The sequence below is a fragment of the Asterias rubens genome, chromosome 14 (genome assembly GCF_902459465.1).
Source record: "Asterias rubens chromosome 14, eAstRub1.3, whole genome shotgun sequence".
Lineage (NCBI taxonomy): Eukaryota > Metazoa > Echinodermata > Asteroidea > Forcipulatida > Asteriidae > Asterias > Asterias rubens.
Window position 1 is genome coordinate 10,739,564 of NC_047075.1, and position 72,089 is coordinate 10,811,652.

Genomic DNA, 72,089 nt, shown 5'->3' on the forward strand with positions numbered 1-72,089 from the left:
TTCTAGCTAGAAGTCTTTTATTATTATCTGAAAGCACACAAATTCGTCCAACAAGGTTTTTTTCTTTTCTTTCATCATTTCCTCGCAACTTCGATGGCCAATTAAGCCCAAATTTCCATAGGATTGTTCATAGTCGCACGAATATTCGCCACAGTGTGAGGGCAGCATCAAGGTTGTTCTAATGGCACATCTGTTTACTCGACAGGTGGGTTTTACCAAAGCAAAACTGGTCAGTATTCGAATGGCGATTTGAACTGTGAAACATGCAATAAAGGAACTTACGTCTCGCCTGAAGCTTCACCTGGCACGAGAGCTACCGATTGCAAGGTGTGTCCAACAGGGACAGATAAAAGTACCGCTGCAGAGTTCCGGGCTTGTCCATGTGTGGACAACTATTACCGCACTGACCGTTTTGGCGAATGTCATCAGTGTCCCCACGAAGGGATCAACTGCTCCGGGGAATATCAACATCTTCGTCCGGGCTACTGGTGGACGTGGAACTGGAGCTCACAAGAAGACCGTAATTTGCAGGAAAACCACGATTCCTATATGAATTTTGTCAGCAATATAGGCATTATGAACGACTCGTATAACAGAAGCACGCAGAGATTTAGCGGGAAGTTACCAAAGGTACACAAATGTCCACGCGACGACGTGTGTCCAAATGGTGGATTTGGTATCGACTCAACTTGCAGTGAAGGTTACAAGGGCTGGCTGTGTTCCGAATGTGCAAACAAGTATTACTCTTGGCTTGGTCATTGTTTGGAATGTCCAGAGTGGCCGTTATTTGCTGTAGAAGTCTTCTGCATCTTGCTTGTTGTCTGCCTCGTAGTCTGTTTCTTTGTGTGGGATGCATATAGAAGGCATCGTCAGAATGAACGAAATATCGTGAGCGTCTTCTTAGCACGCGGGAAAATCGTAGTTGGTTTTTGCCAGGTCATGGGGGAAATATTCTCCGCTCTAGATGACATTCCTTGGCCAAAGAATTTGCAGACATTAGGATCAGTCTTTAAGACAATGGAGGTTAGCATAGTTGGTTGGTTGATTAGTCCTCGATGCTTTATTCCGGATTTCACCTACCACAATATTTACATTGAATTCTTGGTCGGTTTCAGCTTCATCATATTTGTTGTTCTGGTTGCTTTTTGTTACTATGTATTCAGAAAATATTACATAAGAGACGCGCAAGGGTTGCCTGCGCACTGCAGAAATGATCTCAGTAAAAGTAAACGAAGATGTTTCCTTATTGTCGTCATTTTGCTCTTTCTGTCGTACCCAAGCGTATGCAGCGTTGTTATCACTCTGTTGCCAACTGGGTGTAAGCTGTTTTACATGGATGAGTATAAAGAACTCAACATCACCTTGCTGAGGTATGATTACGCAATAGACTGTGAGAGCCCAGAACACAACGTTTACAACTAAACAGCTATGGTGTACGTTGTGGGTTTCCCGCTCGCATTGCTCATTCTTCTGTGGTATAGCAAAAGAAAGACCACCAATGGAGAAGATCAAGCATCCGTTTCGAGTCAGGGTTCAGATCATGTGTTGCCCGGTACCTCCAATGATGGGATAGAGGATACAGAAGCACCCGTGTCGAGTCAGAATTCGGGTCAAGTACTGCTTGTTGTCACCCATGATAGGACAGATGACTTTAAAAACCTTGTCACAGAGTCAGATAGGACTGTATTTCATGACACCTCAGAGCCAGATGCGAAAATTAGCTGGCAGAGTTTTCTGTATGTGAAAACTACAAAACCGAGTTTTGGTACTGGGAGATCATTGAACTTACCCGTAAGATCCTGCAGACGCTCTTCATACTGCTGTTCGGACCCGAGGACCACTTCACGCTCTTCATGTCTGTCTTCTTGTCTGTCTTCTTTCTGCTCATCCATGCCTACCTGAAACCAATGAAGGATGCAGCTGAACAGCGGCTTCAGATGTGCTCGCTTGGTATCATCTTCATAAACATGCTGGCGGCGTCCTTGCTCATCATGCCAAATGACGATGGGCAAATTGTAGATGATAGAAAGGGAATTCTTTCAACTGCGTTAGTTCTTCTTAATCTCAGCATTATTGTTTTCGTTGCAAGTAAGTAAACAATTGGGTTTATCACAACTGCAGCTTTAATTTATTTATAATGCATGTGTGTTGTTTTCTTGCATGGATGTCAAATACAAAACACACAAACAAACCGGTGACATAACGTAAATCTTGCCATTAAATAGATGTTGCAAGATGTGATTTTGGTTCGCATACGCCCTCATACGGTTACAACCAGATATATCGGTTATATTTAATACTAGCATGTTACTCCATCCCACACTGCACTCGTATGTTACAATGCCAATCTAAAAAAAATCCATAAATAACTCACACACATTTTGAAACGGCATCATCAACATTTTACGATGTAAGGAGTGTGTGTGTACCCATAAGTTAGTTTGACGATAACATGAAAAATAAGTGATCAAAATGCGCTATGGTATAGATTACAAGATCACGTATAATTGGCTACACGAGTCGCCAATTGATGAACATGATCTCTTGTCACTCCGATTTCACACTCGGTTGTAAAACAAAAAACGACAATACGTCCGTTTAAGAGCCCCATTTTGACCAATAAAACTTCCTAAAGTCGCACACGCACACCCGAAACTTTGATTCTACAGAGAGTATATTGGCAAAAGGGGCAATGGTTTGTGGGGGGGGGGGGGGGGGGTGGCGCTGTGTACATAAACAAACTCAAAAAATATATGTAAAGGTTGGTTTTACATTGTTCTACTATTGCACCATTCGTATGTTCTTGTATTTTAGTAAGCTCCGTCTGGACTGGCATCAAGACTCTTTCGAGACATGGATGCTTTGCTTGTATAAGAAATTCATCGGTGCAGATGTATAGATGGTGCCGAAGACGCTACAAAAGAGAGCAAGATGGCTATCTGGACGACCAACACTTTTCACTTTTTGACGAACAGGATGAGCAGACCAATGAAGGCCAAGACGCTTCATCAGTGGTTCCAGTGACTAATTAACTATTCTTGGCCTGACAGTGAAGTTAGAAGCTAAAATTAATATAAATTTAGATGCTAGGCTGCCGGACCAGTTTATTGGGTAGTGAATAACACTGTAATATATTGCTATATTTTGTTAGTTGTTTCATAAGAAGGCTGATGCAAGATCTTAAACAACAATCAAAGCAAAATTGATGTTTTGTTCGGGGCTGATGATTTAATAGGGCAAGTCGTATTTTGTATTAAAAACCAAGTTTGGATTACATTTTTGTTCAGACACTTTGTATGGTATTTAGGGGCGTTTTATTTTTTTACCATACTTTGTAGTTGCCCTTTTTTGGCAATCTAAAAGTGAAACGGATATGCTTTCTTTCAAACTCAGAGAAGGCAAAACCTTCTATCATCGCTATAACGAAATGAAAACTATTTCAAACTCCCTCAACATTATTGTCACACAAAGTTGTGTGCTTTCGAATGCTTGATTTCGGGACCTCAAAATCGAATTATGAGGTCTCAAAATCAAAATCAACTTCTTAAGTGGAAAATTACACACTCTTTTCCCTCTAAACTACGTTAATTCAGCGGGAGCCATTTCTCACAATCAACAGCTTTCCATTGCTTGTTACTAAGTAAGTTTTTATGCTACCAGTTATTTTGAGTAATCACCAATAGTGTCCATTGCCATTAAACCCAACCATTTACAACAATGGCTAAAGTTTATTCTCGATGAAATCGCGTTACGCCAAGGTACCAATTTTCGACACTTGAAGGGTTGCCTATAAGTATTAGAAAGTCCGTCGTATTTAGTAAGTGAACAAAATATGCACAACTCTTACTTGTTTGAGACTAAGAAGGGAACATGGTTGTCACAGTGTGTAAGAATTCACTCGGCCCTGATGTGCAAATGTTTTAGAAAATTGCGTGAAAGTAGTGTTTACAAACAGGAACTTAACTCGAAGTCGTTTGAAACCTTGCCGAAACCTTAGTTTTGAAAAGGCAACGAAGCTCCATCAATGCACGCCTTTCTGTTCCATGAACCCTAGACCTTGTCAGATGTTGATTCTCGAATTGAGTAACTGCCATTATTAAATGAACATTACATAATTGGTTTTGCTAACAAAACAGTTGCTGGCAGTGTAAACAATCTATATAATTACCATATTATACATAAACTGACAAACCTGTAGAAGTTTGATAGCGATCAGCCTATTGGGTCACGAGAAAATAGTGAAAAATCGATTACACATTAAACTTGCATGACATCGATGGAAGAAACAAAATAAATAAAACACTCACTAAGCGATAAACTCCAAACGCAATATTAGATTCTCACTAAATATGACATTTCAGTCATAAATATTTCAAAGGATGCTTTCTACTATCATCATAATTAGACCGTGTGAGTTTGATGTAAATCTGTGAACTTCTCGATGTTGTTTCTTACAAATTCTGTAACGTTCCTTTAAGCCAACATCTTTCTTGTAAATTTAGATAACATGGGAATCATGTTGCATCCTGCTGCATCCGCATACCCTAAATCCATCTGGCTTTCATATTGATGTGTCGCTCCCCAGTTAGCTAAAATCACAGTGAAGTATAATTCACTTTTTTTCCCCATTGTGCTTTTTAACACAAGGTGTGAAACGAATGCTTTCAGATTCGCTTTAACTGAAAAAAGAAAAGTTCAGGGGGGAGATGTACGGAGCTGTCTATTTTTGGAACGCACTCGAGTTATAATAATGATTTACTTGATATTACTGTTGAGGGTGTATTGCATTATGTGCTTTAAAAGAGCTGTGTATTACTGTTATGAATATTTTGTCTAACATAGGTGTGAAACGGTTGCTATAGGATTCGCTCTAACTGTTGAAACGGGGAAAACAACCGTTTGGGTAACCTGAACCGAACTATGCATGTTTGGAACGCGCACGAATAAAATAATGATTTACTTGATATAAACTGTTAAGGGTGTATTGTATAAGCGCTTTAAAAGAGCTGTGTATTACTGTTAATAATTGTATTAGTATGATTTTATAGGTACTAAGTTTTGTAAAATCGTTAACAACGTTTTTTGGGCAGTATGTCTTTGTTTGTAAAAAATGTACTCTCTTTAGATGGTATAATCTTGTTAAATGACTTTGAACACTTTTGGTATTGTTAAAGACCAGTCTTCTCAACATGGACAAAATAAGAAACCTGTGAAAGTTTGAACTCAATTGGTTGTCGAAGTTGCGAGATAATAATGGAAAGAAAAACGAACTTGTCGCACGAAGTTGTGTGATTCCAGATGTTTGATTTCGGGACCTCAAAATCTAATTCTGGGGTTTCGAAATCAAATTCTTTGAAAATTACTTCCTTGTCGAAAACTGTGTTACTTCAGAGGGAGCCGTTTCTCATGTCTGTTTTACTACTAAAGGCAGTAGACGCTATCGGTTATTACTCAACATAGTTTTAGCATAAAACCCTTATTGGTAACGATAACGGGGAGAGGCTGATAGATACACTTTGCTTTCTTTACATGTTATATTGTGTTGACTGTTTAATTCTTTACGATAATTGGCATGCATTGTCAAAAGTTTACCTATATTGTGTATAGGGTTGTTATTAATTGGTATGGAAACGAAGAGCTGTTCTTGTATGGACACGAAGAGCTATTCTTGTTTGAAAATGTTGTAAAAGGTATTAATTTAGTGGAATTATTCATTGAGACTTTGACCGCCGAAAATGGTTTCGGTAGCAATTTTGTGGTAAAATGCTTTTCTGAAAAAAAGGGGAAAAACAAAAAACAGCAGCCTGATTTAAAGCGACTCTAGACAAGTTCAGAATACTCGCACCTCAACCATAGACCTTCCCAAACTACAGAGCCAGTTCCCGGTAAATAAACTTCCAGGAAAATCCCTGGAGTGTTTTTCCTAACCACCACCCCAGCAACCATTCTCATTATCCAAACTTGGTAAGTGAAGGGAGAACTATTTCATGGACTTTTGACACTTATAATCAAACCCCAGGAAATGTGGTAAACATGTAAGCCCATGCGAAGGTTAGGGTAAGTTAACCCGCTTTTGTTCTCACCAGCTGTTTTCCCCGAAATAAAAGTTACACCGGGGTTAACCCCCTTAACCCTACCCCTGTGCAAGGTTAATTACTTTCCGGGAAATAAGGAAATATCTGAGATTTATTAGTAGTGTGAAATGGTTGACCAAAAGTTCCCGGTTATTTCCCTGGGAATAACTATAGTGTGAAAAGGGCTGATGAAAGCAAAACACATACCGGATACAACTTGAAAAACGCACCATCCACTCCTAGTCCTAAGGTATCGGAGGCAGCGTTGTAAAAATTGTGGTGGTTTTAATTTGAAGTGTTGTTTTGTATTAGTTATTTTGTTTAATTAAGTTTTGTAAAGGTTATTATGTAATGCAGAATATTTGTTTTTTTTTTTTTTTTTTTTTCTGTGGGGTCTTCTTTTTGGTTTCATTAAAATAAATAGACTCGTTTAAATGTAACACAATAACTACCTGTGTCGGTTAAATGTTATCACTGATTTTGCGTTTTAATAAAAGCTACAAAAGCAAGCACAACGTTGTTTAAAAAAAAAAAAAAAAAGTGTTTAGAAACATCAACACTTTTTACTAAACTACGCCCCTATCTATATGTTCATCACACTTATCTTGCAAGTGATTGAAATGTTACCCGTACAAGTCAAACACTCCACTCTACGGGATTTTAGACTGTGAAGTTCATGCTGTCCAAAACGGGCGGATAGTGATTTGTCAACTAATCCAACATTATGTTGGAGCACCGCGGGTGTCCAAAAGATAAACATGACTTAGTCCAAAATTGGCTTGCGTTCACACAGTGAGTTTATTCTGGTCAAGCGGACTAAACTAGCCCACGAGGTTGATTATTGGGTCATGCATCGGCGAACCTTACCATTGCTGGTTCCGGTTTGTTACATTGTCCATGCGTTTTCCATAGGGTTTCAATCCGCTATCGTCTCTACGAACCTCATGGTCATCATGTATTCCATCATTAAAGACGGCTAAATCACTTCATATCCTTGCTTGGCCCCAGCACAAACGCAATTCTATTGTCCCCGCTGAAGTTTCCGTTCCGCACTGCCCTCGATGAATGAAACATTTACACGTTGTTGTTGAACGCTTCAAATTATTTTCGAGTGTGAACTTTTGTAAATATATCACAACTTAGTCATTGAGAAGTCGTAGCCGACACACATTCTCATGTTACGTTAAAAATTGTTTTTCAATTCAACATTAGTCTGCTACTCGTATACATGTTACGTAAAGTTGTTGAGGGCAGGAAACAGATACAACCTTGTTTTCGAACCCAAACTTTGGTCTAAATTGTCGATCCCGTGTGTGTAGCTTAGCTGTGATTAGATGCCACTTTCTTCAAAGCAAAACCCGTTCGTTATCATAAAGTTGCGTTGCGCACAGAAGTGAATTTAAAAACTAAATAGTGCTACTAAAAATGAGAACTTGTTTTCGTGCGACGTCCATTTCAAACATTTTCGGCGAAGGGGAATACCGGGGCCCCAACACTTAATGGTATTACATAAAGGGAAGGCAGCGGAGAGACGCAAGGAGATATTATAGTATAGCTCCATGGATTCATGAAGACACCACCCAATACTCGCTGCCGATCCATCCATACACGTGGAATGACGTCACGTTTGTTGCCGCGGTCATTTGGGCTAAAATAGACCGGAAGTAGCAGGTCAGTTGCGTTCCAACGATGGTTTACTGGGCCTCGCAGCGGGGGGTTGGTCGTAAAACCTGGGCTAAGTTAGTCTAGTCCACCAATTTTTTGGGTTTAGTTTAGCCCAGCTCAGTGGGTCAAATTAACCCTCGCGGACCAGAATATTGCGTTCACACGCAGGGTTAGTTTAGCACTTTTGGATTAAGGACTAGTTTAACCCCACGTCTGAACGTACCCAAAGGGACCATTCTATATGACCTTAATCCCCGCTTATCTTGGACAATCTAACAAAATGCAGTCAGAGGTTCTCGGTAGTAATCCGATAATCCCTTAATCCTATAACAATAGCTCAGTCAACTTTAATGAGTCTCAGTTTCTCCCGCTCGACCGCTTGCCTACTGAGTATTAATGAACCACAAGATTTCCATTCCAAAAACCTAGATCGGCAATACCTTATTGTAACTTTGTTGTTCCTCGCTACACAACAAGGCATTACAGCGTGTTTGATAAATATGATGCCCTCCCTTACCTCCCGATTGCTTGACTTCGGTATTAGGTACCGATTGTTAAGCAGGCCAAACAATCGTGTTTCACTGACTTTGTGTAAGTTTTTTGTTTTCCGCTGAGATTTAGCTCTAAGACTAAGTTTGACAGAACTGCCCGCGAATTATAAATTGTAAATTGAGAGTTGTAACTGACCTTACTATTCCTCGAAAAAAATGGCTGGTTTTCGTAAAATTGAACAAACTTAATTGAATAAACCTCCAATAAATGCACAGGTTGTGTGAGTTAAGGGTTTGTTGCTAAATATACTACCAATTAAAAGTCACCTGGAAATATACAGTTTTGTCTTTCAAACATAAGAGTATATGCTTACGAACAATAAAACAAATGAACAATGGAATTATTTTGAACAATATTGTGGCAGCACACTCACAATGGAAATGTCTAATGTTTACGTCATTTTGATCGAAGGGGCGTCATCGGCTGCGATGCTTGATGTGAAGAGCCACCATTTGCTGAGAGTCACGCACAGCGCGTACACGCAAGCACTTTTCAATTGTAACAAAGGCGGTCAATGACGCGTATTGCAACCCATCTATTCACATTTCATTAAACAATGGTATACTTTTAGACCATGGGATGATCGCTAGAATTGTTCAAAACCGTAACCCCCACTTTTGGAGCACGCAATTTGTTTTATGTAGGTATGAAATAAAATACAGAAAATCCATTACTTGGTGTTGCTTGGCGAAAATCCTGCACCGAATCCCAAAAAGAAACAATTACGGCGACAGAGAATGATCTAAAATTCTCGGAAGCCTGCGATGTGGGTGACGTCATTCGAAGCATTATCGTGTTTCGTTCCCACACTGTACCATTATAACATACAGTGTATTTCTTCAAACCCCTGAATAAAAGGATGCCGTTTTACACAAGCGCGAGTGGAATACAAAAAAAAAAAAAATAATAAATAAATGAAAAAAAATAGTGCGTCTGCGTCCCACATCTAACTCGGCCGCGCGTGTGATAATAAAAATGTAACACACGCACATCGTAGCAACGAAAAACAAATAGCAATGTACGTGATGTTCAATCAATAAAATTCAATACAAATCATGGGTTTTCGTTGTAGACAGAAAAGGGGAAAATTGACATCGTTCACATTAAACACTCGAAAAAGGTTATTGCATTGCCGTGAACGATTGGTAAATACATGTAGTCCCAGTGTTTGAGGCGCTAGGTAACAGCAGACTTTCCATTGTTGACGTAGTTCTAAGCATGCGCAAACAACCGAGAACAATGGATTTTGCCTGGTAAGTCTGCTGCCACCAAGCGTCCCAGAAGTCCCCATTGCCTGATGGTAGTTAGACTGGGCCACTGTCTTTTATCCGCAAGGATAAAAACAGGTCCCTGCCGTTAGATCCAGTGATTCCATTGGAAACAATGATATCATAAATGTGCAGTGACATCCAACAAAAAATGCCCAAAACAGTCATTGCTGTCAAGTCCGCAATAGAATTTGACTGCGTATCTTTATGTGAAATGACTGATGTCAAAGGTGAATCTACACGCCGGTTTTGGATGCCGGTCTCTGGCGTTATTCACGAGCCTCAAAGTGTGACGTTAGATGTTCAGGCTAGCTGGTAGTCTGCTACCACCTAGTGTCCCAGATAAGTGCCAAATAAATATCGGGGGTTGTCTAACTAAAACTTGAAAACAGGAAGCATAGCTTGAATAAATGAATGTCTCATCATTAAGAAATTTCATACAGAAACTCGTTATCCTGCCAACATAATGTTGGATTAGTTGACAAATCACTATCCGCCCGTTTTGGACAGCATGAACTTCACAGTCTAAAATCCCGGAGAGTGGAGTGTTTGACTTTTACGGGTAACATTTGAATCACTTGCAAGATAAGTGTGATGAATATATAGATAGGGGCGTAGTTTAATAAAAAAGTGTTGATGTTTCTACCGATGACCATTACATAAACGATTAATTTGTTATATTGTGTTTAAAATAAAGAGTTCGGTTGTGTGGGTCGTCATACTTTGTATAAATCAAAACCTACGGACATAAGAACGAAACAATTTTTTTTTAAACAACGTTGTGCTTGCTTTTGTAGCTTTTATTAAAACGCAAAAGCAGTGATAACATTTAACCGACACAGGTAGTTAATGTGTTACATTTATACGAGTAATTTTTGTTTAATTAAACCAAAAAGAAGACCCCTCGGAAAAAAAAAAAAAAATAAATAAATAAAAAATTCTGCATTACATAATAACCTTTACAAAATTTAGTTAAACAAAATAACTAATACAAAACAACACTTCAAATTAAAACCACCACAATTATTACAACGCTGCCTCCGATACCTTAGGACTAGGAGTGGATGGTGCGTTTTTCAAGTTGTATCCGGTATGTGTTTTGTTTTGATCAGCCCTTTTCACACTATAGTTATTCCCAGGGAAATAACCGGGAACTTTTGGTCTATCTTTTCACACTACAAATAAATCTCAGATATTACTTTTTTCCCGGAAATAATTAACCTTGCACAGGGTAGGTTTAAGGGGGTTAACCCTGGTGTAACTTTTTATTTCGGGGAAAACAGCTGGTGAGAACAAAAGCGGGTTTAACTTACCCGAACCTTCGCATGGACTAACAGTTTACCACATTTCCTGGGGTTTGATTATAAGTGTCAAAAGTCCATGAAATAGTTTCCCTTCAGTTAACAAGTTTGGATAATGAGAACGGTTGTGGGTTGGTGGTTAGGGAAAACACTACAGGGATTTCCCCGGAAGTTTATTTACCGGGAACTGGCTCTGTAGTTTGGAAAGGTCTATGGTTGAGGTGCGAGTATTCTGAACCTGTCTTGAGTCGCTTTCAATCAAGCTGTTGTTTTTTTCCCCCTTTTTTTCAGAAAAGCGTTTTACCACAAATATTGCTACCGAAACCATTTTCAGCGGTCAAAGTCTCAATGAATATTTCCAGTAAATTAATACCTTTTACAACATTTTCAAACAAGAATAGCTCTTCGTGTCCATACAAGAACAGCTCTTCGTTTCCATACCAATTCATAACAACCATTTACACAATATAAGTAGACTTTTGACAATGCATGCCGATTATCGTAAAGAATTAAACAGTCAACACAATATAACATGTAAAGAAAGCAAAGTGTATCTATCAGCCTCTCCCAATTATCGTTACCGATAAGGGTTTTATGTTAAAATTATGTTGAATAACCAATAGCGTCCACTGCCTTTAATAGTAAAACAGAATTGAGAAACGGCTCCCTCGGAAGTAACACAGTTTTCGACACAAGTAATTTTCAAAGAATTTGATTTCGAGACCCCAGAATTAGATTTTGAGGTCCCGAAATCAAACATCTGGAATCACACAACTTCGTGTGACAAGTTTGTTTTTCTCTCCATTATTATCTCGCAACTTTGACAACAAATTGAGTTCAAATTGTCACAGGTTTGTTAATTTGTCCACGTTGTCTTTGACAATACCAAAAGTGTTCAAAGTCATTTAACAAGATTATACTATCTAAAGAAAGTAATTTTTTTTACAAACAAAAATATACTGCAAAGAAACGTTTTCAACGATTTTACAAAACTTAGTATCTATAAAATCATACTAATACAATTATTAACAGTAACTCACAGCTCTTTTAAAGCGCATATACAATACACCCTTAACAGTTTATATCAAGTAAATCATTATTTTATTCGTGCGCGTTCCAAACATGCATAGTTCGGTAAGGGTTTCCCAAACGGTTGTTTTTTCCCGTTTCAACAGTTAGAGCGAATCCTATAGCAACCGTTTCACACCTATGTTAGACAAAATATTCATAACAGTAATACACAGCTCTTTTAAAGCACATAATGCAATACACCCTCAACAGTAATATCAAGTAAATCATTATTATAACTCGAGTGCGTTCCAAAAATAGACAGCTCCGTACATTTCCCCAAAACGGTTGTTTTGTCAGTTAAAGCGAATCTGAAAGCATCCGTTTCACACCTTGTGTTAAAAAGCACAATGGGGAAAAACAAAATGAATTATACTTCACTGTGATTTCAGCTAACGTGGGAGCGACTCATCAATATGAAAGCCAGATGGATTTAAGGTATGCGGACACAGCAGGGTGCAACATGATTCCCATTTTATCTAAATTTACAAGAAAGGTGTTGGCTTAAAGGAACGTTACAGAATTTGTAAGAAACAAAATCGTACAAGTTCACAGATTTACATCAAACTCACACGGTCTAATTATGATGATAGTAGAAAGCGTCCTTTGAAATATTTATGACTGAAATGTCATATTTAGTGAGAATCTAATTTCGCGTTTGGAGTTTATCGCTCAGTGAGTGTTTTATTCATTTTGTTTCTTCCATCGATGTCATGCAAGTTTAATGTGTAATCGATTTTCACTATTTTCTCGTGACCCAATAGGCTGATCGATATCAAACTTCTACAGGTTTGTCAGTTTATGTATAATATGGTGATTACATAGATTGCTTACACTGCCAGCAAGTGTTTTGTTAGCAAAACCAATTGTGCAATGTTTCTTATAATTGCAGTTACTCTATTCGAGAATCAACATCTGACAAGGTCTACGGTTCATAGAACAGAAAGGCGTGCATTGATGGAGCTTCGTTGCCTTTTCAAAACTAAGGTTTCGGCAAGGTTTCAAACGACTTCGAGTTAAGTTCCTGTTTGTAAACAAAGCTTTCACGCAATTTTCTAAAACATTTGCACAGGGCTGAGTGAATTCTTACACACTGTGACAACCATGTTCCCTTCTTAATCTCAAACAAGTAAGAGTTGTGCATATTTTGTTCACTTACTAAATACGAAGGACTTTCTCATGCTTATAGGCAACCCTTCAAGTGTCGAACATTGGTACCTTGGCGTGACGCGATTTCATCGAGAATAAACTTTAGCCATTATTGTAAATGGTTGGGTTTAAAGGCAATGGACACTATTGGTGATTACCCAAAATAACTGTTAGCATAAAAACTTACTTGCAAGCAATGGAAAGCTGTTGATTGTGAGAAATGGCTCCCGCTGAAATAACGTAGTTTTCAGGGGAAAGAGTGTGTAATTTTCCACTTAAGAAGTTGATTTTGATTTTGAAACCTCATAATTCGATTTTGAGGTCCCGAAATCAAGCATTCGAAAGCACACAACTTCTTGTGACAATAGTGTTTTTCTTCTATTATAATATCTCGCAACTTCGACGACCAATTGAGTTCAAGTTTTCACTAGTTTGTTATATGTGCAGTTGAGTTATCTTGTTCACTAAGTGAGAAGACTGGTCTTGACAGTTACCATTAGTGTCCAGTGTGTTTAAATGGAATTGGGTATACATTTTAAATATTTTGAATAACATGAATTACGTGTCAAGACTTGAGGGAGTTTGAAATAGTTTTCATTTCGTTATAGCGATGATAGAAGGTTTTGCCTTCTCTGAGTTTGAAAGAAAGCGTGTCCGTTTTACTTTTAGATTGCCAAAAAAGGGCAACTACAAAGTATAACAAACAAATAAAACGCCCCTAAATACCATACAAAGTGTCTGAATAAAAATGTAACCCATAACTTGTTTTTTAATACAAAAAAACGACTTGCCCGATTAAATCATCAGCCTCGAACAAAACATCCATTTTAAATTGCTATGATTTTTGTTTAAGATCTTGCATCAGCCTTCTTATGAAACAACTAACTAAATATAGCAATATATTACAGTGTTATTCACTACCCAATAAATTGGTCCGGCAGCCCAGCATCTAAAATTATATTCATTTTAGATTCTAACTTCACTGTCAGGCCAATAATAGTTAATTAGTCACTGGAACCACTGAGGAAGCGTCTTGGCCTTCATTGGTCTGCTCATCCTGTTCGTCAAAAAGTGAAAAGTGTTGGTCGTCCAGATAGCCATCTTGCTCTATCTTGTAGCGTCTTCGGCACCATCTATACATCTGCACCGATGAATTTCTTATACAAGCAAAGCATCCATGTCTCGAAAGAGTCTTGATGCCAGTCCAGACGGAGCTTACTAAAATACAAGAACATACGAATGGTACAATAGGAAAACAATTTAAAAGCAACCTTGTTATATTTTTTTGAGTTTTTTTATTACACAGCGCCACCCCCCCCCACAAACCATTCCCCCTTTTTGGCAATATACTCTCTGTAGAATCAAAGTTTCGGGGTGTGCGTGTGCGACTTTAGGAAGTTTCATTGGTCAAAACGGGGCTCTTAAACAGACGTATTGTCGTGTTTTTGTTTTACAACCGAGTGTGAAGTCGGAGTGACAAGAGATCATGTTCATCAATTGGCGACTCGTATAGCCAATTATAAGTGATCTTGTAATTTATATCATAGCGCCTTTTGGTCACTTATATTTCATGTTATCGTCAAACTAACTTATGGGTACACACACACTCCTTACATCGTCAAATGTTGATGACGCCGTTTCAAAATGTGTGTGAGTTATTTATGGATTTTTTTGGATTGGCATTGTAACATGCGAGTGTAGTGTGGGATGGAGCAACATGCTAGTATTAAATAAAACCGATATATCTGGTTGTTACCGATATGAGGTTCGTGTGCGAACCAAACTCACATCTTGCAAAATAAATTTAATGGCAAGATTTCTGTTATGTCACCGGTTTGTTTGTGTGTTTTGTATTTGACACTCATGCAAGAAAACGACACACATGCATTAGAAATAAATAAAAGCTGCAGTTGTGATGAACCCAAATGTTTACTTACTTGCAACGAAAACAACAATGCTGAGATTAAGAAGAACTAACGCAGTTGAAAGAATTCCCTTTCTATCATCTACAATTGGCCCATCGTCATTTGGCATGATGAGCAAGGACGCCGCCAGCATGTTTATGAAGATGATACCAAGCGAGCACATCTGAAGCCGCTGTTCAGCTGCATCCTTCATTGGTTTCAGGTAGGCGTGGATGAGCAGAAAGAAGACAGACAAGAAGACAGACATGAAGAGTGTGAAGTGGTCCTCGGGTCCAAACAGCAGTATGAAGAGCGTCTGCAGGATCTTACGGGTAAGTTCAATGATCTCCCAGTACCAGAACTCGGCTTTGTAGTTTTCACACAGAAAACTTTGCCAGCTAATTTTCGCATCTGGCTCTGAGGTGTCATGAAATACAGTTGCATCTGACTCTGTGACAAGGTTATTAAAGTCATCTGTCATATCATTGGTGACAACAAGCAGTACTTGACCCGAATTCTGACTCGACACGGGTGCTTCTGTATCCTCTATCCCATCATTGGAGGTACCGGGCAACACTTGATCTGAATCCTGACTCGAAACGGAGGCTTGATCTTCTCCATTGGTGGTCTTTCTTTTGCTATACCACAGAAGAATGAGCAATGCGAGCGGGAAACCCACAACGTACACCATAGCTGTTTGGGCGGCATAGTTGTAAACACTGTGTTCTGGGCTCTCACAGTCTATTGCGTAATCATACCTCAGCAAGGTGATGTTGAGTTTTTTATCCTCATCCATGTAAAACAGCTTACACCCAGTCGGCAACAGAGTAATAACAACGCTGCATACGCTTGGGTACGACAGAAAGAGCAAAATGACGACAATAAGGAAACATCTTCGTTTACTTTTACTGAGATCATTTCTGCAGTGCACAGGCAACCCTTGCGCGTCTCTTATGTAATATTTTCTGAATACATAGTAACACAAAGCAACCAGAACAACAAATATGATGAAGCTGAAACCGACCAAGAATTCAATGTAAATATTGTGGTAGGTGAAATCCGGAATAAAGCATCGGGGACTAATCAACCAACCAACTAAGCTGACCTCAACTGTCTTAAAGACTGAGCCCAATGTCTGCAAATTCTTTGGCCAAGGAATGTCATCTAGAGCGGAGAATATTTCCCCCACTACCTGGCAAAAACCAACTACGATTTTCCCGCGTGCTAAGAAGACGCTCACGATATTTCGTTCATTCCGACGATGCCTTCTATATGCATCCCACACAAAGAAACAGACTACGAGGCAGACAACAAGCAAGATGCAGAAGACTTCTACAGCAAATAACGGCCACTCTGGACATTCCAAACAATGACCAAGCCAAGAGTAATACTTGTTTTCACATTCAGAACACAGCCAGCCCTTGTAACCTTCACTGCAAGTTGAGTCGATACCGAATCCACCATTTGGACACACGTCGTCGCGTGGACATTTGTGTACCTTTGGTAACTTCCCGCTAAATCTCTGCGTGCTTCTGTCATACGAGTCGTTCATAATGCCTATATTGCTGACAAAATTCATATACGAATCGTGGTTTTCCTGCGAGATTTGGTCTTCTTGTGAGCTCCAGTTCCACGTCCACCAGTAGCCCGGACGAAGATGTTGATATTCCCCGGAGCAGTCGATCCCTTCGTGGGGACACTGATGACATTCGCCAAACCGATCAGTGCGGTAATAGTTGTCCACACACGGACAAGCCCGGAACCCTGCAGCGGTACTTTTGTCTGTCCCTGTTGGACACACCTTGCAATCAGCAGCTCTCGTGCCAGGTGAATCTTCAGGCGAGACGTAAGTTCCTTTATTGCATGTTTCACAGTTCAAATCGCCATTCGAATACTGACCAGTTTTGCTTTGGTAAAACCCACCTGTCGAGTAAACAGATGTGCCATTAGAACAACCTTGATGCTGCCCTCACACTGTGGCGAATATTCTTGCGAATATGAACCATTGAAACTCGTGGTGAATTTACCCAAAAATTGCGATTGTTAAAGGGAAGGTACACTTTTGGTAATTGTCAACGACCAGTCGTCTCACTTGGTGTATCCCATCATAACCATAAAAAAAAAAAAAAAAAAAAAAAAAAAAAAAAAAAAAAAAAAAAAAACAATCCTGTAAAAATTTGGGCTTAATTGGTCATCGAAGTTGCGAGGAAAGGATGAAAGAAAAAACACCCTTGTCGGACGAATTTGTGTGCTTTCAGATAATAATAAAAGACTTCTAGCTAGAAGTTTTTTATTATTTTAGTGAGAAATTACCAAAAACCTAATTACTTCAGAGGGAGTCATTTCCCACAATGTTGTATTCTATCAACAGCTCTCAAATGCTCCTTACCAAGTCAGTTTTTAAGTTATTATTTGTTTTGAGTAACGACCAAACGTGTACCTTCCCTGTAAGTGAATATTTTCATAATTCACAGTTCAAACCGTCATTCGAATACTGACCAGTTTTGCTCTGGTAAAACCCACCTGTGGAATATATAGATGTGGTAGTTACGACAACCTGTCTTAACGAATTCACTTTGAGGAAAATTTTGGTTTACATATGGCCGGGATTGTAGTCCTTCAGCCCGCGCACCTCGGTTGTACCGGAGATTAAATCATCCTCAAACAACAATATGTGCATGGCCTTACATTTATGTAATCGTTAAGGTATGGTGTAAGAAAATCGGGTGATCAATCAACATTCAGGTTACATTGCCCGAACGTTACCATACGTTCATTTTAGGATTACGTACGTCCCGTGAGTTGACGTTATCGCACAAACCTACTAAAACGAAACTCAATGTTGTGCCATTGCTGTAATCATTTCTCAAAAACCGAAACACCTCAGCAAGAAATATTTTAAGGGAGGCTTTCTTCTATCGTTACCTTCAAACCGTTCGAGTTTATTCGAGTATTTTCGAGAAAATTTGTTAACGTTTTGTGTTGTGTCATACACAGAGTACACAAACCCTGCCATTGGACACTTTCGGAACATGAAAAAAAACAGTTCACAGATTTTTACAAATTACTTACATGGTTTAGAGAAGGTAATGGTGAAAGACTTCTCTTGAAATATTTGTCCATGAAATGCTCTTCTTTTTGAGAAAACATTAAAACATTATCAATTCTCGATATCGAGATTTACGGTTTTATTTTAAACAATTAATGTCATGACACGGCGTAACGTGCGGAAACAAAGGCGGGTTTAACCGTTATTTTCTCCCGACTCCAATGACTGATTGAGCCTAAATTTTCATAAGTTTGTTATTTTATATAAATTATAAGTTGTGATACACGAAGTGTGGGCCTTTGTACAATACTGTTTATCGAGAGTGTCCAATGGATTTAAGGCTCAATAAGAATTCCATTATGAATCAGTGTCTGTTCACTCTTATTGATAGCATGATGAAACTTGAATTTCATTAATAGTTAAAAGGCCTGGATTCCCCTAATTTTTATTGTTTTAAATTTTTATTTGTTAACAAACAACGAAAACAATATATAAAACTCTTTAATAAAAAAAATATATATATACAAACAACACACAAACTAAAGGATGTTCCAATTGTGCGGCGATAAGGTAATGTTTTTTTTGTAAATTAAATGACATATCAAGGCCTCCTGGGCTGCCTAGGATGTTTGAGGGAACAAACAAACATTTCTAGGGAAGAATTTTTCGACGGAATGCAATAGTATTTCGAGAGGAAAAAGCGTATGTTTACCTTTTCAATAAATAGTATATCCCTTTCTGTATGGGAGCACCTTAAAACTAGTACATTTCCTGCAAACTCACCTGGCGGACATGGACTACAGCCTGACTGCGACCCGAAAGTTCCCTGATGACAGGGCCTGCATTTACGCTCGTATTTTGAAATTCGCTGGCACACAAAACCCGATGATGAAAAGTCACTGCTTCCTAAATACAGCATGTCGAATGGACGTATAAAGTCGTCTCCGACTAATTCACTGCGAAAGTATTATGTAAATGTACATGTTATTGAGCGATATAACAAATTTTAAACACGAACAGTTACTTCGATAGAAGAAATTAATGATGACATTTGCCTTTAAATGTTATTTTTTGTTTATGTTTTTAGTTTTCCCATATTTTCAATTCGGGTACTTACACAATAATGTCTGTCCGATTCGTTCGCGGTACTTCTTGAAGACTTTTATCAACAGATCTAAAAATAAAATAAGTTTAACTGAAAACAATCCAGAGGAACGAAATGATATTATTAGGTTACGGACTGAAATCATACTTCATTCACAGAATTAAAAAATAATATTTATTTTACAAAATAATGCTTTGAGGGACTATTGTTTTATCATTGTTTTTGTTTCAACCTTTTACACAATTATTATTCACCTGTTTTTTTTTACGATCGGGGCTCCGTTTTGTTTATCATTTTTTCTTCTTCATAATTTTTTTTTTTTAGCTACTCACACAATAACACTGGCAATATAACGAAATGCGGTATTCCTATGTTGTGACATCATCAGTCTTTTTTAATTACCTGAAAACTCCTAACAAAAAGAAATTAGGAGCCATGAAACACAACAGAGCATTATATTGGAATGTTGCGATCATAAGAAATAACGAAATCGACACGAGGTGAACCGACTGACAAACCCACGATGGCAACCATGTATTTTGATGTCTGGCTCCCAACCCCTCCCAAGCTCACGGCGAGACCCGCAAACAAGGTACTGATAAGTGCACTGGGTTCTTTTACATTTGTTACACACCGCATGGGTCGAAGCAATGGTTAAGTGTCTTGCTCAAGGACACAGTGTCACGGCTGTGGATTCGAACCCACACTCTGCTGATCAGAAACACCAGAGTTTGAATTCGGTGCTCTTAACCGCTCGGCCATGACACTTCCACGCCCCCACGAGAAACGGCATGTGCGGTACGTGATATGCCCCAAGGCTTACGTTCCGATTGATCCATGCCGTGGGGCCATATAACAAGCTTCCGTTACTCGGATTCTTTGAATGCGAATCTTACGTTAGATTTTTCAGCAGTATTTACATTGTTTAGCAATAATTTGAATACATGATATTTTTCGTCAATTATTCGTTAATAAATTTGTAAACAAAAAAAAATATTAAAATTTAGTTTGGTAAGTTACTTTTAGACGGCTGAAAGTAAAACTAGCCCGGAAGGTCACGTGATTGTTTGTACCACTTTCTGGTTAGAACAATCACGCATGTAAGTTCCTCTTTATCCTCGGAGACCACTGTAGCCCAAATCAGCCGGTGTGTTCCTTTAAGTTGTGAATAAATACCAAATGCTGAGTTCAGTGAGTGAGCAACGAATAAGTTGTCGGTCTCGAATAATAAATAATAAGTGTGTTTTATATTGAACAACATTGGTTCGTTTGTTTTCGGTCTGCGTTTGCCTATACAGAGCAAACAAGGACCCGTTGGCAGTACGTTACAGTGTGAACGAAGTAAAAAGGCCTTGTCACGGAAAATACGTTGGTGCACGCTGATATAAGTTTGGGGTAAGTTGGGGAAACAACGTTGCCCCGTAACAGACGTACATCAACGCATACCAACCTACGAGTTACGTTCCTATAATGTATGCCGGCATATGTCAACGTATGTCTAACGTACCGATACTTTACGGGGAACTTATGCAAAACAAATGAAGCACACGTTCAGTACGCCGACAAATGTTGAACATGCGTAAAAAACATTCGCGGGCTCGACGTGTTCACAATTTTAACAGCGTATCCCAACGTGCTCTTATCGTAAACGACGTATCCCGAACTTACCCCAAACTTATATCAGCGTACACCAACGTATTTTCGATATTTCGCGTACGTTGGTTTACGTTCAGGCGATACGCCATTGTGTGACAGGGCTTTCACTCATCCTCATTTCTTCATGGTCGGTCGTGCTGAACGCATCACACTGTCAATACGTTACTCATACGCTTGCATTCGCTGTGATACGCTGTCATAACATTGTTATTTAGTTAGTGAAACACTATCAATGCGTTAGTCATACGCTATGTATACGTTTAATACGCTATGGATACGCTATGGAACCGTCCTTTCGAAAACCGATCTTGACTTTTTTGATGCAATTCGTTGGGAAGTGCCACGTTTTTGACTTGGAAAATTTTCGAACTATTTTGCGCAAGCGTTGGCATATGTTCAGGCGATACGCCATGGTGTGACAGGGCCTTTAGACTTGAACAAAAAAAATAATAATAAAACAAATAGTATATATAAATAAAACCAAATTAACTGTAGAAATGTACTAAGAACGGGGTAAACTTAAGAATTTTGCGGCCAATTATACGGTTGACACCTCGCTAAACGTTTCTTGTAATAATACAATTATACATTTTTACTGTCATGCAACTTTTTTGTTAAATCCATTTCTAATTTAATCTAATAACATGTAAAATTACGCGATATATAACAATAGAACGTAAAATAAGAGATTTGATTTTATTTTACCCTGCTCTCATCATAATACTTTTAAATATGTTTGTTTCAGCGATTTTCCTTTTATTTGTTCAAATCCAGACAGTTAGGTTGTCTTTTGCTTACCGTGTGTTAATGTACTTACACGTAACAGTCATGTCCCAAATCACGCCATACGGTGTTGGAAATATGTTCAATTGGATTTCCGTGCAGCAATCTAATCAGTCAATTTACACAAATACACATAATAAGCCGTTACGAAGATTAATATCTTTCGAAATGGGATGGCATAGGAAAATAGATCAAGACACAATGAACACAGAAACAAGCAACAATCATAGTGAAAAGTGACTACTCAAATGAAATATGTATGAGTCAACACAAATAATGTTGCACGGAATTATACCCCAAAAATTGTATTTTTTTTTTTGTATTACAAACAATTAACTCACATTTGCTTCATGGTGTCTCCTTTCGTAGCAAACGGTCTCATTCCAACTTCTGATAAATCACACTGAAACATAAGACTACAGAAGGGAGAGAAAAGCACTAAAAAAAAAATACTGTGTGCAGAATACTCACATAATTATGTCATTAACTTCTAACTGTGCCCTTCTAATTATCGTCCTACCGATCTGACATCTATTTTTGGGGGGTCCTCATTGTCCATGGATTTTGTTTTCTCTGTGATCGTGAACAAAATGGTTGTGTGTCACGGTTGTCACTCTACCTGGACGGGTCCATGCATTTTAATATTTATTGTTTTCAGCTTACATCTTTATCCTGAGACAACCCGGCCCCCGTTTCTTCGAGTGGATCCATGTAAAGAAAAAAAAACAGGTCACATAATAAAACCTAGTGGCACTCCAAATTGGAGAGTCTGCCGCCTGGACAAACATTACCAAATTGACACCCTTTGTGTTCTTCCACGCATAAAATAATTCAGCCAGTCGTAGACTTTGCTCCGAATTCCGAAGCAGCCATGTAATCTTTTTGCAAGAATGTCATGGTTAATGGTGTAAATCCAACATTACTAAAATATTGCAAAACATTACTAAAAATTATTGCAAAATTCTAAATTATTGAACTTTGAGTTTATTTACTTACAGAAGTTCTAGGGTTGTCTCAAAAAACTGAAAGTCTGCCATCTGCATTATCGGATTTTGATAGATGTATCTGCAAGAAAACCCAGAGTTGTAATTGACTAATCTGGTTATTAAAATTTATATGCCAAACCGTAAGAAATAAGCATAATGATAAACGTTTTTCGTCATGATGACTAGAACAAATATACTATAGAAAGTGAGACACCCCTCTTTTTTTTTTTTTTTTCTGTGTATCCTTGAGTCATCTGAATTGTGAAAATAGTATTTTTCTGTGGAATTTCTCACTGTCTCAGTTGAGATTTATGGTTTATAAAGCTTACACACACTTAGGTGGCTACATCATGTGCAGTCATCCACCTAGTCTATGGACATTGTTCGCCCATCTGGGGACAATGGAGGTAAGTATCATTGTCATTCTCTCTCTGCTTGCTAGACCATTCTACTGTATAGACTCATCTGTGTAAATTGTGTCTGGTGCTTGTAATCTGCCAAAGACACATCTAGCGACGTTAATATCGGAAATCCCATATTTCTTAATATGACAACTCCCCAGCCACTTTTGAAATTGTGACTTTTGGTGACATTGCTGTAAATCCCGGCCCTGAAGGTGTAAATAACTCAAACTCAGCAGAAGCTAGTCCAAATTAAGCAAATTCCTACTCACGAAACAAGCTTCTCAGTCTCCGTTGTGCCCCATTTACACGTGCTACAACTCTGCTGCCTGTTTGTAAATCCCAGCACTGTTTATCGACCTACACATCGTGGTAAAAAACGTAGCCGTAGAACTGTTCATAAACCCCCTATACCCGAAGCTACACTCCCATCCAGTACCAGTGACTCCAGCTAAATCTCAACTAAGCCTTTGTGTTCTGAACACACAGTCCACCTGTAACTAGTATGACGATTTTGCTGATTCTGTTCTGCAAAAAGATTTGGACCTTGTTGCTGTTTCAGAAACGTGGCTAAGACCAGACGACAACTTAACATGTCGTCACTGTACCTCTGCTGGCTACTACTTTCATCACATCCCAAGACCTTACAAGACTGGTGGAGGAGTTGCAATACTGTACATATCTACTTTATCTGTCTCTGTGAAAAGTAATGCGTCCAGTACACAACTTTTGAATCTCTTCAGGCAGAAGTTTCCGGAAACTCTAAATCTGTTCGCCTTGTCATTGTATACAGACCTGAAAGAGATTCAAACTGCCAATATGTGACTTTCTCAATTTTTTTAGGGGAGTTTGAGAATTTGATTTAGGAATGTCTGCTTCATCCATCGGTAATCATCATCATCACCGGCGATTTTAACATTCATGTTGATGACATCCACAACACCAATGCAAACCAGTTTAAGCATCTCCTTCAGGCTTTTGGTCTTACCCAGCATATCAAGGAGCCGACTCATCATCTCGGTCATTGCCTGGACCTTGTCACAACTCGTGAAATATCCCCAGCAATTGTCTCAAACTTTGTTATTCTACCTGGATTATCAGACCTTTATGCAGTCATGTGTAACTTGAGTCTGTGCAAGCCTAAAGTCCCAACCGTCACTATAAAGAGCCGACAATGGAAACATGTGAATCCTCCCGAAGTGTTTCGCGACACAGGCACTCATTTAGCAAATCTAGAAGTTGATCATGACTGCTTGGATTCCTATGTCAGCCAATAGGAGAGTACAGTCATCCACATCTTGGATAAATACGCACCTTGGAAAACGTGATCAGTCAAGGCCCGAACTGAAGTCTACTGGTTCAATGATGATATTCAAAGAGCTAGAAAGATCTGTCGTCAACTGGAGCGGAAGTGGCGGGAAAATGGCAAATTGGAAAAAAAAAAAAAAAAAAAAAAAAAAAAAAGACAAGAATATCCCAACCAATGTAAAATAGTTAGGAATTTGATCAACCAGGCAAAGATCAATCGTTATTCATCTCAAGTACAAAAATCCTCATGAGATGAAAAGAAGTTCTTCAAGATAATTGGTAAGTTGTTGCTCAAACCTAAAACCCCTGTCCTTCCATCCACTTACAATGACCAGGACTTAGCAAATGAGTTCCGTCACTAAGATTTCATCAGTTTCATGTTCATCAGTCCCTTACAACGTGCCGGAGACATTGCCACATCTTCAACCAGAGTGTAGACTATCTGTGTTTGAGCCTGCCACTGTTGCTGAGATTCAAAGGGTAATTATGAAATCTCCTTTAAAATTCTGTGAGCTGGATCCAGTGTCAACATCCATGATAAAGCATAACATTGATATATTTGTACCCTACATCACTAAGCTTGTAAATGAAACTCTCAGTTCCGGTTGTTTCCCCGATAGCCTCAAAGTTTCCTACATCAGGCCGCTCATCAAGAAACCAAACCTGGACAAGGAGATATTCGAAGACTACAGACCGGTTGCAAACTTAAAATATCTTGGAAAAGTCATCGATCGAGTAGTTTCATCAAGTATTTCTGATCACATTCTTACTTTCAACCTGTCCAACGTGTTCCAGTCAGCATACAATAATTTTTATGGGACCGAGGCTGCACTAGTCCGTGTGAGCAACGATATTCTCTCTGCAATGGACAATGGTAACCTTACAGCACTAGTCCTGCTAGACTTGAGTGCTGCTTTTGACACTGTTGAGCACAACATCCTTCTCTCTCGGCTCCAGAACCACCTTGGCATAGAGGACACAGCCCTTGCATGGTGCAAATCGCATCTCCACAATAGAACTCAGCATGTTTGTATTGGCACCGCGATATCAGACCCTATTGTTTTGAGCTACTCTGTGCAACATGAGTCCGTACTCGGCCCGCAGTGGTTTACGCTATACACTTTACCGATTCGTGACATCATCCTGAAATTTAGTCTGAATTACCATATGTGTACGCAGACGACACTCAGCTATACATTACGTTTAAATCTTCTCAGGAAAACGCCATCGCATCTATTGCAAGAATTGAGAAATGCATCCAAGAGATTCGACGTTGGACACAACAAAACTTCCTGAAGTTAAATGATGATGAGACAGAGTTCCTTAACAGTTAACTAAGGTTTCAGCGCCATACATTTTCATCGGTGATGCTCGGATAGCTCCCTCGCTGGAAGCTCGGAAGTTAGGGGTTATTTTTGATTCATCAATGACACTTCAGCCACACATCAACAACATTGTTCGGTTATCATCATATCACATCAGGAATATAGGTAAGATTCGCAAGTACTTGGACAAAAGTGCCACTGAAAAGTTCATTCACGCATGTTACGTCTCGTCTTGACAACGGCAATGCTCTTCTTTACAGTCTTCCTTACAACCACATTTCTCGACTTCAACGGCTCCAAAATACTGCTGCCCGCATTGTGACACTGTCAACGAATCATCTTCAAGCTGATGCTCATTGTCCACAAAGCTCTTAATGGCTAGGCTCCCCACTATATTTCTGAATTGCATCACGTTTACACTCCATCAAGGAATCTTCGAACAAGTTCCATGCTTCTCCTCATTGAACCCAAGTCTCGACACTCATGGGGTGACATGCTTTTTCTTCAGCCGCGCCACGCATCTGGAACTCTCTACCACTTAATCTTTGATCTTGTCTTTGTACCGCAAAGTTCAAGTCTCTTCTCAAATCTTACCTTATGTCACAGGTTTTCAAGGATTAATTTTGTTGTGTCTGTTTTTCTTTGTGTTATTTTTTTATTTATTTATTTTTTTTTTTACTGCGCCTTGAACACCCAGCAGGGTGGATATGTGCACATTATTATTATATTATTATTATTATTATTATTATTATTATTATTATTATTATTATTATTATTATTATTATTATTATTATTATTATTATTATTAATATTATTATTATTATTATTATTATTATTATTATTGTAATATTATTATTATTATTATTATTAATGTGTAAAACATTGCAAAATGTAATAGCTGTATAAACTTATGTGTTGGTCACTATTCATGTCACAATGTAAATGTTTGCACAGTATAACACAACATCAAACACATTAATTGTCAGTTACATTAAAGCTTTTAAGAAAGTCAAATCAGGTACAGTATTTGTAATAAAGGTTATAAAATAAGTGAAAATTACGGAACGACGACCCTCCCTTTAAATATGATAACCGTAACATTAACCACCCTAAAGCGGACACAACGCAAATAAATGGAAAACAAAACTTACAGTGAAGCAAGAGAGTGAAGTCCTTTGAACATGGTTTCGTCTAGAGCGGTGATGTGGTTGCGTTGGAGGTAAAGGTGCACGAGCCGGTTTTGTGTTCGTAGAAGTTCTCTTGGAAATTTTGTCAGCTCATTCATTGATAGATCACTGTATGAAACATAACAAAACAGCACACTGTGGGGAAACACTACAATAAGGAAACTTATAATGCGCAATGTCTGTCACAGGTTTGACATATTACTTGAAAAATCAATAATCAATCATTTAATCAATTATTCATTCAATCAATCAATAAGTGGCTTTTAATTTCATCGACCACACAAATTACAGTGTTGGGATAGTGAGTGCAAACAACTTTGACGTACTCAAGATATGCACCTTTTGAGAAAATCACACAGTTAGATTTAATTCTAATTCACATGTGTGAAAAAAAAAAAAAATAAATCATCATCATCATTCTCTGTGGACCATCAGGGGGACGTACAGCCGCCCAAACCAGACGATCGGTTGCAGACTGCCCACAGCTGCTGTGCCGGTGAGTGGTGGTCGACTTCTAGCTGGCGCAACCAGGTGTTGCGTGGTCGCCCTCTTGGTCTCTTCCAGGCAGGGCCAGGACGTAGTCCCCTCGAGCGTTGACGCTCAGCTTGAGGGCGGCATGTGCTGGAGTGTCTTCTGGAAGCCGACGGACGTGGCCAAAGAGGGAGTTGCGTCGCCGTGAGATGGACACACGGACGTCCTTGAGACCGGTGGTTTCGAAAATTGATTCGTTGGAGACGAAGTCTGACCAACGGACACCGAGTATCCGCTGTTGGCATCTGGTGTTAAATGCTTGAAGCCTACGGCCATCCTCTACTGTTCCGCCACACGCGATCTAACTGGGCATAGGTTGAAGAGGCGAGCCCGAGTCGTCGATGGATGTCGGGAGAAGAATGACCTTCAGAGCAGATGTCGCAGCCGAGGCATCTGAACCTAATTGTGGTCCCGACTGCCTGGCCCTTGGATCTTGGTTTTGGCCCAGGATGTGTGTAGACCCATTATCCCAGCTTCTTCATCGAACTTCTGGAGCTTGGTAGGCCACTCGTTGGACTCTCTTGTGAACAGAGCGGCATCGTCAGCGTAGGCTAGGTCGGTGAAGGACGTTTCTCCTGCCAATATGCCGAGATCAGCCTGACAGCGCTTTAGTACACAGTCAATGGCACAGCAAAATAGGGCTGGGGCCAGGACGGAGCCTCGGCGAACACTTAAGGTGCTAAGGAAGGGGCAGGAGATGTCGTTGCCAACACGCACGGTGGATGTGTTGCCGTCATGTCAGTCCTGAATCAGGTGAAGAAGAAATGGTGGAACTCCGGTGCTTTCAGGGCTTTCCAAAGGGCTTCCCGATCTACAGAGTCAAATGCTGCCTTGATGTCAACGTAAGCAACGTGGAGAGGTCTTTCAAACTCGCAGTGCAGTTCTGACAGGAGTCGAAGGGCGAGCACTGCATCCATTGTTGAACGGCCCCTTGTGAAGCCAGACTGCTGGGGTCGGCAGTGACGTACGAGTAGAGTCTCTAGGCGAGACAGGAGTACGTGACAGAAATTATTTCCAGGGACTGAGAGTAGAGTTATAGGTCTGTAGCTGTTGCATTGTTTTTTCTGACCTTTTCCTTTGTATAGGGAGAATGACACCATTCCTCCAATCGGAAGGAACCCTTCCGGAGGACCATACTTTGAGGAAGAGTTCGGGAAGGGCTTTACTTATCGGGGTCTCGGCACACTTGAGCAGTTCGGGAGGAATGCTATCAGGACCTGCGGCACGTCCGTTCTTAAGCTTCCTGATAGCACAACGTACCTCAGCTGAAAGATGGTTGTGCATGGAGTTTTAATGCTCTCGCCAGCGAGTCACTGTTTCTTCAGCTGTCTGGCAAGGAGTGTAATCGGACTTTGTAATCGGTGGGGAGCTGCTTCTCTGTTGAGGGGGACAACGCATAGACTTGATGGCCTTGAAGGTTGGCTGTAGATCGTTTCTTCGCAGCCCTTCTTCAGCAGTGTCTGCAAGTTTCCCATATAACTCCTCGAGGTCCTGTTGGCCTTGGCTTTAAAGACGCCCTTCAATCTGCGTGCTTCATTTGTGTCCCCACACAGACGCACTTGGCGCTTCTCGTCGAGAATATCCAGTGTGCCACTGGATAGCCACGGACGCCTCTGGTGCCTGATGACGCCTTTCGTTTCAGAAGCAGCAGACAGAATCACAGAGTGTATGGTAGACCAGGAGGACTCCAGATCTTCTTCGAGGGCACTGAGGGCTTCGATGTTTGAGTTTTCAATGAGGGATATCACGTTAAGACGCTTAGTTGTTGGTTTTGGAGGTTTGAGGTAGGGCTGGAGTTTGACTGTGCCAACAGCTAGTCGATGGTCCGTTATTGCTGGGGCCTCTGCACCCCTGAATACACGAGTGGTGCAGAAGATCGAGCAGCCCCTAGTCAACATATGGCCCAACTCCTTCCTGGTGTGGCCATCATTGGATAACCAAGGCAATCGGTGAATTTCTTTTCGTCAGAAGGAGCCAACAGGCGTGCCGAGTTGTCATTTGGTCTTCCAGAACCGAAGTTCCCAACAACGCGTTCATAGCCTGCACGCTCTCTCCCGCTGACGGCATTCAGATCACCAATGACTAGCAGTTGGTCGTGAGGTGGAGTAGAGTGGATGATGGGTTACAGTTGGTTGTAAAAGTTATCCTTGTCTACTGTAGAGGATAATTCGGTCGGTGCGTAGACCACAATAATTGTGATATAACCGTGTCTGTGACGTAATCGAGCATGAAGGATCCGCTTGGAGACTGGTGTCCATTGTATGAGAGATTTGTTTACCTTGTCGTTTAGAAGCAAGGCGACTCCCTCCGTCCGGCTTGTGCCCCCCGAGTGGTACATTGACACGGCATTCACCGTTTCCAGGGATACGATCTTCTGTGAGACCAGCGATGCTTATCCGGTAGCGCATCAAAACAAAACTAAATACTAACTCTTATTGTCTTAGGCTTAGCATGTCATTGTGATAATTTATGGATATATCTAACACTTGGGGTAACATTTGGTAAAAGAATCAAATGTCAAAACTTTCAGTTTATTTGATCATTTGACCTCAAAATTACCAAACATTAAGGTGTTAAATGAATTACTCTTTTAATAAAAAAATCCTGGGTATATTTACCTATGGAAACAAAGTTGTTGAAACAATAATGCACAACTGATATAGGGAGTGCAACAATTTCGGTATAGTCAAGTATGCACTTTTAAAGAAAGTCGTGCTTTTACGGGTTTCTTTTTCAAACTTAAGAACAAGGTAATTAACTGTTAATTACGAAGGTTTGGCATATCAACATGAGTTAACAATATAGTTTATTTTTCAGTTTACATAAATTTTTAAATAATTGATTTTGGACTTTGTTGACCTGTGTTTTAACACAAGCGCGGCATCCATCGTCTTCGCGATGCCATGATCATATGTCTAGTTTTGATGCCAGTCATTTACAAACTATGCCGTCCAAAGTGACTTCAAACTTTTGCTGTCCTATCTTTCGGGATACTGTTGCTTTGCAGAAAGTCTATCAATAACTTTGTGACCGGTTTAAATCAATTGTTCATTGCCCGGCAGCTGGATTTGACCTCGGTATAAAATTATACATTGACCAAAACATGCAATAAATAATAAATAAATTATAGTATAAGCATCTTAAACAAAAAGGGTACCGCCACGCTTAACATGAATAATTACTGACTACTTACAACAAAGTATAAAGCGTAACGTTGACCAATAAATCATTCGGTAGTGACTCATCATTCAGCTTGTTTGAAGCTAAAGATCTGAAAAGCGAAAAGTGAAACATAAGGCAAGTGTGTAAATAACGTCAGTCGTTCAGCGACGTTCATTGGTAACTTTATCAGGACATTGAAATGAAATAATATTTGCCTATTTCCGAAAATTTATCTTCCCAGTCGCTATTAGCTAAAGGTAAGTTGCCATTTGGGTACCTGCCCCTATTACTATTTGTGTAGTCTAAACTCTTGTCATTTTTTAAATCTACCTTTAAAAAGAACATTACCACAGTTAATATGTTACAAATTGTGGAGCCTGAACATAGTCTAGAACAAACTAGTTTTAGTTTGCGGTAACACCATGTGTGTATCTACTTGGCAGGTATAGAGTTTGTTCTTACATAACCGTATTTCTTTATTATACTACCGCGGAGTAGATTTATCGGATGTTTGGGAGACTTCTCAGTTCAAAAAAGAACTGTCCTGCTTTTTTACTACTACCCAGGCGGAAGGTATAGGAAATTGGCTGGGATTACTACTTTAGCTTATATGATCGTAGTTAACGGTACTACCGCAGAGTCAGTTCTTGAATTGGTCTCATCGTTTCGACTATAGCTTGCTGTAGTCATCGTCAGGAGACTGTTGTTATTTAACACAACCTAGTATCGGTCTATCAGAGTGGTGTGCTGTGATGAAAGACCCTAGAGAAGTTCGATTTTGTGTTATTATGAGAATTAGACGCATTAGTCAGAATTATGAAATTACGTTTTGCTGTACTAGAATTGTCAGTTTATGCAGACGATGTGTTTGTTGTTACATTCATCATGCTAGATTATCATACGGCACGTTCAGGAAATAGGACCTCACACAAAAGTTTGCACTTACCATGCCACGCTGAACTTTTACCAATTTTCGACACTAATCCCCAAAATTGATGTTAACAGTTAACATAAGGGGAATTAATTAACTGCCGAATTGTCACGGAATGGTCTGGAAAACCCTCGTGGCACAGCAGAGAACCAACGCACAACTCAACGCATATAGTTGCACTGGCCGAGTATCGAACCGGGGTCACCTTGGTGAGAGGCGAGCGCTTTACGCGCAAGCAAACCATGCCCCCACAGAGAGATTCATGTACAAGAACAAAAACATATTACTTGTTTACTTACAAAATATAGGCTTCTTTTAAGCCTTTGAAAGTTGATGGAGACACCTTTCGAATTTGATTTTTAGCAAGATCACTGTAAACACATAATAACATGGCAACTTGTTATGATTTGTTTTGCTAGAACAAAATGGCAAACAGGGGAAACAGAAGGTTAACGAACATAATCGAAGCTATAAAGTGTAAAAAGTAAATAATTTATTTTAAGAACTTACTCTACTAAATATGTGTTTGATGAAAACTCAGTAGTATCCACTTGTGATAAAGCCCATAACCTCACAGTAAAACTTTACGATGCAGCTAATACTGTTACTGAAATTGTAAAACTGTGTTTAAATCACGCCGCACACAAGCAACATGAAAACCAATTAACAAACTATCGATTTCCGCATAATAAACAAGCCACGGTCTGTTGTATTTGTTTTTCGTTGTATATGCAACAAGTAAACACGTTACACCTTCCAGTTTATTGCTATTGTTTTGTTGAATTACAAAGCCCAAAGTAAACAAGCTCAATAATGGGGGTTCATCACCATCGTACCTTCGATCAACAAGCTGCAAAGGCTCATTATCAGAGGAGATTAAGGTCATCTTGTAAACTTCTTAAAAATCATGAGTCACTCTCTCATTTAAACTGTATTAATAAATACCCCTGACAGTTTATCTACTCCTATTGGTGGAGAGCGCGTCACGTGGAAATGTTTAAACGCGCGTTTTATACACACAACCCACGCGCATCAAACAGATTCTTCACAAAGGTTTTGAAAAAAAATATTTCAAACTTTGAATTTTCAATTGTCAAAATGTCTATAATTGTATTTGTTTAACGGTTTTTAACAAAAGGGCATTTATGAATGGGAATAAAAGTGTAGTGACTCGTTCTTAAACGTCCGTTTAAAACATTGCAGTTGCCGTGCGATAAAGGCCCTCGCCTTCGGCACGGGCCTTTATCACACGGCAACGACCCTGCCGGTTTTAAACGGCCGTTTAAGAACTCGTCGCTACACTTTTCTTCCCTCAGTATAGAGATCTTGCGTTTTGATCAGTCATTACTTAAGTCATGGTTATTCAGCAACAACCAATCAAAGAAGATACGAACGGGCAACATAGCAAGTCACTTTTTAGGGAATCAACCTTAGCCTTGATAAAGATGTTAAGATAAACTCCATACGGAATAGTACGATTTCGAAGACTGATTAGTTTAAACTATCGTAGGGGTGTCGACATAAGATCAGTTAAGACAAAACTTGCTTGTTAGAATGGTTAATAAATTTTAATGTGGCTTTTCGATGTACCCTTTTAGTACTTATTATAAAAGCATGTTCCTTTTAGGCTCATGATTAGAAGAACTATCAGTAGACAAAGCAACAAAATAAAGTAAAACAAAATACGGTTTAAACAACAACATAACATTTTTTTTTTTTTTTTTTTTTTAACGTGTTCTAGAGAAGCAATATACAATACTCACATCCTTAATACAGGTCGTCTTGAGTCTGTCCTATATGAAAACAGTCCGTCTGGAAGTTCCTGTAAATTGTTGTTGCGGAGCGTTCTACAATTGATCGATAAATACGTAGACAATAAAACAGATTATGCTATATTTCATTGTTACGGTTTCCTCGCTAACATGTAACGTACGTCGCGGGTTATCGGGAAATTACAGCCTAAGCACACGAACAAATTGATAAGCTCGTAATTTCTATTCCACCTGGCAGTTTCTTCCAGACCCGTTTCCTGTCCGTTCTGGGCAATTAACATGATTAAGTACTCTTGGGAATCCCATCTTAAGGTGTGTCTGTTTTTTGGTTCCTGGAAGGGGGCCCTGGTTGTGGACTGAACAATAATGGACCTAAAGGGAACGTTTTGTCAAGGGGGTCAAACAAACGTTTAATTGTTTAACAACAAGTAAGACAACATCTGGGGAAGATAGCAACTGGTGAGGCAACAACTGGGGGAGACTACACCAGGGAAGGCAACACATGGGGAGGCAATAACGAGGGAAGGCATCAACTGCGGAGGCAACAACTGCAGAGGCAACAATGATGGACGCTTTGACGGGTAGTCAACAGCGTTGATGCAACCGGGGGTGGATAAAACTGTTGGGCAACAACTTGCGAGTGACACCAACGGGGAGGCACCAACAGGGGAGGCAACTAATCTTAATGTCGAGAACATCGTAGTAAATCACATAGACGGGGGTGGACGATGCTGACGATGCCTTATTATGCACAGAAAAGCCGAGTAGCTACAATAACGTTATAAGCTAAATTATTGTATGGCCAAGACAGCAATCATTTTTGAGTACCTAGAAAACGACAATTCGTTTGAAAAGAATCACTATTTTTAAGACATATCATCATCACGCATTGCATCCATATAGTGTGTCAAACGTCTGTTCTTCAACTTTTGCCTTGTACACATGGACAGTTGATGGTTCAACGTATCACTCATACGGGGTATATTTGCAGAAAATGCACATCAATCCCGCACCAGAGGACTAATGAAAACTAGGCATAATGATAGCATGGTGTTTGTGCAATAACAATTTTGTTAGTTAAAATTTGCACCTACTCGCTTGGAAAATGACTAGAAGGCATTGGCACCAAGATTCCATCGGATAAATCTGATTATTAATTTATTTGATTTTATTGAATGTCATCAATAGAGGTCAATTGGGACAAAGAATTAATTCATTATTAATTCCACTGTAATAGTATGCCATGTAATGATCAGTTAGGTGGAGAAAACCAATTTAACGTATGTTTTACCCCTTGACCTTTGACCTAGTTGTTCGGAAAGAGTCATTTGAGTAGACAAATATGTTTTTGGATTCCCGAGGTCAGGTTTATATTCACCTGTAACACAATGTTTGTCCTGATAATGAATAGTTTTAGAGATAATTTACCTTAAAGTTTGATAACTACCACCTCATTTAAATATGCAAATTAGGTCAATTCTGGGTTGAAACTCTTGTCCCATTTTGGATATGTCATAAACAACCACCCAATAAACAATAATCAACAGTAAAACTTGGGACTACCTCACCATTCGTTTACCCTCTTAACTTCAACATTGTACTAAACCACTCACACAGTATCCCAAAAGCCTCCAAGTGTGTAGCTCTCTATGCTTGTAAAATGATTGCCCTGGAGTTCTCTGGAAGAAATGTTAAGATTTACATCAATACATTGCTAATACAAATGAGACAAAGACAGTGACTTTTCAATCAATGGGCTTCACGTTTACACAGTTGTATATGTCATGCATTTCTCTCTCTGTTGACCCTGATTAAAATCCAAGCCCGGAGCTTGGCATTGGGATTTGTTCCTTAAGTGAGTGCGTGTGTTTTATTAACTTGAAATTCCTTGCACTGCCATGTGTAAAACTAACGCCATTCAACAAACCATCTGCCCATTTATTTTCTTCGGCCCATTGGTGATACATCGCGGCAGATTGCTTACCTTACAGATGACCAATATTTTTATTGAATGTTAACAATCTTTTTGAATTTGTGAAATTTTTATTGAACTGTATGTAACCCTGACCCAAATGAGGTCTCAGGTTACAGTAAATTTTGTGTTTTACAAAATATGATCTTTATTTCATTGTGTTATTTTGATTTCCCTTTTTTTTTTTTTTTTTTTCATTGCTTATGTGTTTATTTCATATGTGCATTTTTTAATTTGCCATGGTTGTGCAATTTCTCTGGTCATGATGTCCCTTTGTTTATTGTGTTTACCAGCCAGGCTATTCAGCTGGTGCCATGCTATTCAACTGGTGTTTTAACTCATGCTCTTTGATCTTCACCTATCTATTCAACTATGCTTATAATCTTTACCTTCTTGGAGGAAGTGGAGATACACCTTTTGTTTCCTTCTGGGAATGGCCAGTACCCTTTTTCTTTAATCCTTGACCACGAACCCAAGCTGTGAAGTCGTAAAGATATATCTTTACTTCACTCCCTCTAGTTCAAATGGACCAATCAACTTTGTATTGGCATGGTCGGAGGGCTGGCTTGGCCCAAAATTCTGGTCAGACCAAGCACTCCACCATTTGCCATCGCTTCAGCTGGATGTGTGTTCGCATATGCCTCTACGACTATCTTTTCTACAAGTGCTTGTTAAATCATTTCTCCAAGCAATTTTCTTATTCTGGAGTGAAGACAACTTCTACTTTTAAATGAATGTTGGATCTCTATAATAGGTGAGTTTTAGTATTTAAGTAATATTTGTAACTTGTTATTTGGATGTTTCCAGTAAGGTCTCTTTTGAAGTTAGAATTTGATCTATGAATTTTGAATTTCACAGACAACCTTTAAACTTTCATTTTTATTAAATGTATTTCCTTAAATTCTCTTAAGCACTTTTGTTTTATATTTAATTCCATAATGAAAGATCTATCATGCTATTATCTGAATTGGAGAAACAGATCTTTATGCTTTTAGGCATGTATGTTTGAAGTTCTTTAAAAAGGTTTGTTGCAACTTTTTGATTTATTGAGGAGAGACCTACATGCATTTGCTTTTGCCGATTTCTCATGTTGTATTCTTGATAAGAACTAACAGAATAGTCATGATATTTACCACCAGCTGATTCAGTTGATGTATTGTGGTAAGTCATGCTATTTGTGCAGTCCTCATTACTTGGACTGGTTCTGAATACTATCAAGATATATTTTAGGTCTGCTGTGTTTTAAGTTTTACAATGTACTTGTATATACTTTATATTTTAATGGCAATCCCGCATAAGACTTAAAGACACAAAGTGTTGTCTAGTGATAGAGTTTTGCATAAAAGCCAGATTGTGCTTTTGTACCCGAGGGTATTTCATACCTTATTTTATGTATTTTGCACTTGCTTAGATTTTAGACAATGTGCTGTTTGATGTAACACTTTTAGCTCATTTAAGCTTGGACTATTTTAAGTTTGCTAAGCTGTCTTAATGAGACAGATGATAATTTTGATATGCTACATGAGGGAGTAATTTTCTCCTTGTAGCCAGATAGCCAAAAGTATTGGCTTATCTTTATTTAACTTATTGGCTTGTGGAGTTTTTAACAAGTATTTGATTTATACTGGATTTCCCGAGCGTTCCATCAGTTAGCTGACTGGATATTTTATATTCCTTGAGAGGATGGTATTGTAATATGGCATGGACCATTATCGCTCTCTATAATAAAGGTACAGAAGACGGAATGTGGTGATGAGGAAGATTGACTGGCCCTCCAGATAACTTCCGTCCATTTCATCTGCGACCTATCGCAAGTATAACAGTTTTTTAACATTCTTGCAAGCTTACATGTATACCGACAACGTCCTTCCGTGATAAGAGGAACTCACTGGATCGTCTCCCAACTGATGTTTGGACCTCGCCCGTAGGACGCGAACCGCGGTTTATGATCTATTTTAGTTTTGGCGCCCGTTCATCCATCTTAGCTCATTTTGGTATTATTTAAATATTACAGGATCCTTTAATTGTAAAGTTTATATTCTGCATTTCTTTTATTGGTGATTTATTGTTCAAATAAATCAGAGTTTCTGTTATTGTGCATCATATCTCAAATTCTCTAAACTTGGTTTTATTTCAAAAAGGGAGTTGTAAATTTATTTTCGGTTCCCGCTATTTTTGTTGGCGAACCCAGGGTTACATGTAAATGTGGAGCATAAATCAAATTAGAACAATGACAGGTTTTGTTTTTCATTAAAATAAATGTCTTGCCGGTGTTATACAATGCAAAATCACACGCGAACTTGTTTAAAAACGAAATTATAAGTAAAATCTGAATTTCTTATATCGGAAGCTTGTAAAGACATTTATTTTATTCTAAGCAGGCTTCATACTTGACGGGACAAACTTTTCGTTGTAGTTTTATTTAATATTAATAAATACCTTGGACGGTTTCAAGTCTCTGTTTGGTCAAGACCCGGTCACGTGTTGGAGTGTTAACGGTGGTATAAAGACCGGCTTTGGAAATTAGCGAATAAGTGGCCACTAAATCAGCATACATTGTGTAAACCTTGCGCGTTGCACTGTATATCGCACGCTTATTTATATCCCTGTAAGTTCCATTGCAACTTCGCGCACTTACGCGAACGCGCGCTGGAAATGTATAAATTTGGAGTGCGCGCGTGTAATAATATTTGCGCGCGTATATACTGACGCCGAGCTCATGCGCGTTTTAATGCACAAGGAACGGCTATCGTCCAATCATTTGCCTCCTTTGACCCCAAAGGAGGTGAAGGCGCTGAACAGATCATTGTTTCAAAGAGTCACTGGTCTCAAAGATCAGTAACGCACGAAAGAGATTGGAACCATCAAAAGCTCAAATATGGCCCCTGAACATGTCTGGAAGTACCGCCGAGAGAAAAATCACAAAATGTTGACAATTGTAGCCGTTTAATTTGCTAAAAAAGGTATTTATTAATGGGAATAACAGTGTTCGTACCCGGTCGTCACTGCGTGGTAATTACCTTGGTTGGTGGCTGGCGCTGTTAACGGACCTCGCCTCCGGCTCGGTCCGTTAACAAACAGCGCCAGCCACCAACCCGGTCATTACCACGCAGTGAAGACCGGTTACTCTTGTTATTCCCTAATTAAATCAAGGTGTTGTATTGCATTACATCGATTTAAAACGTCTACCACCAAACGCGGCGGGACTAAGCTCTACAATTGGGTTGTCGTTCAGCAATCTGCCAAAGGAAGAACAAATACAACATGTCAAACTTGAATCATACAAAACATTTGTTATTTGGACTTATAGGAACATTGACTAAAATAAAGGTACACACAAATTGAAAAACTTAGGGTATATAGCCCACACCTTAAAGAGGCCTTCAGGCCTTGTGTGTTTGTCGACTAGCATAAAACAAAAAATAATAACAATACTGTTAACCCTCTTAAGTTAAACAATGTTTAACATTTGACTAAAATTACAAACCAAAAAGGTTAGTTTTCCACTACTATGCCTTGTCTTACAGTAATTGTTACTCTGAGTTGGTGTACTGTTACTTGTTTAACACAATTATTTTACTTTTTTTTTTTTCTTTTTCTTTTTTTGAGGGGTGGGGGTTCCCCCAATGGCCACAGGGAACATTATCAACCACTGATACAAATAGTTTGTACAAAGACTTTATAATTTTCAATTTGTGTATATCTTTAACTTGGTCAATGATCATGTACGTCCAAATAACGACTAAGCCAATCATCCAATGTGGTATTATCGAAGAGCCAATTCATTGAATATACTAATACTATTCCATATTATTTTATCTAAAACGAGATATGGCTGGCTTCGTCTAGCGGAAGATATAAAGGTAATTTATAAACATCGGCCTTGTGACAGTTGGTGATAGTCGGCTTACTGACAGTGAGTTAGTGGGCATTGTGTGTTGACATTCATGGTTTATATAAGTCAGTAAGACTTACACATTATGCACAATTGTTTTTAACTTAATAAATATCGGATAGTGTGGTCACTGGACAGAAAATATTCTAACCTTCGACAGTAATTTTTGGCGGGGCTGCCAAACCCGCAAATATTTTAAGTATGCATCTTTAATATTTGGATTCACTGGTGTTTTCAGTTACTCATACATTTTGGACTTACATTTTGGTATAATTAGACACACTAAGACCACCGGGCTCGATTTGAGATATCTTGTTTGAAGAAAGCGCCCTTAGAATACAAACAACATAGTTAAAACTGTTAAGGGGTGTCAAATGTCTATGACGCAGTAACCATTGTTTTTATTTCATTTTGTTTTTTTCTTACGCACATCTGTCATTAGTATAAGGTGAAACGATTCACTGGTGTTTTCAGTTACTCATAAATGACACCATGACTTAACATTGTACAGAGCAAAGATCATGTATTATTTACTCCAAATAATTATAGCATAATTATACCTCACTTGGTAACGATAAATGGGGAGAGGTTGATAGTATAACACATTGTGAAAAACGGCTCCCTCTGAAGTGACGTAGTTTTCGAAAAAGAAGTAATTTTCCACGAAATTGATTTCGAGACCTCAGATTTAGCATTTGAGGTCACGAAATCAAGCATCTAAAAGCACACAACTTCATGTGACCGGGGTGTATTTCTTTCATTATTATCTCGCAATTTCGACGACCAATTGAGCTCAAGTTTTCACAGGTTTGTTATTTCAAGAATTATTTTTGAGATACACCAAGTGAGAAGACTGGTCTTTGACACTTACCAATAGTGTCCACTGTCTTTAACAATTAAGACACTGAATCTTAAAAACTTGTACCGCAAACAATACGTTACTATAAAAGTAACACTGCACGGAAACTGCACTGGCTGGTCGAAGCAGCGTTAATATGAACTTAAAGATAAACTTCACAAACATACAGTTAATAGAAGGGGGAAAATAGTTGTACATTCAAAACATTACAACTAATAGTTCTTACACTTGAGCTAGGTCCTTGCAGTTTCTAAATGTATCCGTTCGAATTACTTCCAACTCGTTTCTTTCGAAAGATCTGGGGGAAAAGTGGAACAAAATGGTTACTGCGTCGGTCATATGACATGTCAACGTGTCTGCTGATGGAGGCCCATTTGTTCGCTTATCAGATTTAAAAACTGCCAATTATCCCGACATATGACGTCACACTTTCTATCAGACAACCCCTTCCCACCCCCCCCCCCCCCCCCCCCCGAGGCAAACGATGGATATATTAGATGTTCGCTTAAAATAACAAAACAGTAACATTTTTTTGTATACAGCGCATTACACAATAACCTTCTCATTGCGCTTTACAGGTCCCTGGGGAGTATTCAACTTGGGCAATAGTAACGCTCCAGAGACCTTCTCATTTGGGTCATTCCATGTCAGACCAACGCACTTTTTTACCTCATGTCTTCCGATGTTGATAAAAATTGCTGTGCTTGTAGGTCCTAATGAGCAATGAATGCACACTAATTTTCAGCCCGATCGGACTTTCCATGTGGTCAGGGCAGAAACCACTAAAATCTGACATTTTTAGGGTAAAATTCAACCTTTTTGGTAAAAACATGTCATAATCATGTCAATTTTTATCACATATATGCAAATTTGGTATCAAATTTATGAGAATTGCATATTCAAATCAATTCTTTCATCAAAAATACATTTTCTGAAATGTAGGTCACTGTAATAGTTAATATGTTATCGTGACTTTTTGACCCCGTTTTTGAAATAATGTATCATTCCAAAAATCAACGAAATAAAAATCATTTGATAGAGCATGTCTTCCTCTATCAGAATCCACTAAGAAACAGTTGGGCTCTTCAAAATTTACAAGTTTATGACTATTTGTGTACAAGTCACTTTGATCTTAAATATGTTATTGTGACCTTTGACCCAATTTTTTGAAATAACGCATCATTCCAAAAGTCAATGAAATGAAAATCACTTGATAGAGCATGTCATCCTCTATCAGAATCCACTAAGAAACAACTGGGCTCTTCAAAATTTACAACTTTAAGACTATTTTTGTACAGTTGGTAGGTTACAAATTAGTCAATTTATACATGTATTATGAATAAATAAAAATAAAAAACTTTCCAGAGTTACTAAAACTGTTATTGCTTTGGGATTTTTCATGCTGGGGGCTGATGTGGTCTAACCAGAATCATACTTTAAAATACCAGCAGTGACGCACCCAGGATTTAATTTGGGTTGTGGGTGGAGGGGGGTGGGGGGGGGGAGGGAGCATTTTTCTGAAACAAAATTCTTTCCAAGATGGTAAAGAAAAAATGTCACCATGCTGCAACTCTGACTTCCTCGGAAGGTTAGCATGCGTCTTCGTGTGCTATACGGTTAAATGGAAATCGCACGGTTAGCACAAAATCTGCTGCTGAGCAGCTCTATTAAAATGGGCACTGAAGTCAGAGTTGAAGCATGGTGAACAAATTGTTCTTGAGGATTTCTCAGAAAGTTACTATGCATTAATTTGTTGTTTTAGATTCATCATAGGGGGTTAAAGTAAGACTGCATAAGTTAGTGATCTACTGTAGAAAGGCAGACAGCTTCTCCATCTCAACCTTGATGTAATCTCTAACTGGGATCACTAATAATCACAGTGGTGCACCCGAAAAGGGGGGGGGGCGGTGGGGGACGATAGGTCTTGGGGATTGATCCCAGCCCCTCCAAGGTATTCAATCTGTTTGTTTGATTTGTTTTGATTTTTTGTTTTACAATCTTCGAAAGAAATTATTAGGGAAAATATGGCCCACCCCAAAAAAACAATAAATCCTGGGTGTGTCACTGCTGATAGTTGAAATTCTGATTCTGGTTAAACCACATCAGCCCTCAACAAAAAACAAATCGCAAACGATGAACACTTTAAAGATGGACTTTAACGGTACTCCTACATTAAAATCACTATCAGAACTTGTTTATGTTGTGTTCAGCTATCAATTCATTGTTGTGGTCATGTTTTTCTCCAAATAATTTTGCGACAATTTGACCAAAAAAAATTGACCGCGATTCTTCGATTTTGAAATTTCCCGCCCTGTACTGGTTCCCGGCTATTAAACCAACACTGAAATCCAAGCGGATTTGTAAACCAGCGGACGTCATGAACGCGGTCAAAAAAATGGTGATGTCATACCCATGAAGCAACAAGAGTAAACAAAGATTACGCCATGTTACTCCGTGTGTTGTGTATGCGTTTTCATCCACACTACAGGCGTGCGTGTGTGCTACGAAGCTTTTTGTTTCTAGTGTATCAGCTATAAATACTGCCGACTATTTGGTTGTTTGTAGATGCACTAGAAGTTTCAAAGTTTGTGTAAGAAGCCTGGATCGATTCCGAAATTTAAACCTCTAAACATCGAGAGAATTCAGGGGGATCTTCGACCACAAGGCCCGAGCCAGTGCTGCTTGTGCATGCTACGCGTACGACGTCGGCGGGGTCCCTCTGCCGTGGCCCTGGTCGCAAGTGGCCGTGGAACAGCAAAAGAATCAAGTGGCATTACAGAAAAGAGAGGGAGAAAAGCCTGGTAAGTACTTGTTAATAATCTTAAAAAATCTACTACTGAGAAACTATCTCCATTATTAATTCAGGCCCAATACCGGTACATGTATTTGTAATAAGAAAAATAGTAAACAATCTCTACCCTTTTCATGCAAGGAACAATCATCTTGCTGTCAATTGACATGATGTGCATGCTCTGAATCTGACCCGACTACCATAAAATATGAACATAGTGTATTGACTCTGTTGAGTGATGAATCCATGTAGCCACCCAAGTGCTTTTGGCATGTTTATGCCCTGGTTTACACTTTCTGGCACGTTTAAAAAGTTAATTGTTACAGTTAACAGTTTATTGGCCTCGCTGACATGTATTTATATTGGTCTATACTGGATTGCTCGACATTGTTTTTGCCAAAGCTGCCTGAGAATTGTTCGCTTTTTTTTTTAAGGCACATCTCAAAAATATGTTCAAACTCCCATCCATATAATTGCCCATCCATGGTCATTCAGGAATTACCAATTCCAGAGAAGTTTAGTGTGAAGTTTCCCTATAGCTGTGTTTATTTGCTTGGCACGGTTAATTACATGGAGTGTTTACTATATTTGCATTTGTAAAATAAGGCCAGCTCTTTTTCAGCACTAGTTTTTTTATTTTTTTTTTTATTTTTTGTTTTTCATATTTTTTTGTACAGAAATAACTCGCAGCTCTACACTACAATGAGAATGCAGGACGAAGACAATGCAGGACGGAGACATGCTAGCCAGAACTAGAAATGGAGACCTAAGATTCTCAATAGCTTTAGGTAAGTAGTAGGCCTATGCATGCAAATTTTCAGAGGATCAGATGATTTCTTCATTTTTAGTTGTTCAGCTGCCCCTTTGAAAACTGTTCACGGTGGAGGGGGAGGGGATGGGGTGTTGAATCGCAAGAACAGTTTTGTACTAGGTGTAGATCTGGGGAAGGGGGTTGGTTGGAGGTCATGTTTTCTATCAGACTTAAAGAAAACCTGCCCCTTTGGTTTTGTTGCATGTGGACGCTTTTTGTTCTGGTTTTGCGTTAACTCCAGTAAAGTTCTTTTCAAAACTATGCCAACTTGAAGAGAGATTGTCAGTCTGTGGTGTTACGTCAAACCTTCCGAGATTGTATTTCTGCCATGTAAATTTTCAAGAAATCCCACATAACGATTATTTTTTTTTTTTATTTTTTTTTTTTATTAAACAGATACGCAAAGAATGCATGCACAATGCACTTGTCAGCAGGGTGACAAGACATGAAAACAACTCCATCCGCAGCTGATGTGTAACCCCCGTGTCATTGACATCAACCTTCACCAGCCGGAAAAGGATGTAGCATTTTTCTTTATTTATTTATTATTATTATTTTTTTTTGGGGGGTGGGGGTTCAAAGGTAGTGGGTTCAACTTCGTCTCTGCTTACGTCCAAACGCTAAATTTCTGCGCTTACTTTGTAAGCGTACAGTGCCTGGTATAAACCAAGTATGCACCCATGACCCAAAGAAGCCAAATTTCGCTGGTAACCTGTGAAACGCGCTTGATGTAAGCACACAATTCCCTGCTTCCGCAAGTGCCGATTCTTTGTTTACAGTATGCAGATCCATGAAATTGGGCCCTAACCTGTACACATTGATTTTTTGGTGTTTCTTTTGGTAGGGGTGGGGGGGGGGGGTTCCATGGTAGTAGAATCAACTTTGTTTGAAGAAAGAATGACCTGTGCCCAATTTCATGGATCTGTTTACCAACAAATTGTGCGCTATGAATAACGTTCTCTGCTTATGTCCAAAGGCTAAATTTCTGCGCTTACATTTACATTTGTAAGCGTAAAATGCCTGGTATAAACCAAGTATGCACCCATGACCCGCAAAAGCCAAAATTCGCTGGTAACCTGTGAAACGCGCTTTATGTAAGCACAGAAGTCCCTGCTTCGGCAAGTGCCGATTCTTTGTTTACAGTATGCAGATCCATGAAATTGGGCCCTAGCTTGTACACATTGATGTGGGTTTTATTTTATTTTTTATATATATTTTTTGTTTTATTTTATTTTATTTTATTTTTTTTTTTTTTTGGGGGGGGTGGTAACCAGGGTAGTACAATCAACTTTGTTTAAAAACATAATAACATGGTCTGTACACAATGATTTTATTATATTCTTTTAATGTACAACTTAATTTACAATTTACAAAGCGAACCACAGCTACCCAGGTACATAACATGGCTTAGGTTTTCTTTTTTAGGGGGAGGGGCGTTGACAGGGTTGTATAGTTGACTTTCTTTGATGACGGAATGTTCAGATGATTTCGCTATCACTAGGCAACCTTTTTTCAATTTTGATATTTAAAACTGAAAAATAAACTGTTGTCGTTTGCAAATACATACAGTTTTAGTGTTGTCGTTATATAGAGGTGTACATGTAGGCTTCTGTTTGTTTGTTTTGTTTTTATATTTCTGCTAACCAAGTTGAATGTTTTTACCATGTTAATCATAGTGTATTGTTGACAACGGGACAAGTTTATTGCACATAATTGCTAAATTAATCAATTTGAACCACACACCTAATTTTATAAGCCAGAGTAATTTACATTTTGTGTCTTTCAGAGGAGTGGGTGGTTCAAATTAAATTAATCAATTTGAACCACCCACCCCTCTGAAAGAAACAAAATGAAATAATATACATGTACATTTATACGTAAATTATTATGGCTTATAAAGATTTTTCTCACTCCCTCCGGATCATTATAACGTGAAAAAACTGTTACGACTGAAGACAAATAAAGCAAAGCAAAGCTGTCTAATCCGTTGGTGGATACGAAAATCCTTCCACTGTAGTGTACACGAGGGTTTGGAAATGTCCTTCGTGTTGCTGCCACCAAACATGATGTCAGTGGCAGTGGTTGAACGGCCAAGATATTCCTAAGCTCACCACTTGCTGATATTCAACATTGCAGTAATTTCTAAACAACAAAATTCATACAAAATTATTAACAAAAGAATTCATACAAAAGTATTAACAAAATAATTCATACAAAATTATTAACAAAATAATTCATACAAAATTATTAACAAAAAAATCATACAAAATTATTAACAACAGATTTGTGGTTTGCATGGTGAAGTGTTAATATTGCATGTGTGTACCTGAATTGCTTTAAAACTATACCCAATGCCAGAAGGCAATCATAATCCAAAGTAACAGTTACATACATGTACATGAGATATTTGTGTAGATGCACATGTGTCCACCACCACGCAGTTACTTAGTGAAGAAAAATAACAACATAGGTTATCTACAATATCAGTTTAAATTGATAAGGTATGACAAAAATTACCCCTCCCCTCACATTTCTACTGACTAAGTCAGTGCATGTGTTGCTCACATACATTTATTATAACGTGAATGGAGGTAAACAATAAACCTTGTCCATCATGTTCGTTCATGTTTTAATTTGGTCAAGGATAGCCTTCAACTATTTTTGGGAGCAGAAATAAACTGATCATGAAATGTTTTGTGGCCTTACCAGTCTGTCTTTAGCCGTCGATCATCAGGGTTTGGCTCATTCTCTTCGGCCTGACGATCATCGTCCCCGGGCTGGTTAACTAAATGTACTCATAACACGTCTTCGGCTTCTCTCTCGTCCTGTGAGCTCCCCTTATCGCTAGAGCCCTCACTTTCCTCTGAAGTGCCTCCCTGAAATGCCTTTTCCTCATCTATACTGTGGTTTTCCCAAGACCCGCTGCCATCGGACATTTTCGCTGTTTTTTGTGTCAAAAAAATGCAGCCTATAGTGTCCGATGTTATTCCACATTCAATGTACATGTAAAATGCACGCACACGATCGACCTGACACACCGTGTACAGAGCTTCGGTACGTGGTGTGACGTCACACACTGTGTATGAATGGTTCGTGGGTCACCGGCTTTTGCCGAAACTGAGTTTTCTGGGTTGGAGTACGCCGCGCGAATTTGTGTTTTTTTTTTTTTTTTTTTTTCCTGAAGGAAAAGGTTTTATTGAATACAACTAAAATATCAGTCCTTATTTTACATTTCTTGTACAAAAATAGTAATATTGGCTATATCAATAATCCGTTATAGTCCATGTTTAAGTAACTTTAGAAACAGAGGAGTGAGGCTTGTTGGTGAAAGTATATAAATTGACTAGTTTGTGACCTAACAACTGCACATAAATGGTAATAAAATTGTAAATTTTGAAACGCCCAGTTATTTCTTGGCGGATTGTGATCGAGGAAAACATGTTATATCAAGTGATTTTTATTTTGTTGACTTTTGAAATGATTCATTGTTTTACAAATTGGGTCAAAGGTCACCATAACATATTAAAGATCACGGTACTTGTACAAAAATAGTCATAAACTTGTAAATTTTGAAGAGCCTAACTGTTTGTTAGTGGATTTTGATAGAGGAAAACATGCTTTATCAAGTGATTTTTATTTCATTGATTTTTGGAATGATACAGACATTGCCACAACTTCAACCAGAGTGTAGACTATCTGTGTTTGAGCCTGCGACTGTTGCTGACATTCAAAGGGTTATTATGAAATCTCCTTCAAAAGCTTGTGAGCTGGATCCAGTGTCAACATCCATGATAAAGCAAAACATCGATATTTTTTTACCCTACATCACTAAGCTTGTAAACGAATCCCTCAGTTCCGGTTGTTTCCCCGATAGCCTCAAAGTTTCCTACATCAGGCCGCTCATCAAGAAACCAAACCTGGACAAGGAGATATTCAAAAACTACAGACCGGTTGCAAACTTAAACTATCTTGGAAAAGTCATCGAACGTGTAGTTTCATCACGTATTTCGGCGTGTTCCAGTCAGCATACAAACCTTTCCATGGGACCGAGGCTGCACTAGTCCGTGTGAGCAACGATATTCTCTCTGCAATGGACAATGGTAACCTTACAGCACTAGTCCTGCTAGACTTGAGTGCTGTTTTTGACACTGTCGATCACAACATCCTTCTCTCTCGGCTCCAGAATCACCTTGGCATAGAGGACACAGCCCTAGCATGGTGCAAATCTCAACAATAGAACCCAGCATGTATGTATTGGCACCGCGAAGTCCGACCCTGTTGTTTTGAACTACTCTGTGCCGGAGGGGTCGGTACTCGGCCTGCAGTGGTTTACGCTATACACTTTACCGATTCGTGACATCATCCTGAAATTTAATCTGAATTACTATTTGTACGCAGACCACACTCAGCTATACATCACGTTTAAATCTTCTCAAGAAAACGCCAATGCATCTATTGCAAGACTTGAGAAATACATTCAAGAGATTCGACGTTGGACACAACGAAACTTCCTGAAGTTAAATGATGATACGACAGAATTCCTTCTATTTGGGTCACGTCAACAGTTAACTAAGGATTCAGTGTCATACATCTTCCATCGGTGGTGCTCGGATAGCCCCCTCGCTGAAAGCTCGGAACTTAGGGGCTATTTTCGATTCATCAATGACACTTCAGCCACACATCAACAACACTGTTCGTTTATCATCATATCACATCAGGAATATAGGTAAGATTCGCAAGTACTTGGACAAAAGTGCCACTGAAAAGGTCATTCACGCATTTGTTACTTCTCGTCTTGACAACGGCAATGCTCTTCTCTACAGTCGTCCTAACAACCAGATTTCCAGACTTCAACGGCTCCAAAATACTGCTGCCCGCATTGTGACAATGTCTAGAAAAACCTGTTCTATCACCCCCATTCTGAAACAACTACACTGGCTCCCTATCTCTCAACGAATCATCTTCAAGCTGATGCTCATTATCCACTAAAGCTCTTAATGGCAAGGCTCCCCACTATATTTCTGAACTGCTTCAAGTTTACACTCCATCAAGGAATCTTCGATCAAGTTTTATGCTTTTCCTCATTGAACCCACGTCTCGACACTCATGGGGTGACAGGTCTTTTTCTTCAGCCGCGCCACGCATCTCGAACTCTCTACCACCTAATCTTCGATCTTGTCTTTGTACTGCAAAATTCAAGTCTCTTCTCAAAACTTTTCTTATGTCACAGGTTCAATGACTAATTTTGTTGTGTCTGTTTTTATTTGTGTTGTGTTTTTTTTTTTTTTTTTTTTTTTTTGGTTTTACTGCGCCCTGAACACCCAGCAGGGTGGATATGTGCGCATGACAAGTCTTATTATTATTACTATTATTACATTATTTAAAAAACTGGGTCAAAGGTCACGATAACATATTAAAGTATATGTAAGTAACCTACATTTCAAAAAAAAATAAAAAAATGGGACAAAATAACTAATTTGAGCATGCAATTCTCATCATTTTGATACAAAATTTGCATATATGTGATGAGAATTGACATGGTTATGGCACATTTTTACAAAAAAAGTGGTATTTTACCCTACAAAAATTCAGATTTTAGTGGTTTCTGCCCTGACCACGTAGTAAGTCCGATCGGGCTAAAAATTGCTGTGCAATCACTGCTTATAAGGACCTACGATCACGGCAATTTTTAATCAAAATCAGAAGACATGGGGTTAAAAAGTGCGTTGGTCTGGCATGAAATGACCCATGGAATGACCCATGTACAATATCGCGGGTTTCCATTTATACCCCTGGGTGAAGGGAAGCAATCATGGTAAAATGTATTGCTCAAGGACACAAGTGTCACGACCGGGATTCTAACACATACACACACCGACGACTTAAACAGCTAAACTTTAAATCGATGCTTAAACACTCGGCTATAATTCAGATGTGCCTAATACCCCTTCATATGACGTCACACTCTCTATCAGCGCCCTTCTTGAGGCAAAAGCTGGAGATCGATGAACGAATTTTTTTTTTTTTTTTTTTTTTTTTTTTTGTGAGTTAGAACGTGCTCGTGACTACATGCGTTATTTAAGGATGTCCATAGACCTCACACAGATACTTGGAACGCGTGCATTAGGCGTGAATGAGGTGCATGCTGGTCTACCTAGCAATCAAGTTTGATCGCCAGCTAGACCAGCATGCAGTCAATTTAACAGTTAGCGCTTGCGCAATGGACATTCGCGAAAATGTATTTTTGACAATCTCAAACTAAAACGGCGCCCTCATTGAATCGTTCAGGCAAACAGGCAGATAATTTCGCTCGGCCCCAGCGGCAAGTCTATCCAGGACCGCTGGGATAGGCTAATCGCTCGCACAGATTCTTGTTCAGGAAGTACGTCATGCGTACATTACAGTGCATAGAAATATGGCGCAGTGTGCGTGTGATGCATGATGGGACTGCGCATTATTAAAGTAATGACAGTGCATGATACGTTTGCCCATCCTAGCGCCTTTGGTTTAAGCAAGGCGCTGGGGACGAGTGAAGCAGATCATCAGAAGATAGCTTCCATTGGTGGTTGAACACGTGCATGTGACCTGGACATGTAAGCGTGGTGCATGAGCTCTTTACGTACGCAATGTATGGGTAATATTAGGGGGCACATGAAATGGGCGTGGCTTAATGATGAACACAACCGTTCACCATTATAATGCACCGGGTGAAGTGGGTCCATCATTTAAACATCATGATTAGTTTGGCAAACAAAAGGTAGATAGGTACTTACACTTCCCATAGTTTTCCGGTTTCCATCATCATTCTTATATCTTGCAACTGGTTATCATCAGCAGACCTTTGAAGAAAAAAAAACAAAATCAAAAAAGATGTTGCAACCCGAAAATTAAATCGCTGAAACAGTTGGATAATTTAACTTGTCTTTTTTTTTTTTTTTTTTTTTAATTTAGCTTGTCTGTATGTCAAATCTTATAGAGTGTTTTATCACTCGAAATTCACCATTTTTGGTTATAAATGTATCATAATTGTTTTTAAGAAATCGTCACTGGAATGAAAATGTGCAATGTTTGTAAGTGGGTCCTTGAATAATTTATGGATTGGACAACCCTCTTGAAAGAAGTGGACATATGACAGGACCATTGTTTCCAGAATGTCTTGCTTGATACAAATCCATGGCAGTGTGACCTAAAGGTCCAAAACATAAGTGTTTTCTTTGCAGCCTCTAACATTATAGTTTTGATAAAAAAAAAAAAAATAAAAAATAAAAAAAAATAAATAAAAAATAAAAACATTAAAGCAATCGCACAACATCGGTAAACAGTATTGTCCAAAGGCCCACACTTTGTGTATCACATTTTATATATAAAATAACAACCTGTGAAAATGTAGGCTCAATCGGTCATCGGAGTCGGGAGAAAATAACGGTAAAACCCACCCTTGTTTCCACACGTTACGCCGTGTCATGACATGATTTAAAATAAATCCGTTATTCTCATAATCGAGAGTTGATAATTGTTTTAAGGTTTTCTCAAAAGGTCAAGCATTTAATGGAATAATATTTTGAGGAAAGTCTTTCACCGTTACCTTCTGTAAACCCTGTAAGTTATTTGTAAATCTGTGAATTTTTAATTGTTGTTCTGTTTAGAAAGTGTCCAATGGCTTTAAGCGATTGTGCAACCAACCTCTTTCGGTTGGCTAATTGCCATTTATTCAGAATTGTGGCATTGCTCTCCCAGTAACGTTCTTATTGAAATAACTTGAAATAACATTTCTATTGAAACTATCATAACAATGGATTTGGTTCACAAATGTTAACACTGTGTACGTTTCCAACCGTACAGTACTTCTAAAAATATATCACCAAAAAACGACAGTTTATTGTACCGCACGGTATAGGATAGTGGATGATATACTCCACGCGTTCAATGAAATACTACAACAAAACAGGCATTGAGTCAACGAGCAACTTGTCTAGTGAAATAATGAGCTTTAATCCCAAAATGAGACAAAAACGTATTCAACTTACAGAGACCTGAGAGACGGTGGTACTTTAAATGAATTCGAAATATGATTGCTGGATACACTCCTGAAATTAAAAGAACAAAGTCAAAACAATCTTAGATCGTCTTTATGCAAATCATGTCCCCCTCTATCCTTATCTCGATGTCCCTAAAAAATAAACACTCTCCTCAGTTAACATTTACTACACATATTGGGAAAGCCGGAACAGTTCGGGCAAACATTATACCCAAAGAACGGCAGCTAAATAACTGTTTACATGGAAAAGATTTAGTTTTCTAATTGCACCCCTTACAAAAAATCTACATTTGCATTGGTTTTGAGCGCGACACATGAAATGTTCTAGTTTTACTATAAACCTAGCCTTTAGCACGCATGAACAAAATATATATATCAGCGCGAGCGGCGTAAGCCGCGAAGCGCTTTTAGCAACTCGTTTTGGGGCCTTTTGTTTTTCTTTACAATTGTCAACGATTTTGGGGGAGAAAAAGTAATGCATAATGCATTAGCGTGGTTAGTTGCTGGCCAATTAGAAGCCACAATTACTTGCATGACGTCACAAAAATGTCCGATGCAAATTCGATACATTTCCTCCTACTAAAATCGTGGCAAATGTAAAGAAAAACAAAAGGCTCTAAAACGAGTTGCTAAAGGCGTAGTATCTATCCGTGCGTTACATTTATGGGTTAGTGGGTGCCATCCGGTGTGCCGCGTGCGCCTTGTCTTCAGGCTACTAGAAACCCGGCGGCGTTCCTTCATGACGTACACTTTATACAATGTTGTTCAGCACTGTCTGTAAACATTCAGAACAACAGAGATCCACACAGTGCAGGGACTTAAATACCAATCGAAAATTAACAGTTCAACACAAACTAAGCTAATTAATTTATTAATTTATTATTTTTTGCATTCTCGAATGAGAGACTATGGCCCTTTTCGAAACGATGGCTTCGGCTTTGGATTCTGCTTCAGGCTCCGTCCTCTCGTGTGAAGATGAGCGCGCACGCAAAGCTGACCTTGGAATCGAAAAGAGCCTTTGGTAAGGTAAATAGGTGATGGTCGTTTAGCTATGTAGATCATTATTATTAATCAATCACACATTAGCATACGTACAGGTAAACGAGATAATCAAACTGCAACAACCAATCTTCTGGTATCTCTCGCAAGAAGTTCATACTAAGGTCTCTGTAGCACAAGCAAGAAAGAAGAAGAAAAAAAACAAGCAAAAAATTACCATCTTAAAAACTATCGGGGTAGAATTTATTTGGATTTTGTGTCACGTTTGGCCCGTCCCTTTTCTTAACGAAACTTAATCAGCGTGTAATTGACACATTCGTTCATTATGATAAAACAACCACAGTTCCAAGGTCACACTGTCCAATAGGTCATGGGTCAGGCCGCTTTGAACTCGGTATAAGGGTCAAGTCTGCTCAAGCAGTTTCAAGAATGGCCAAACAATACACTATATCAGCCTACTACACCTGTTATATCCTTATACTCCCGGATCCAAACATTGCACCTTAAGCTGGTAATTGGACCAAGAATAAACCAGTCGTGCTGCTGACTGCTTGGGCAGATTAACTGCCTATTAAATTTAGAAACCCATGTAATGACAAAATTAAAATCCCCACATGAAAATGACATTTAGTTTAGGTTCAGTTTTGTAAATTATGTTCTGAACAAGCCAAGTGTCAGCTTATAATCAAGCAGTCCCCGTGAATCCAACACATGCTCAAACACGAAATTGTGCTACCGCAAAGTGTACTTACTACAAATCTTTAATCCTTTGTAGTATACAAATAAGTAACACAACATCTCCATTTGACATGCAAAATTTCGGGAAAACCAACCATGTTGCCTCCTTTAATCAATGGGTTCCTCATGTGACCGTGTGAAGTTGAACTCGCGCTCCCGTACACTTTATTTTTACATAACAAAGGAACACTTTTTTTTTACGAGGGAGGCTCGTTCTCTTTATAAAGAATCAGATTTCGACAGATTTGTAATCTTTGGCAAATAATGGTAGAATATAAGCTGACGCCAAGGGAGTAATGATGCTTGACTTCGCCTGGGGGTTTCCAAAAAATACAATGCTCTGCTTGAAAGGGTGTCTTTCAAACTGTATGCAGTTTAGTTTAAACTTATCGCAGATCATTCATATCAGCATGTTACTTCAGGGTCACGATGTCAAATACCAACATGTAGAAACTTCCTTCAAAATTAATGTATGACTGTTTACAAACAAGACTTATAGAAATCATTCTAACAAAAATAACTCTTGACTATGTTCATAATGTGTTAATTCACTTGTTACATAATAGGTCTGAAGAGTTATATCCAGCATTTTTTCTGAAAAAGTAGCCGTCCCATTTTCGAACTGGTTGTGTTGGGAGTTTATTTTTGTATTCATGCATACAACGGAATAAGTGTTCTGTCCGAGTTGTATCATATGATTAACCGATGACTTGTTTTATATTAAAGACACCTGTACATATTTTTGTAGTATTCTTTGTTTGTCACGATTTGTATTATGTTTAACCCTGTCTTAAGTGAGTTAGCCATGTTTTTGTTGGCACAATTAGCGTTTTTGTTAATTACTCCTCTCGTGAATAGAGTAGAAAGCCTTCCTTTCATGACTTCCTTTATTATACGTTTGAGAAACCTAATGGAGAATTTGAGTGGCCTAGGTTATTGGGTTTAGCTTCTACGTCATTATCAAGTGACACTGGTCCAAAATCGTCTAGTAGCTTAAAGGCCCTGCTAAGCCAGTTTTCTGAACCGTCTAGAATAAACACGGTGTCGTCTGCATATTGAGAAAGCCTGTATTCGGAGCCATCAACTGTAACTCCTTTCAAAGTGTTGTCCCTGCGAACCATTTTGCCCATAATCAAAGGCTTTCACAAGACCGAATCAAAGGCTTTCACAAAATCAACTAAAAGAAACATACCAAGAATATTGTTGTTGTCTGAGTAGTTAAGCAAATCACACATTAACCGAATGTTTTCCCCTATAAAGCTTTATAAAGTTTTACTGATGTTAACCTTAAGGCCCGACATTCAAGCAAAATCGTCTAGTAGCTTAAAGGCCCTGCTAAGCCAGTTTTCTGAACCGTCTAGAATAAACACGGTGTCGTCTGCATATTGAGAAAGCCTGTATTCGGAGCCATCAACTGTAACTCCTTTCAAAGTGTTGTCCCTGCGAACCATTTTGCCCAGAATCAAAGGCTTTCACAAGACCGAATCAAAGGCTTTCACAAAATCAACTAAAAGAAACATACCAAGAATATTGTTGTTGTCTGAGTAGTTAAGCAAATCACACATTAACCGAATGTTTTCCCCTATAAAGCTTTATAAAGTTTTACTGATATTAACCTTAAGGCCCGACATTCAAGCAAAATCGTCTAGTAGCTTAAAGGCCCTGCTAAGCCAGTTTTCTGAACCGTCTAGAATAAACACGGTGTCGTCTGCATATTGAGAAAGCCTGTATTCGGAGCCATCAACTGTAACTCCTTTCAAAGTGTTGTCCCTGCGAACCATTTTGCCCAGAATTTCGGCACACAAAAGGAACAAGACAGGGCTTAAGCCGTCACCTTGCCGGCAACCCCGCTCAATTTGAAAAGATTCTGACAAGAAACCATTTATCAATACAGAGGCTTTTGCACCATTGTACAGCACTTGAAACCACTTTTGTATTGAGGGGCCAAAGTTAAACAGCTCAAGAATCTGAAGAATATAGTCATGGGAGACCGAATCAAAGGCTTTCACAAAATCAACTAAAAGAAACATACCAAGAATATTGTTGTTGTCTGAGTAGTTAAGCAAATCACACATTAACCGAATGTTTTCCCCTATAAAGCGACCTTGCAAAAAGCCTTTTTGTTGTTCATGAATAATAGCAGGAAGGCATGTTTTAAATCTCTCTGCTATACAAGAAGAGGCCAGTTTGTACGTAATGCAAACTCTTAAATTTGTAAATAAAATAAGAAATAACTTTGTTGAACCTTAGTTAACTGTTTATTCACATTCCACTCATCAAAATACATATCTGAGTGACAAAAGCTTTATTTTGAAGAAAAAAAAAAAACACTTCCAGGTGACTTTAAATTGTTTGGCCGTCCGTCTGTGTATCGATACGTCTGTACTAAAGGACTGCGGCAGCCGAGTGACCAAACTGCGTGAGGCTCATTCCGAGTACAGTGCTCACTCTTTAACTCTAACATAACGCTGTTCCGTAAACAAGTCCGTTGTCTGTTTGGTTGTCATTCGAAATATGCTGTTTTTCTTCTGAAACGTTCACCTCAATAAGAACAGAACGAAAACTAAACCAACCCAAGTACTTAATAATATCAACTCTAACTAAACACATCTTGAAAGACTTATTAACATTAATTTAAAAATCACTTACAGTTTTGCGGTGTCATTTGGTATGCCGATTGGTAGCTCTGTCAGACCCCTATTGCTGCAGTCAACAGTCAATGTATGTCTATCGCAATGGCAAGCCTCACACGCGTCCCCCGTAGCCTTGGCTCCAACTAGTCCAATGGTTAGTGCACAAGCAATCACACCTAAACAAAGAGGTCGCAAGACGCCTTTAAATCCATGGTCGGCCATATTTTCCCAAAGCAACCTTCTTTGCAATTATAACAAGTCACATGTAGCCTATTTTGTGGAAAATGCTGGCGTTAATCTGTAAGATGAACTTTAACATTAGATAATTTATGAGGTTTAAATGTAAACCATATCAGGAGATGTTGTTCTGAAAATTTGTTCCAATCTTCTGTGACCGCTGTCCTGATAGATCTGATCGAAACTATCTAAATTCAAGTTTATAAAGGAAATAACACTACATCATCATATGAGACGTGTTATTGTTAACACAACACAGAGGTACTTTTTAAAGCTACGTATACATTGTACGTTAAAATCCAAGTTCTATTATTTTACTATTTTTTTTTTTTTAATGGTACCTAACAAAAGATTTCATTTTTGGCTGGGAGTGGGGTTTCCCCCCAAAAAATTACCAAATTACGAAATACTGTGACAAATGAACCATGATTGTTGTTCTGTTGAAAAAAAGTGCAAGGTTAAACAGCTACTTGAGCGGATTTTCATAACGGAAATGCTATTTTAACTTGTTTATGGTGCTTTTGTTCACCATTTAAATGTAATTTTGATATGTGTACACTTCTGAATTTTTCGTAACTATCGATTAAAACATCATGTCCCAACCTAAAGGTTTTTAAAAATTAAAAACACTTTTGCCGTTGACGACGTGCGTCAAACTGACAATGCTCTGATGTAATGTCTGGGAATTTGCTTTGTTATGCTGCTTGCTGCAACATACAAACTGGAGGCTATACAAATTAGAGCTCCCAACTATGACGTAACATGTCTGTGTGTAAAAACGTAACGGAGCTGTTCGCGAATCTTTCATGAAAAGCACGGGAAGAGGGTAATATCTATTGGACATTTTTTGTTTTTACACAATTAAAACGTATTTACATTTTTAGTCATATGACTGGATTTCCTTATTGATTGAAAACATTTGAAGTGAAATTCAGCAAAGTTCACGACTTGACATTTCCGTGCAAGCTGTCTAGGTTCATGGGACAGGAGGTTTCGGCACCAAGAATCGGGTACGGTTTCAAACAACTTTGTGTGATGTTCCTGTTTTTTTTCTGGTTTTTTTAACACTGTTTTATGCAATTTTTCTAAAACATTTGCACAGGGCTGAGTGTATTCTTACAAAATTATACTTCTGCGTTACGCGAAATCTTCCAGGATAATTTATGGCCATACTGTACATAGTTAAAAGACACTGGACACTATTGGTAATCACTCTGTATAATTTTAAGTTGCTATGCCTTTTGTTTAAGATCTCGCATAAGCCTTCTTATGAACAACTAACTAAATATATGATCGTGTTAGCAATACACTACAGTGTTATTCACCACCCAATAAACTGTTCCGGCAGCCCAGCGTCTAAAATTATATTCATTTTAGCTTTGACAAGAGATCAAGTTCATTAAGTGGCGACTCGTGTAGCCAATTTTAAGTTGTCTTATAATCTTTCTCATAGCGCATTTTGGTCACTTTTTTTCATGTTATCGTCAATCTAACTTATGGGTACACACACACACACTTCTTACATCGTAACATGTTAATGACGCCGTTTCACAATGTGTGCGAGCTGTTTATGAATTTTTGTAGATTGGCATTGTAACATACGAGTGTTGGATGGAGGAACATGCTAGTATTAAATATAACTGAGATCTCTGTTTGTAACCGTATGAGGGCGTGTGCAAACCAAAATAACATCTTGCAAAATCTGTTTAATGGCAAAACTTATGTTATGTCACCGGTTTGTTTGTGTTTTGTGTTGAACATTCATGCAAGAAAACAACACATATACATTATAAATAAAATAAAACTGCAGTTCTGATAAACCCAATTGTGTACTTACTTGCAGCGAAAACAATAATGCTGAGATTCAGAAGAACTAACGCAGTTGAAATAACTCCCTTTCTATCATCTACAAGTGGCCCATCGTCATTTTGCATGCATGAGGAGCAAGGACGCCGCCAGCATGTTTATGAAGATGATCCCAAGTGAGCACAACTGAAGCCACTGTTCAATTGCATCCTTCATTGGTTTCAGGTATGCGTTGATGAGCAAGAAGAAGACAGACAAGAAGACAGACACAAAGAGTGTGAAGTGGTCCTCGGGTCCGAACAGCAGTATGAAGAGCGTCTGCAGGATCTTACGGGTAAGTTCAATGATCTCTCAGTACCAGAACTCAGCTTTGTAGTTTTCACACAGAAAACTCTTCCAGCCGATTTTCGTGTCAGGCTCTATAGGTGTCACTGTCAGTCCCTTATAACCCCGTGACAAGGCCACCAGTATATTCTGTCCTATCTTGTAATCATACTAATTAATAATAATAATAATAACAACATTTTTATTTTTATTTTGTTTTTCCACGGATGAAATTATGTATTCACATGTAAGGCCACACGCTGAAGATACAAAACATAAACAGCAAGGGAAATAAACAAAATACAAAATACGATTTTAACCTTGAACCAATAGTTTTTGAAGGAGTCCAACTTTTTGTGAAAGCTAACAGTTGAGTTATTGGTGATGGAGATGCATTTATCAAAAGTATAATAAAGTTTTAAATCCAGTTTTAATAATGCAAGGGAGGGTCTATTCTCACTCATTTTCATGTTATAGATATGGAAGCGACACAAAAGAAGGATCAGATTCAGAGCACTCCAAGATTTTGTTGTAATACCAAAAAGGATTAGCCTCATTGTCTAGGCGAATGTCAATATTAAGAGTACTCCTTATCCAATCTCCAAATTGGGTCCAAAACATAGTTGAAAACTTGCATCTACAAAATAAATTGACCAGCGTCTCACTCTCAAATTGACAGAATATACAAAGACCATTATCCCTTTTACCGATTTTGGCTAAGAATGAGTTGACTCCAAGTATTCTGTGGACTAATCTGTATTGAGACCACCGTAGTCTGGTGTCGTTAGTAGCACAAAATGGAATGTTACAAAGGACCATCCACTTAGGTTTGGTAAGCTGAATACTCATTTGTGTTTCCCATTTAGCGATGAATTTATACGCAACTTTTTTAGCAGATGTAAGACAGTTATAAATACGGTTAGAGCCTTTTTTATCTTGCAAGAGAAGCCTAAAATTGAATGGAATGAAAGGGAAGAAAATATTCGCCCCATCCTTGTCCATTATCGCTATTCCAAAGGATTGTTTTACGGCCTTAAAGGAAATTTGTCGTAATGTTTATAATGAACACAGTTGTAATTAATTCTAATCCTATGGTTGTACCATAGAACACTGTTTAAGGAGTCAATCTGGTTAGTCGGCTGGTGGCATTGTACGTAAGATCCCCAGGCAGTAAGAACATCTAACCAAAAACGGTTGGGGTGAATGGCTCTCTGTAAAAATCGAGCAATACTCGGGTGGACAACTTCCAGAAAAAGTATGTTCTGGAAATTGAATAATGTATAGAACAGGGAAGACCAACCAGAGTCCTCTGCTCTTAGCAACCTGCGAATCCACGTACATTTGAGAACACTAAAATAAGAACGGATGTCCACCATTTTAACCCCACCTTCGCTGTAATCTTGAATCATTTGATTCCTACTTACTCTGTCAACCCCTTTCCAAATAAATTTATACAACATAGAATCAAGGTTTTTAATAGATAGCTTGGAAGGATCAGGGAGAGTAAGGATTAAAAATGTGAGCTTAGACAAAAGGAGAGATCTAACAGCAGTAACTCTACCCAAAACTTTAAGGTTGAGCTTAGACCAACGCCCAATTAAGTTGCTGATGGAATTTAAAACCCGGTTATAATTGTTATCAATCATATTGTCCAAGTTGGTAGAAAAATCAATACCTAGAGCTCTAAAACTTTCTTGGGTATGGACCAAGTGAACATTAATATCAGGACAAACACCTTTTTGACGGCCCTTATTCCCACCAATCCAAACTGCATTGGTTTTACTGATATTAACCTTAAGGCCCGACATTCAAGCAAAATCGTCTAGTAGCTTAAAGGCCCTGCTAAGCCAGTTTTCTGAACCGTCTAGAATAAACACGGTGTCGTCTGCATATTGAGAAAGCCTGTATTCGGAGCCATCAACTGTAACTCCTTTCAAAGTGTTGTCCCTGCGAACCATTTTGCCCAGAATCAAAGGCTTTCACAAGACCGAATCAAAGGCTTTCACAAAATCAACTAAAAGAAACATACCAAGAATATTGTTGTTGTCTGAGTAGTTAAGCAAATCACACATTAACCGAATGTTTTCCCCTATAAAGCTTTATAAAGTTTTACTGATGTTAACCTTAAGGCCCGACATTCAAGCAAAATCGTCTAGTAGCTTAAAGGCCCTGCTAAGCCAGTTTTCTGAACCGTCTAGAATAAACACGGTGTCGTCTGCATATTGAGAAAGCCTGTATTCGGAGCCATCAACTGTAACTCCTTTCAAAGTGTTGTCCCTGCGAACCATTTTGCCCAGAATCAAAGGCTTTCACAAGACCGAATCAAAGGCTTTCACAAAATCAACTAAAAGAAACATACCAAGAATATTGTTGTTGTCTGAGTAGTTAAGCAAATCACACATTAACCGAATGTTTTCCCCTATAAAGCTTTATAAAGTTTTACTGATGTTAACCTTAAGGCCCGACATTCAAGCAAAATCGTCTAGTAGCTTAAAGGCCCTGCTAAGCCAGTTTTCTGAACCGTCTAGAATAAACACGGTGTCGTCTGCATATTGAGAAAGCCTGTATTCGGAGCCATCAACTGTAACTCCTTTCAAAGTGTTGTCCCTGCGAACCATTTTGCCCAGAATCAAAGGCTTTCACAAGACCGAATCAAAGGCTTTCACAAAATCAACTAAAAGAAACATACCAAGAATATTGTTGTTGTCTGAGTAGTTAAGCAAATCACACATTAACCGAATGTTTTCCCCTATAAAGCTTTATAAAGTTTTACTGATGTTAACCTTAAGGCCCGACATTCAAGCAAAATCGTCTAGTAGCTTAAAGGCCCTGCTAAGCCAGTTTTCTGAACCGTCTAGAATAAACACGGTGTCGTCTGCATATTGAGAAAGCCTGTATTCGGAGCCATCAACTGTAACTCCTTTCAAAGTGTTGTCCCTGCGAACCATTTTGCCCAGAATTTCGGCACACAAAAGGAACAAGACAGGGCTTAAGCCGTCACCTTGCCGGCAACCCCGCTCAATTTGAAAAGATTCTGACAAGAAACCATTTATCAATACAGAGGCTTTTGCACCATTGTACAGCACTTGAAACCACTTTTGTATTGAGGGGCCAAAGTTAAACAGCTCAAGAATCTGAAGAATATAGTCATGGGAGACCGAATCAAAGGCTTTCACAAAATCAACTAAAAGAAACATACCAAGAATATTGTTGTTGTCTGAGTAGTTAAGCAAATCACACATTAACCGAATGTTTTCCCCTATAAAGCGACCTTGCAAAAAGCCTTTTTGTTGTTCATGAATAATAGCAGGAAGGCATGTTTTAAATCTCTCTGCTATACAAGAAGAGGCCAGTTTGTACGTAATGTTCAATAGGGAAATGGGTCTCCAGTACTTCAAGAATTGACGGGGTTTATCCCCTTTTGGTAGCAGGGTGGTAATCCCATATTGCTGGGTGACTGAAAAATTTCCTGTTTCGTGGCCAAAATTCAGAGACCGCAATAGAAACCATGCCAAATCTGAGAAAAATAATTTAAAAAAATCGAAGCTAAAACCATCTGACCCCGGAGACTTTCCGTTTTTACTCCTTTTCAAGGCATTCAAAACTTCTTAATATGACAACGGACCCTCCAAACGATCCCGAGTCAAGTTAGAAAGAACTGGAGAATCATAATTACTGAACAAATGTTGCAAACTAGCCCTTTCGTGTGAATCAGGGGAAGAATACAGTTTTTTGTAAAAAAGCCTAGCTTCATTAAGGATACTACACGAGCTCGTCAGCTCACTATTATTATCTGTAACAACACGACTAATGCTTCTATTTACACAATTACGTTTCTCCATATTAAGGAAATACCTGCAAGGCTTTTCCCCTGGTTCAATCCACCTAGTTTTTGACCGTATCAAAACGCCTTCCATTTTTTTCTTGCGAAGGTTAACGAGGTCAGTCTGCTTCCAATCGATTTTAGCATGTCGTTTGATACAACATCTCCCTTTGCAACTTTCTCGGATAGAACTGTAATTTCTTTTTCGAGGTTTGATTCAGCCTTACGTGAGTTTTTGTTCTTCCAGGCGGCATAGGAAATGGTCTTAGTTCTAATCTCCATGAGTAACATTTCAAAAAAAAGTTGATCATTAATAATAAAATATTAACATCCTTAGGATGAATGTCACTCAGATTTGAACGTTGGTAGGGCGAGGCGGCATACCTATCGACAATCTCTCTAATGGTGGTTTTAACCTGGTCAACATAAATCGAATCCATAAGAAGAGAATTATTATATAAATTTCCAATAACCAACCCCTCTGTCTACCTGATTAAAATCAAGTTGCAAATCAACAATTGAATGATCAGTGCGATAGCCCGGTTTAATATCGCAAGAGGCTAGTTTAGTGTTTAACTCTGAAGAAATTAAAAAGAAATCTAGCCTGGACTGTTTTAATGGAGAGTTCTGCCTCCAAGTGTATTTCTTAGACTCTGGATGTTGAATGCGCCAGGGATTAATGAAATTTGCTTGGTTACACAAATCCAACACTCTCTGCCTAGCCAATGGATTGTTAATGTTGACATAATTGAAACAATCCAATCTGACATCCAATACTAAATTCCAATCACCACAGATAAATGTGTGTGGATTATCGTTATCAGCAATAATACCATTCACAGTTTCATAGAAATTACGATCATTTTTGTTAGGGCCATATAAATTAATTGAGGTAATGTTACAACCATAAATTTCCAAGCTGAGCGCAAAAGGTGTTGTTGAAAAGAATTGCCACTCCTCTGGAGTTACTTTTGAAAGAGCTAAAATAACAATCGAACCCCCATTCAGCTCTAATCCTCTGCTCCATCGAGTCTGTACAATGGACGTCTTGCAGACAGTAAATGGAGTAGCGCTTTGTCCTTAAACGATGTAAAACGCCCCTCCTTTTTTATTTATTTATTTATTTATTTATTTATTGATATCCAACAGCGGAAAGCCGCCACTTACAGGAATCGTTAAAAACTATGTAAAAATATAAATTTAAATATGAATATAAATACAACAATATATAACATTAAAAATTAAACATTGATAAAAACATTTGGAATCTGCTAAGCCGCGACAATTTATGGAGACTATGGACACATTTTGAGGCGAGGTGCCTTTAGAACTATGCGAGCTTGTCATTCAAAGCGTGAACCCGGTTGACACCACAATTTAGTGGGCCAAACAGAAAGCAATCATACAAGAAAAGCAAGAGGAATGTCATGGTAGTAAAGGGACGGTACACTTTTACCCATGGGATTATGTACTTCATACACAAGAAATAAATTAAATGAGGAATTGGTCTAACTGTATACAAGCTTACAAATCTCCGTGTTTTTGATTTAGTTGCAATAACCCCCCCCCCCCCCCCCCTCAAAAAAAAAAAAAAAAAAAAAAAAAAAAAACAAGCTCTCATGCTTGGAAGGGAAAAAATATAATTAGAAAAAACCCACCCCAAAAACACCAATAAACAAACCCGGCCCCCAAAACAAAAAACAAAATACTTGTAATGCAAAAACAACACCACACCGACTGTGCTTAGTCGGAGCTCCACTTGCAATGCAGGGTACCAACTTAGAAGAAATTTCTAACAAAAACAAAATAAATGCAATCCCAACTGTCCTCGATAAAATAACCTACTTAGGCACAAGAGAAAAACACACTTTACTTTAGTGAGGGCAGTTATGGAAATTAAGCTGGCACTTAAAAATGAGGTAACAACTGTTCAGCTTTCGAAGTCGATATAGTTCAAATTTATACAGTTAGTTACCGTTGAACGCAAAGGGTCCACCATCTCTGTGTCGCCATTTCCCCGCAAAGAACCTCAGCTTCGTCCCCTGGTCGTATAGTGCTTTCACCTTCACTTTCCACTTCCACTTTTCCTTTCGATCGGCTGCCGTCAGGTCGTTGAGTATGTACATAGGCGAGTCTGTTAAGGCGGTACGGTGGGACTTCATGATTTTTACCTTGCTTTGGTATGATAACATCTTTACGAGTATGTGGGCCGGTTTACCGTACTTCTCTCTACCGTCTCGGTGGGCTCGTTCAATGCAGGGCTCGCCTTCAAAGTCAAACTTGTCTTCCCGGATGGTTTTGACTATCTCCATACAGTTCTCATTTGTAGATTCCTCCACACCAATCAATCTGAAATTGTTACGCCAGGAGAAGCGTTCTTGTTTGTTTATGTCGGCCTGCTGTTGAGCTAGCTGGTTCTGGACAGCAGAGAGGTCTGTTTGTAGCTGGTCTACAGTGTCCTCTAAAATATCTTTAGCTTTTTCCAGCTCCGTTAATCCGCTCACTGTTATACTCTATCGAGGCCCCGAGTTTCTCCTCTAGCTGCATTTGCCCGTTTAGTAGCTATGTAAGAGTGGCTCTTACAAACGCCTCAAAATCTTCATGTTGGTTGGCTGTTGCTCCTTCTTCGGGGCTCGCGGCTTCATCACCAGAGGCTGCGGGGCGAGAGACCCTACCGACCGAGTGGCCTCCTAGTCGCTTGGGACCCATTGCGTTTAGACTGCACGGTTTGTATGTGTTCAGTGAAGCAAGTGGAGCTCCCCGAAAACACGTCCACCTCTCACGGGGTCATTGTTGCAATCTCAATAATAATAACAATAACAACAACAATAACAAGAACAAGAAGAAGAACAAGAACAAGAACTAGAAGAAGAACAAGAACAAGAACGAGAACGAGAACGAGAACGAGAACGAGAACGAGAACGAGAACGAGAACGAGAATGAGAACGAGAACGAGAACAGAACAGGAACAGGAACAGGAACAGGAACAGGAACAGGAACAGGAACAGGAACAGGAACAGGAACAGGAACAGAAACAGGAACAGGAACAGGAACAGGAACAGGAACAGGGACAGGAACAGGAACAGGAACAGGAACAGGAACAGGAACAGGAACAACTAGAGGTACATGTACAGTTTTTGTTTACTACAAAAACAAGGTGTTCGTGGTGAGTGAGTGAATGAATTGGTGACAACATTTTACCTCATCAATCCAATGACTGGTTAAGGAGTTATGATTTGTTTACAAATTAAACACCAACTTCCGGTTTGCATCGGATGAATGGTCAAATGGGGGTTACTTTTTATGTAGCGCGTGATAAGTTTATTAAGACCTTGGAAATGATGGATGGGTTGTAAAAATCCAATATTTGGTTTAGAAGTTATGTTTTTTCCTAATATAAAGTTTCAACTTCCGTTTTGAACCGGAAGGTACTGTCAAATGAGGTGACACTTGGTAGCGTTGGTGATGTCTTTTGAGTTCTTTCTTTTGACGTACAGATGATAAAAATCAAATCATGTGGTTTAGGATTTTTTTTTATTTTTCAAACATTATATATCAATTTCCAACTTTAACGGGAAGTCAAGGTCAAACAGGGTCGCATATAGTATAGCACGTGATAAGTCTATTAAGACCTTTCAGATGATGCATAGATTTTGTTATTTCTGTGCAAAAGATAGAGCGGGATTGCTGTTTTACAATCTGAAACAAAAATCACGTTGAAATGATCAGTAGTTTTAAAAACATGAATACGATAAGATTTTATGAAATTTTCAAATTTTGTTTTACACTAGAAGTATTAAAAATATTTTACGTGTTCTGTGAAGCATTTGTCCAACTTTTAATGATCTATCCGATGATGTGTAGATTGTCAAAATCCGAATCATAGTTTTTGAGTTATGATTTTTACAAATATTAAACTTTGATCTAACGTAATTCAATTCCCGATGTATCATAATGACGTAATAAAGTATGTGTTGTCTTGATAGTGAGGTTCAACTATCTGTAGAGTTTCAACATTCCATTCAATCTCAATCTTGAGTTATTCCGTAGAAAAGCTCGAAAGTTGTTTTTTGACGAAAAAAAAAAAAAAACGAAGGTGAACTTCGACCCAGGGTAACGACCCCGATGCTAAGGTCGTACGATTTTGGCGTTAACTTTTCAATTGTTGCCCAAGTCTTGGTCTATCAGATGCGAAAACTTTGAACATCATAGCTTTCATGTTCGTTGAGATACAGCAAAACGAAAATGGTCCCCTTTCAACTTTAAAAACCTTGTAATTTGACACCTAATGACATCATCATGACGTAATGAAAACATTGCCGTCTTCGTATTGAGGTTCAATTGTCTGGTGAGTTTCAAGGTTCAGTTTGGCTTGAATTAACCAATAATGGTGGCCAGAATATCTGACATCAAACTTCCAGGTTCGAGTGGGCACAAAAAGTCGACCCGTGGTTGACTACTGACCACCAACGGACATGTGCAGTGACGCACTCACTCGAACGACTCATTTAGAAGAATAGTCAACCTTCCGCTTTTTCGCTACAGTGTCACTGGTTCCCTTCTACACTTTACACAGGTTAGAATGAAACGTGCTGTTGGGACAAGTGAAGAAACCATGAACTCGAGTCTGAGTCCAATTGGACGACCACACAGTAGTCGTCAATGGTCGACCAATGGGTTCGAGCGCAAATTTAGTTAACCATTCTGCACACTCGAACTTGCTCAATATTATGTTAGCCAGAATATCTGACGTCATACTTCCAGGCTCGCAAATGACGTCACAGATTGGCATTGAGCCTACGTTAAAATCCTGACGGTCACATGGTAGCCTACAAATGTAGCGTTGATCCCGCATACATTTTTCAATCAAATTATACGTACAAGTATACTTATAAAACAACATTGAAATGATGTATATGTACAGCAATACATGGTATCCAATGATATCACTGGTTTTGTAAAACCAGTACATGTCTTCATCTTCGTAGCCTTGCTCAAGGCAGTAGAATTAATATTCACACTGTGCGTAAAATGTGTGTAACCACATCGCACGACACGATGCCCCGTACACTATCCACATGCGTCGGCCGTCGCTAGCGGCCTCCGCATGCGGGTTGGTGGTACGAGTGCGGATGACTTGTGCACAGTAATTGTACGGTGAGCGTTGAGCGATGTGATATGGTGTATTTACGGTATGGTCGTGCGGTGTGAATACACAAAGTATGCACAGTGTATACTGATGGGTTTTTACGGCGTCTTTTCGGAGTGAGCAATGCGACTGCTTTGAGCAAGGCTATCATCCTCGCTGGGTAAAGAAATGGGACCAGTCTAGATGTGAACTAGACTGGTCCCCTACCAATATGTAGACTAGTGGTTATATTCAATGACGAGAGGACTTGATGACAGGTCGTTAATGCTACTCTCACACTTGTGCGAATATCTTGCGAATATGAATGTTTGAAATTCGCGATCAATTCTCCCTAAAAGTTGCGATTTGATAGTGAATACGTTCTATGTCGTCCTTAAACCTCTCCTCACCAATATCTAACGCAAAATACGCACGCTTTACCAACAGTACCAATGGCTTTCCAAACGCAAATCGATGGCGTTACCGTATTCACAACATTCGCTAAATGTATGAAAGCACTTCGTATTGCTGCTCTCACAGAGCGGCGAATGTTATTACAAACATGAATATTTGAACTCGTTCAAAATAGCGGTTGGATAGTGACTAATTTCATCTCGGTCTCCCCCCTGGATCGTCCTCGGTCGGCCCTCTCCTTACCAATATATTACGAATATATTACGAATGCTTACCAACGCTTGCCAATGCCTTTACGAACGTTGCAAACGCTTACGCATGCTTTACCAAAGTTACCAATGCTTACGAAAATCACGCCATATGACCGTCTTCGCAACATTCGCTGAAACTTACAAACCGGTTCGTAAATTGAGTGATTTTCATAAGGAGGTGGGGAATAATTTCTGAACGTTCCGAATTTGTTACCAATGCTTACGAAGACACAGCGAATGTTGCGAAGTTTGAGACTATTGTCAAATATTTCCTTCCGATAGCATATTCGCTAGCATATTCGCCGTGTAAGAGCAGCATAAATTGACCGATCTTCGTAAGGAGGTGGAGAATGACTTGTGAACGTAGTGAATTTGAGGCGAATGTTGTGAAGTTTGAGCGATTGTTAAATATTTTTGTTCGTAAGCACATTCGCTAGCATAATCTCCCTAGTGTGAGAGTAGCAATAGGGTGCGTTCATTTAGCTTCCCTGGGGCGACTCGGTCTGCCCGGTACGTTCGAATAGTTTGACGGGGCTCACCCGGGTCAGCCCCCAGTGCCCTGCTTGTGGAGTGGGTCACTTGGGGGTGACCTGAGACGCATGCCGTCACCACGAGAGGGCGAGTCTGATCGTTCGATTAGCTCTTGTCAGGGGCTCACCCGAGTAAGCACTGCGGGGTCGACCCAGGGAAGCTTATCGAAAGCACCCTTACATTGTATTGTCTGCTATTACAAGTACCATGCATCTCCAGTACACACACCATTCCGTGCATGAAACAGTCAGTGTGCGACAGTACATGCATGCAACGGTCGTAGGTAGCGCGTGGATGGTCATGCTCTACACCACATTGCGCAATTATTTCCCCGATGCTGTGTGAATGTACCATTCCAGGGGTGTTCAATATTTACACTAAAACGAATAGTTTATTTTGAGTGAAATCTTTGCAAACAATCGACAAATATTTAGACAAGACTATTTTGAAAATGCATTCATCCCTCCAACATCGGGCGCATTGCCAGGCAACAGCACCATAACGGTAATCAAAGTATAATAGTTATTGCTTTTAACGAAAATTTCGACACCCCCAAAACAGTGTCACAAAACGCGACGAAGGTGATAAATTGAACCTTTCTACCCCTGAAATTTTCAAGTTCTTGTTTAAATAAATAGTTTTCCAACATTGTGAAGTTAAAAAAAAATAACCCATTCTACCCAGTCGATTTTTATGAATTTCAAAACCGATAACTTCCGTTACGCATTATCGGTTTCTTGTGTGAATCAGTCGACGTCCGGAGTTTGTGTGTGTTGGTACAGTACACCGAGCAGTCAGGGTGACAAACCGCGTACTGTACAGATCGCCCATGCGCACAAACTAAACTTCGCCTCAGAACGTACGTGGTATGACTGCATGAATGACTGCGTGATGTAAGGCATGCTCGTGAATGAGACGAGTATCAACGTTGATGGCGCCTCTTTCCCTCCCCCCCCCCACGCCTGGCAGGTCCAATGCAAGTGTACACACCTCGATACAACTCAAATATTGGGAACGATGGTGTGTGTACGATCCCCGAAACCACAGTGTGGGTATTGGAACAAAAAGTTGCCTGAACGTCTGACGTCATTATTCGAGGCTCGTGAATAACGCCATATACCGGCATCAAAAACTGGGGTATGGTTTAACCTTTGCCCCATTCACTTCACATAGAGATACGCAGTCAAATTATATTGCGGACTTCTATGTCGCTGCATGTTTAGCACTGGATCTAGCGGCAGGGACCTATCTTTATCCTTGCACCCACTAGGAAAAAAGCAGCAAGCGGCGAATATATAAACAAGTAGTAAATATGTGAGAAGCCAATGTGCGAAATAAGACCAAACGGTACCATGCCAGCTATCGTGTACAGGGTTAGTACGATTTTTCTTTGGGGTTCAGTGAAGTGAGCTTCAATGTAAATTTATGTAATAGCGTGATACTGTCATTGCTAATGACTTTGGAATTAATCGGTTCGTTCATTTAATTCCAGGTAAAAAGCCGTCATAAGCTAATTTTTGTCAATCCTACACAAACACAACCACCATTAAATTTGCCCGTACCTGAGGTACCTATTGTTTCCTAATGACTCGCACTTGGACCAGAATTAATTTGTTATCCAACGGCATCATTCATGAAAAGTACGATAACTCTACGTTCAAATATCAAGCCTATGTATATTTTGAAATGAATATAAACCACGTTTCTTGTAATTTACTGCAAGAGTCTCGGAAACGTAACATCTTTTTGCCAAATTAGGTCGATAGAGATTGGTAGACCATGAAGGTATTTGAACCATGATGAAGTGAGCAAATTGTTAAGCCAAACATCTGACGTCACACTTCGATGTCCGTAGGTTACGCCAGAGATTGGATAGTCTACATGAACATCAGTATGTGTATGTACATGTACAGTGTTGTACCTAATGATGTCACTGGTTATGTAATGTGCAGCGACAACAATAAAGACACGGAACCAGCTTAGGCGTAAATTAGACTGGTCCCCTAGGCAGACTAATGGTCGCATTCAAAGACGAGGTAAGGTGCAAGACATCCCGTGTTTCTTAACAATGCGCGTCAAACAACCCAATATAGGGTGCGTTTGCTTAGCTTCCCATAGTCGACCCCGCGGTACTAACTCGGGTGAGCCCCTGACAAGAGCTAACTGAACGATCACACTCGCCCTCTCGTGGTGACGTCATGCACATGGGGCCAGCCCCAAGTGACCCTATCCACAATCAAGGCACTCTGGGCTGATCCGGGTGAGCCCCTGGAATGATGTCAAAGCTTTTCGAACGTACCGGGGGCAGACCGGGGTCGACCCAGGGAAGCTATTTGAACGCACCAAAATAACTTACGGAACAATGATAAATCTTTACATGCTTGATAATGTTTGTCAACATCGGGACGAAACTTAAAGGCAGTGGACACTTTTGATAATTACTCAAAATAATTATTAACGTAAAACCTTGTTAAGTAACAAATTATGAGGAGAGGTTGATAGTATAAAACATTATGAGAAACGGCTTTCTCTGAAGTGACGTGGTTTTCGAAAAAGAAGAAATTTTCCACGAATTTGATTTCGAGACCTCAGATTTTGAATTTGAGGTCTCGAAATCAAGCATCTAAAAGCACAACAAATTCGTGTGACAAGAGTGTTTTTTTAGTTCATTATTTTCTCGCAACTTCGACGACCAATTGAGCTCAAATTTTACCAGGTTTGTTACTTTATGCATATGTTGAGATACCCCAAGCGAGAAGACTAGTCTTCGACAATTACTAAAAGTGTCCAGTGTCTTTACCGCGTGGTGGATCGGAGCGAGTCCGACCAATAGCCAATCGGTAGTTTGTTATCGTACATAACCATTTCGGCCCTTGAACTATGAAGGCAAGACTGCCATCTAGCTTGAACATCTGACGTCATACTCTATAGCTCGAGAATCACGCCATTATAGTTGCCTCGAGCCTAGGTCAACATATTGACGATGATGTACCATTCATCTTGCATTCATTCCGCAGTCAAATTATACGAACACGTTTGCTTATAAAAAAATACAATTATACGAATGTACATGTATTGTAATACATATCCGTTGTATACAATGATATATTTTACAATTTAAACTTAGTTTATGGTAAGTTACTGTTTGAGTCTTGAAAACTAGACATCTTTTCAGCAAACTTTAGCGACATGAATTGGACAATACTTCAAAGGTAATTGGACCATGATCTAGTACCAGAAGTAGACTACGTATACCCTGCGTTGGTATTCAATAGACTGGTGAGTCTCTCTTCATGACACCTCTGAGCCATCAGCTAATAGTAAATAAATATGGGTGCATTTTTTTTTCCACAACTCAATATTAATGGTTGAATTATCGTTAAAGGGCACTAGACACCTTTTGGTGATAATTGTCAATATCAGTCTTCTCACTTGGTGTATCTTAACATAATGCATAAAATGACAAACCTGTGAAAATTTGAACTCAATTAGTCGTCGAAGTTGTGAGGGAATAAATGAAGAAAAAACACCCTTGTCACACGAACTTGTGTTCTTTCAGATGCTTAATTTTTGGACCTCAAATTCTAATTCTGAGGTCTCGAAAACTATGTTATTTCAGAGGGAGCCGTTTCTCAAAATGTTTTATGCTATCAACAGCTCTC

The 72,089-nt window shown here is 39.0% G+C and overlaps 1 protein-coding gene across 1 annotated transcript; it reads right to left on the reverse strand.

Annotated features, from left to right (window-relative positions):
- Positions 1-13,435: 13,435 nt before the first annotated feature.
- Positions 13,436-56,369, reverse strand: LOC117299361. The gene is made up of 19 exons (XM_033782891.1): positions 55,930-56,369; positions 52,639-52,710; positions 51,533-51,592; positions 50,279-50,344; positions 40,130-40,201; positions 39,306-39,374; positions 38,320-38,388; positions 34,791-34,856; positions 33,169-33,252; positions 31,705-31,776; positions 30,506-30,583; positions 26,746-26,889; positions 22,571-22,639; positions 21,916-21,990; positions 21,609-21,680; positions 19,148-19,204; positions 18,814-18,986; positions 15,015-16,904; positions 13,436-14,295 (listed from the first exon to the last, which is right to left on the reverse strand). The coding sequence occupies exons 1-19, from the start codon at positions 56,133-56,135 to the stop codon at positions 14,078-14,080; spliced, it is 3,612 nt and encodes a 1,203-aa protein (XP_033638782.1). The 5' UTR covers positions 56,136-56,369; the 3' UTR covers positions 13,436-14,077.
- Positions 56,370-72,089: the final 15,720 nt, after the last annotated feature.

Excerpts from the sequence above, each read along its gene's own strand:
- LOC117299361 (XM_033782891.1), bottom strand. The coding sequence starts at position 56,135 with ATGGCCGACCATGGATTTAAAGGCGTCTTGCGACCTCTTTGTTTAGGT. Across the intron at positions 51,593-52,638 it reads TTTGATTATCTCGTTTACCT|GAGTGTATCCAGCAATCATA; the intron begins GTACGTATGCTA and ends TTTTAATTTCAG. Across the intron at positions 34,857-38,319 it reads GGTAGACGTTTTAAATCGAT|AGAACTCCAGGGCAATCATT; the intron begins GTAATGCAATAC and ends CATTTCTTCCAG.